This window comes from Bubalus kerabau, chromosome X, assembly GCF_029407905.1.
Source record: "Bubalus kerabau isolate K-KA32 ecotype Philippines breed swamp buffalo chromosome X, PCC_UOA_SB_1v2, whole genome shotgun sequence".
In the NCBI taxonomy this organism is placed as follows: Eukaryota; Metazoa; Chordata; class Mammalia; order Artiodactyla; family Bovidae; genus Bubalus; species Bubalus kerabau.
This window is the reverse complement of record NC_073647.1, coordinates 85421603-85491907: the sequence shown is the minus strand read 5'-3', so window position 1 is coordinate 85491907 and position 70305 is coordinate 85421603. Positions and strand designations below refer to the sequence as shown.

Below are 70305 nucleotides of genomic sequence, written 5' to 3'. Positions count from 1 at the left end.
CAGTTTAAATATAGTTTAAATGAGATTAAATGTAACATTTTGTTCTGTTACATTTTTACAACCTCTTTAGCTGCAGAAATTTTGAATATGTTTAGATGATAAATATGCCTCAAATCCTTAGCTTAATGCAGGATTATAAAAAATGATAAAAAGTTTCATGTATTCTTGAACTTCTTTGACAAACTCTAATACATTTTACACAATAACAATTATGTTCATTTTATTAACATATAGATTGAGCTTATTCATTAATGTTCATATTCTTGGCACTTTAATTATGAAACCTCTGTGTTGTGTATTTTGACCAGGCTCCAACATATAATAGGTATACCCTTCCAGGAGAAAGAGGAACAACAGAACAAGTAAAGGAAATCCTCATTCACAGACACAAGAGCCTGCAACAAAGTCTTTCTCAAAGTGACTCTGATCAGTCTCAAAAAGAGGTATATTTAACGTTGTTTTCTCTTTATTCTAGTTCTTCTGTTGTAATTAGTTCTTATTTGGAATCTTTTCTTCCCTGTACTAGAAACAGGATTACATGAACTTTATTTATTTTTTTTTTTAAATCAGCTTCTTAGTAGGCAAGCCTTACCAGGGGAAGTGGAAAGTCTAATTTACCCTTGTCACAAATTGTTATTGATACAATAGTGGAAGACCTCAGTTTAAATAATAGAATTATATATAACTATATAGCAGGACCTTGGGATCTGTGTACCAAATAAACTATTCATTAATACTCTTGGTTTAGGGCTATATTTTCTATCTCTTCATTTAGAAACACCACCCGCTAGCTACACCATATTGATTTAGGATGGATATAAGGGAATAATATAGGTAGAAAGGGAGCCCTGAATTCCCTTATGCAATGTTAGTGGCAAAACATGAAGGTTAAGTCCAAGGTTTGGATTTTCTAAGTAGAAATTCCACTAGTAGAAAGTGAGAATTGGGGAAGAAGGCAGTTTGTGGTTGCTTCAATATATATAGTCTTTTTGAGCTAGATTCTAAATTCCTTAAAATATTGGGTGATGATTGCCTTGTTTACCACTCTGTCTCCAGTACCTGGCAATAGCCTACTGTGTAGTAATGAGTAATAATGGTATTGATATAAGTAACGATGCAAATTTTTTAGTATATATTCAGTAACAATTTAAAACATTTTACTTTATCTCATGTAATTCTCACACTCCCTTTGATGCAATTATCATTATGGGCTCCCCTGGTAGCTCACACAGTCAAGGATCTGCTTGAAGTGCAGAAGGCCTGGGTTTGATCCATGGGTCAGGAAGATCTCCTGGATAAGGGAATGGCAACTCACCCAAATATTTTTGCCTGGAGAATTCTATGGACAGAGAAGTCTGGTGGGCTACAGTTCATGGGGTCACAAAGAGTCGGACATGACTAAGTGACTAACACTATGCTTACTATCATCATGCCCCATTTAAAAATGAAGTAACTGATAAATAAGGAAAAGTGGATAACTAATCCAAAGAATCAAATTTCAAATACGTTCAGTGTAGGTGCTCAAAAATTCTATGATAAAAACATGAATGTGTGAATGAATGAACTGATTTACTAGGTTACTCTCTATAACTAGAGTGAGTAATGTGAGCTACTGAACATGCTGAAGTTGGAGTTGGTTTATAAAACTATCTGATATCCCTGAATATATCACGGTATGGACTTGTTACCATTGGGTCAAAGGTCAGCTGTTTCCTTTGTCATAGAGCTGAAGCTTATGGTGCAAGAAAATATTTTTCCAGTTTCTTCTTTATTGGAAGAGATGGTATTAGAGCAATAAGAATGGTAATGCCCAGATGGAGCATCTACAAACTAACGTAGCCTGTCATAGAAAGAACTATCATAGTTCATGGTCTGTCCACTCAGAGATTCTGAAACATGAGTGGATATCAATAATGAACACCAAGCTCTATTAAAATTTAGTTCCAAAATAAAAAGCCATTCAGTTCAGTTCAGTTAAGTCATGCAGTTGTGTCCGACTTTTTGAGACCCCATGAACTGCAGCATGACAGGCCTCCCTGTCCATCATCAACTCCCAGAGTTCACTCAAACTCACGTCCAATGAGTCGGTGATGCCATCCACCCATCTCATCCTCTGTCGTCCCCTTTTCCTTCTGCCCCTAATCCCTCCCAGCATCAGAGCCTTTTCCAATGAGTCAACACTTTGAATGAGGCGGCCAAAGTACTGGAGTTTCAGCTTTAGCATCAGTCCTTCCAATGAACACCCAGGGCTGATCTCCTTTAGGATGGACTGGTTGGATCTCCGTGCAGTCCAAGGGACTCTCAAGATACTTCTCCAACACCACAGTTCAAAGGCATCAACTCTTCGGCACTCAGCTTTCTTCACAGTTCAAATCTCACATCCATACATGACCACTGGAAAAACCATAGACTTGACTAGACGGACCTTTGTTGGCAAAGTAATGTCTCTGCTTTCCAATATGCTATCTAGGTTGGTCATAACTTTACTTCCATGGAGTAAGTGTCTCTAATTTCATGGCTGCAGTCATCATCTGCAGTGATTTTGGAGCACAAAAAAATAAAGTCTGACACTGTTTCCACTGATTCCCATCTATTTCCCATGAAGTGTGGGACCAGATGCCATGATCTTAGTTTTCTGAATGTTGAGCTTTAAGCCAACATTTTCACTCTCCTCTCTCACTTTCATCAAGAGGCTTTGTAGTTCCTCTTCACTTTCTGCCATAAGGGTGGTGTCATTTGCATATCTGAGGTTATTGATATTTCTCCCGGCAATCTTGATTCCAGATTGTGCTTCTTCCAGCCCAGCGTTTCTCATCATGTACTCTGCATATAAGTCAAATAATCAGGTTGACAATATCAAGCCTTGACTTGCTCCTTTTCCTATTTGGAACCAGTCTGTTGTTCCATGCCCTGTTCTAACTGTTGCTTCCTGACCTGCATATAGGTTTCTGAAGAGGCAGGTCAGGTGGTCTGGTATTCCCATCTCTTGAAGAATTTTCCACAGTTTATTGTGATCCACACAGTCAAAGGCTTTGGCATAGTCAATAAAGCAGAAATAGATGTTTTTTCTAGAACTCTCTTGCTTTTTCCATGATCCAGGGGATGCTAGCAATTTGATCTCCAGTTCCTCTGCCTTTTCTGAAACCAGCTTGAACATCGGGAAGTTCATGGTTCTCGTATTGTTGAAGCCTGGCTTGGATAATTTTGAGCATTACTTTACTGGCATGTGAGATGAGTGTAATTGTGTGGTAGTTTGAGCATTCTTTGGCATTGCCTTTCTATGGGATTGGAATGAAAACTGACCTTTTCCAGTCCTGTGGCCACTGCTGAGTATTCCAATTTGCTTGTGTATTGAGTACAGCACTTTCACAGCATCATCTTTCAGGATTTGAAATACCTCAACTAGAATTCCATCACCTCCAGTAGCTTTGTTCATAGTGATGCTTTCTAAGGCCTACTTGACTTGACATTCCAGGTTGTCTGTCTCTAGGTGAGTGATCACACCATCGTGATTATCTTGATCATGAAGATCTTTTTTGTACAGTTCTTCTCTGTATTCTTCTGACAGAATGTGGTTCATGGGAGAAGGGAATGGCAAACCACTTCAGTACTTTTGCCTTGAGAACCCCATGAACAGTATGAAAAGACAAAAAGATAGTATACTGAAAGATGAACTCCCCAGGTCTGTAGGTGCCCAATATGCTACTGGAGATCAGTGCATAAATAACTCCAGAAAGAATGAAGGGATGGAGCCAAAGCAAAAACAATACACAGTTGTGGATGTGACTGGTGATAGAAGCAAGATCTGATGCTGTAAAGAGCAATATTACATAGGAACCTGGAATGTTAGGTCCATGAATCAAGGCAAATTGGAAGTGGTCAATCAGGAGATGGCAAGGGTGAACATTGACATTCTAGGAATAAGTGAACTAAAATGGACTGGAATGGGTGAATTTAAATCAGATGAGCATTATATCTACTACTGTGTGCAGGAATCCCTTAGAAGAAATGGAGGAGCCATCATGATCAACAAATGAGTCAGAAATGCAGTACGTGGATGCAATCTAAAAAAAGACAGGATGATCTCTGTTTATTTCCAAGGCAAACCATTTAATATCACAGTAATCCAAGTCTGTGCCCCAACTAGTAATGCTAAAGAAGCTGAACGTGAACGGTTCTATGAAGACCTACAAGACCTTTTAGAACTAACACCCCAAAAAAGTTGTCCTTTTCATTATAGGAGCCTGGAATGCAAAATAGGAAGTCAAGAAACACCTGGGGTAACAGGTAAATTTGGCCTTGGAATACTGAATAAAGCAGGGCAAAGGCTAATAGATTTTTGCCAAAAGAACGCATTGGTCGTAGCAAACACCCTCTTCAAACAACACAAGAGAAGACTCTGCATATGGACATCACCAGATGGTCAACACCAAAATCAGATTGATTATATTCTTTGCAGCCAAAGATGGAGAAAGTCTATACAGTCAGCAAAAACAAGACTGGGAGCTGACTGTGGCTCACATAACGAAATCCTTATTGCCAAATTCAGACTTAAATTGAAGAAAGTAGGGAAAACCACTATACCATTCAGGTATGACCTAAATCAAATCCCTTATGATTATACAGTGGAAGTGAGAAATAGATTTAAGGGCCTAGATCTGTTAGATAGAGTGCCTGATGAACTATGGGTGGAGGTTCATGACATTGTACAGGAGACAGGGATCAAGACCATCCTCATGGAAAAGAATGCAAAGAAGCAAAATGGCTGTCTGGGGAGGCCTTACAAATAGCTGCAAAAAGAAGAGAAGTGAAAAGCAAAGGAGAAAAGGAAGGATATAAGCAACTGAATACAGAGTTCCAAAGAATGCCAAGGAGAGATAAGCAAGCCTTCCTCAGTGATCAATGCAAAGAAATAGAAGAAAGCAGCAGAATGGGAAAGACTAGAGATCTCTTCAAGAAAATCAGAGATACCAAGGGAACATTTCATGCAAAGACGGGCTGGATAAAGAACAGAAATGGGGTGCACCTAAGAGAAGCAGAAGATACTAAGAAGAGGTGGCAAGAATACACAGAAGAACTATACAAAAAAGATCTTCATGACCCAGATAATCACGATGGTGTGATCACTCACCTAGAGCCAGACATCCTGGAATGTGAAGTCAAGTTGGCCTTATGAAGCATCACTATGAACAAAACTAGGGGAGGTGATGGAATTCCAGTTGAACTATTTCAAATTCTGAAAGATGTTTCTCTGAAAATGCTGCAGTCAATATGCCAGCAAATTTGGAAAACTCAACCCTTGCCATAGGACTGGAAAAGGTCAATTTTCATTCCAATCCCAAAGAAAGGCAATGCCAAAGAATGCTCAAACTACTGCACAATTGCACTCATCTCACATGCTAACAAAGTAATGCTCAGAATTCTCCAAGCCAGGGTTCAACAGTACATGAACTGTGAACTTCCAGATGTTCAAGCTGGATTTATAAAAGGCAGAGGAACCAGATATCAAATTTTCAATATCTGTTGGGTCATCAAACTAGCGAGAGAGTTCCAGAAAACAACAACAACAACAAAAACATCTACTTCTGCTTTATTGACTATGCCAAAGTCTTTGACTATGCGGACCTCAACAAACTGTGGAAAGATTCTTCAAGAGATTGGCATACCAGATCACCTTACCTGCTTCCTGAGAAATCTGTATGCAGGTCAAGAAGCAACAGTTAGAACTAGACATGGAATGACAGACTGGTTCCAAATCTCAAAACGAGTATGTCTAGACTGTATATTGTTACCCTGCTTATTTAACTTATATGCAGAGTACATCATGAAAAACACTGGGCTGAATGAAGCACAAGCTGGAATCAAGATTTCCTGGAGAAATATCAATAACCTCAGATATGCAGATGGCACCACCTTTATGGCAGAAAGCAAAGGAGAACTAAAGAGCTTTTTGATAAAAGTGAAAGAAGAGAGTGAAAAAGTTGGATTAAAATTCAACATTCAGAAAAGTAAGATCATGGCATTTGGTCCCATCATTTCCTGGCAAATAGATGGGGATGCAATGGAAACAGTGACAGATTTTATACGTCTCAGCTCCAAATTCACTGCAAATGCTGATTGCAGCCAAGACATTAATTGATGCTTGCTCCTTGAGAGAAAAGCTATGACCATCCTAGACAGTATATATATATATATATATATATATATATATATATAATTTAGAAAAATGGTAATTATGACCCTATATGTAAGACAGCAAAAGAGACACAGATGTAAATAACAGACTTTAGGACTCTGTGAGAGAAGGTGAAGGTGGGATGATTTGAGAGAATAGCATTGAAACATGTATATTACCATATGTTAAATAGATCACCAGTCCAGGCTCGATGCATGAGACAGGGCACTCAGGGCTGGTGCACTGGGATGACCCTCAGGGATGGGATGGAGAGGGAGGCAGGAGGGGGTTTCAGGATGGGGACACATGTACACCCATGGCTGATTCATGTGAATGCATGGCAAAAGCCACTACAATATTGTAAAGTAATTAGCCTCCATTAAAATAAATACATTTATAATAAAAATAAATAAAAGAAATTAATTTATTAAAAAAAAGTAGAGGCATTACTTTGCCAACAAAGGTCTGTCTAGTCAAAGCTATGGTTTTTCCAGTAGTCATGTATGGATGTGAGAGTTCGGCTATAAAGAAAGCTGATCACCGATGAATTAACGCTTTTGAAGTGTTGTGTTTGAGAAGACTCTCGAGAGTCTCTTGGACTGCAAGGAGATCCAACCAGTCTATCCTAAAGGAAATATGTTCTGAATATTCTTTGGAAGGACTGATGCTGAAGCTGAAACTCCAATAATTTGGCCATTGGATGTGAAGAACTGACTCATTTGAAAAGACCCTGATGCTGGAAAAGTTGAAGGTAGGAGGAGAAGGGGACAGCAGAGGATGAGATGGTTGGATGGCATCACTGACTCCAGTGGACCTGAGTTTGAGTAAACTCCATGAGTTGGTGATGTACAGGGAGGCCTGGTGTGCGGCAGTCTGTGGGGTTACAAAGAGTCGGACATTATTGAGCCACTGAACTGAGCTGATTAATTAGTCATCACTAATGATACACATTCTGTCACATCCTGTCAGACCTCTCCACAATGACCCGCCCGTCTTGGGCGGCCCCACGGGCATTGCTTAGTTTCATTGAGTTAGACAAGGCTGTAGTCCTAGTGTGATTAGATTGACTAGTTTTCTGTGATTATGATTTCAGTGTGTTTGCCCTCTAATGCCCTCTTGCAACACCTACCATCTTACTTGGGTTTCTCTTACCTTGGACGTGGGGTATCTCTTCACGACTGCTCCAGCAAAGCACAGCTGCTGCTCCTTACCTTGGAGGAGGAGTATCTCCTCATGGCCACCCCTCCTGACCTTGAACATGGAATAGCTCCTCTAGTCCCTCCTGCGCCCATGCAGCCACTGCTCCTTGGAGGTGGGGTTGCTCGTCCTGGCTACTGCCCCTGGCCTTGGGCATGGGGTAGCTCCTCCCGGCCTCTGCCCCAGCCTCAGACGTGTGTTAGCTCTTCTTGGGTTCCACCCCTGACCTCTGACCTCGGGTAGCTCCTCTCGGCTGCTCCTGCACTGTCACAGCCTGGCACTCTCAGCCACTGCCCCTGACCTCGGACGTGGGGTAACTCATCTTGGCTGCCTCCTCTCGGACATGGGATCTTCCTGGCTTCTGCCCCTGACCTCGGACGTGGGGTAGCCGCACGCGCTAAGTGTGCCGGTCTCAGCTGCCCTTCGCTAAATACACAGAAGAACTGTACAAAAAAGATCTTCATGACCCAGATAATCAGGATGGTGTGATCACTGACCTAGAGCAAGACATCCTGGAATGTGAAGTCAAGTGGGCCTTAGAGAGCATCACTACAAACAAAGCTAGTGGAAGTGAAGGAATTCCAGTTAAGCTATTTCAAATCCTAAAAGATGATGCTGTGAAAGTGCTGCACTCAATTTGCCAGCAAATTTGGAAAACTCAGCAATGGCCACAGGACTGAAAAAGGTCAGTTTTTATTCCAATCTCAAAGAAAGGCAATGCCAAAGAATGCTCAAACTACCACACAATTACACTCATCTCACACGCTAGTAAAGTAATGCTCAAAATTCTCCACGCCAGGCTTCAGCAATACATGAACCGTGAACTTCCAGATGTTCAAGCTGGTTTTAGAAAAGGCAAAAGAACCAGAGACCAAATTGCCAACATCCACTGCATCATGGGAAAAGCAAAAGAGTTCCAGAAAAACAACTATTTCTGCTTTATTGATTATGTCAAAGCCTTTGACTGTGTGAATCACAATAAACTGTGGAAAATCCTGAAAGAGATGGGAATACCAGACCACCTGACCTGCCTCTTGAGAAATTTGTTTGCAGGTCAGGAAGCAACAGTTAGAACTAGACATGGGACAACTGACTGGTTCCAAATAGGAAAAGGAGGATGTCAAGGATATATATTGTCACCCTGCTTATTTAACTTATATGCAGAGTACATCATGAGAAATGCTGGGCTGGAAGAAGCACAAGCTGGTGTCAAGATTGCCGGGAGAAATATCAATAACCTCAGATATGCAGATGACACCACCCTTATGGCAGAAAGTGAAGAGGAACTAAAAAGCCTCTTGAAGAAGGTGAAAGAGGAGAGTGAAAAAGTTGGCTTAAAATTCAACATTCAGAAAATGAAGATCATGGCATCCAGTCCCATCACTTCATGGGAAATAGATGGGGAAACAGTGGAAACAGTGTCAGACTTCATTTTTCTGGGCTCCAAAATCACTGCAGATTGTGACTGCAGCCATGCAATTAAAAGACGCTTACTCCTTGGAAGAAAAGTTATGACCAACCTAGATAACATATTCAAAAGCAGAGACATTACTTTGCCAACAAAGGTCTGTCTAGTCAAGGGTATGGTTTTTCCAGTGGTCATATATGGATGTGAGAGTTGGACTGTGAAGAAAGCTGAGCGCGGAAGAATTGATGCTTTTGAACTGTGGTGTTGGAGAAGACTCTTGAGAGTCCCTTGGACTGCAAGGAGATCCAACAAGTCCATTCTGAAGGAGATCAGCCCTGGGATTTCTTTGGAAGGAATGATGCTAAAGCTGAAGCTCCAGTACTTTGGGCACCTCATGTGAAGCGTTGACTCATTGGAAAAGATTCTGATGCTGAGAGGGATTGGGGGCAGGAGGAGCAGGGGACGACAGAGGATGAGATGGCTGGATGGCATCACTGAATCGATGGATGTGAGTTTGAGTGAACTCCAGGTGTTGTTGATGGACAGGGAGGCGTGGCGTGCTGAGATTCATGGGTTCACAAAGAGTTGGACATGACTGAGCGACTGAACTGAACTGAATGATACACATATATGTTCATTAATGAAATGTTTATTTCTGGCATAGTGGCAGAATTTTGGCTCTCATTAATGTACTATGTTCCTATTATTCTGGGAACAATTTCTGAGTCAACATTTCATTTGGTCAGAAATTATTCCTCAACTATTGTTTGTGGCTTGCCTTTATGAAACTGCTGGAGAAAAGCCAGCACCAGCTGGATGTGGAAGAAGAAAGAGGAAGAAACTGTAGCTTTTTGAACTAATGATTGGAATTGGGGAACAGGTCTACCTACTTTGGCTAGTAAGCATAATACATTAATTCTTTTACAATTATCTTTCTTTCTCCTGGTTATTTGAAAAACTAGTTTAATGATACTGATATTTTGTATTCAAGTATTTTCTTTAAGCACCTAAAACTAATTAACATCTTTATATTTATTAATTTTTATTAAATTAGTTGGATTTTATTATTCGACATCTCTCTGGGTGTAGTATGATTTTAGATCCCTACATTTCTCATTATCTTAAGCTACTTATTTATTTTAAAGTCAGGTCAGCACTATGTTTCACCCCTTATATTCTTGGGAACCACACTCTTGAAAGTCTTATTACTAAGTGCATAGTTTTTACACTTATCTACTTCTTTGCTCTATCATGACACCTGTGTTCTATAATTTGCTACTTTAATTTTCTCACCCAGTTATTGTAATGAAACATACTAGAAGTTTCTATCATTCCATTTGTATTACCTTCATTCTTCTTCCCCCTCCCTGTACCCTCTATATCTATATATCTACTTGTCTTACTCAGATTTAATATAGACCATTTTTGTTAGGGAAAAAAAAAATGCCATGTCGATGGTGCAGCATATGTAGTAAGCCCTGCTTCCAACCTCTGTCAAGTTTTAAAGATGCAGCAATATTTAACTGTCTTAGTCTATCTACTAGTTTGTGTATCCATGCCTAGTTTTATAGGTTACAGAGAGAAGAACTAATAGAAATGATTTACCATGAAGCTCTTTTAGTAACAAAAAGAGAATATTAATTATTTCATGCTTTGAAGTTCTAAATTATTGCCTTTTTCAATTAAATAGTCAAAGTAAGCATAAGGCATGCACGCTTGGCTCTTGGTAGATCATATATCATTATTTAAAAAAATGTTTGCAGAAAATCAGAACTATCTATTGCAGTCTTATATTATTTACTGTGAAAAGTGCTTCATGTGGTTTGGCCTCTCTCTCTTTCTAATATTATTTCTCCTTTTCCTTTTTTTATTCTTTCTTCCCTCCCTCCTTTTCTTATTTTGTCTCCCACCCTCCCTTTCTTCATTTTTTGCTTCTTTCTTTTTGAATTAAAAATATCTGTTAGGAAAATTTTAGTTTATTTTTCTGCATTTAGTTGTGGTGCAATTTATTCCTTACCACTATATTGAAGTTCTTCTACAGCATTTCAAAAATTCCTGTTTACATGTGTCATACTTATGTTTACATTAACCTGCAATATAAAGAAGAGATTAATGGTTTCTGAATAACAACTGAGAGTTAAGGAGACTCTCATAAACAATTATTTGTCCAAGATTATTGGTTTTATGGAGTAGTTTTTGAGTAATAATTCAAGCTTAAGCAGTCAAACAATAAATATGTATTGAATCACTACCATGCGACTAGAAGGCAATATAGTAGTGAGAACACAAAACTATAAAAGGAAATTATAGGTCTAGTCTTACTATAGGTCTAGTCTTACTTTGATTACTACATGATCTTAGGTAAGTAAATTTAGTGGCTTGATATCTACTTTATGAATCTGAATTAATATAAAACTGTGCATATGTTTGACTTATAGGGAAAAAAAGGAGTAAAATGTGATGTGAATGTGCTTTCTGAATTATATGAGAAATAACTTCTATGATGTATCCAAATTTTAAGAAAAACATTAGAATTAAAGGATAGTCACAATACAATTTAGAATCATCTCAAGGTGTCAGGTGACCTGTCCACAAGTTGTCTTACTCAGTTTGTGCCGATATAACAGAATACCATAGACTGGGTGGCTTAAATAATAAAAATGTATTTATCACAGTTCTGGAAGCTGGAAATCCAAGATCACAGTATCAGCATGGTCAAGTTCTTGGTAGAAGCTCTTTTCCTGGTTACAGACAGCCATCTTATTGCCATATCCTCACATATTAGAAAGCAGAGAGGAAGCTATCACATGCTTTACTTTATAAATGCATTAATCCTTTTATGAAGACTCCACACTTATGTCTTAATTACCTCTAAAAGTCCCCATCTCCGAATACTATCTCATTAGGGATTAGAGTTTCAACATATGGATTTTGGGGGGAACACATACATTCAGTCTATAACAGAACTGATACATTTTGGGTTAAGCATGTGGGAAGACAAATGTGGAGAATGTTGTTCTTTAGCCAGAAAACTGTGCAGTCATAAGAAAAGTAATTATGAATATAATGAAGAGCCTAGAAATAAACTTTTATACATATGGACAAACGATTATTAATGAGGGTGCTAAAATCATTCAATGGAGAAAGGACAGTCTCTTCAACAAATGCTGATATAAAAACTGTATATCCAGAAGCAAAAGAATGAAGTTGGGTCCTTACCTATACCATATACAAAAAAATATGTCGAAACAAATTAAAGACCTAAACTTAATTGCTAAAACTGTAAAACTCTTAGGAAAAATGTAGGGGAAAATCTTCATGACATTGGATTTGGCAATGATTTCTTTCACATGACTCCAAAGCAAAGGCAGAAAAATAAAAGCAGATAAATCGGATTGAAAAAACAATGCATCAAAATAAACAATAAACAGTGAAAATCAACCTATGAGATGGGAGAAAATATTTTCAAATTATATATATTGTAGGGGGATATTATCCAGAATAAACACAGAACTCTTATTTCTTTATAGAATATATGCATATTTCAAATGGCTAGCAACCATATAAAAAGAAGCTCAATACTAGTAATCATTAAGGAAATGCAAATCAAAGCCACATGATACCAGGATGCTTGGGGCTGGTGCACTGGGATGACCAGAGGGATGATACAGGGAGGGAGGTGGGAGGGGAGTTCAGGATGGGAAGAACGTGTACACCCGTGGCAGATTCATGTTGATGTATGGCAAAACCAATAAAATATTGTAAAGTAATTAGCCTCTAATTAAAATAAATAAATTTAAATAATATAAAAAAGAAAAACAAATGTTGGAAAGGATGTGGATAAATTCAAATCCTTGTGCATTGTTGATGGGAGTGTAAAATGATGCATACGCTATGGAAAACAATATGATGGTTCCTCAAAAAATTAAAACATGGAATTAATATATAACCCAACAATTCCAAATCTGAGTATATATAAAAATAATTGAAAATGAGGTCTTGAAGAGATGTTTGCATACTCATGTTCGTAGCAGCATTATTCACAAGCCAAAAGATGGAAGCAACACAAGTATCCATTAGTGGATGAACAAAACATAGAACGTACATACAATGGAATACCATTTAGGTTTAAAAATAAAGGAAGTTAGGACACATTTTACAACATGAATGAAACTTGAAGATATTATGCTAAATGAAACAAGTCAGTCACAGAAGATAAACAATGCTTGACTCTACTTTTAGGAGATATCTAGACTAGTTAAATTCATAGAAACAGAAAATAGAACTGTGATTGTTAGGGGCTGAGAAGAGTGAGAAATTGGGAATTTTTATGTTGTATGTATTATGTATGTATTTCTATATTTTAGGTGGCTTATTTAATGCAATAATTTAATGGTCCGTACACCTGGTCTTTTAGAACTATAGATGATGCCAACCACCACTTTGTTCGTAAGAACAAATCTGTGTTAAGAAAATGATTCTGAAGGGTGAAATTGAACAAACTCTCAGCAAAAGTTGTCAGGTGTGCATTGCTAGCTATGTCTTATTTTACTTGGCATTAAGAAGATTAATTTTATTCCACTTCAACTATTTAATTGTTGGCTTGATTTTCATTCCAGATTCTGAGCGTGTCTCAGATCATACTTATTAATTCACTTCCATGTAATTCAGGGATGCTTTTAAGGAATAAGAAATACGTTTTGGCAGATTCGTTCTTGAATATCTTTGTAACATTAATATATTTATTTTGAGAAATAATATTATTGTTTTACATTTTCTTATCAATTCATAAATAAGGATGAAAACTAACAGTGAATAATACAGTTTTTTTGGGGGGCTTTATTTATTCTTTATTATTTTTTAATTTAATTTAATTTTTTAACTTTACAATATTGTATTGGTTTTGCCATATATCAACATGAATCCGCCACAGGTATACAAGGGTTCCCCATCCTGAGCCCTCCTCCCTCCTCCCTCCCCGTACCATCCCTCTGGGTCGTCCCAGTGCACCAGCCCCAAGCATCCAGTGTCATGCATCGAACCTGGCCTGGCGACTCGTTTCATATATAATATTATACATGTTACAATGCCATTCTCCCAAATCATCCCACCCTCTCCCTCTCCCACAGAGTCCATAAGACTGTTTTATACATCAGTGTCTCTTTTGCTGCCTCGTATACAGGGTTATGTTTTAATAAATACAAACTGCATTAATAATTGTGCAAGCAGTTTTTATGAGTACAGTAATTCATTTTCTTTTTTCATTTTAGAAAGATACCTATTCTTCATCACATGATGGTTCTGAAAGAATGGATAAACAATGCCATTCATTCACTAGTAAGTTTGCAATAATATAACTATAGATATTGTCCCTCCTAATGTTTTCATCGTGGTGACATTGACCATATTTTCCGTCACATACAATGCGATGCATGTACAGGTGCATGTTTCCAGTTTCCAGTAGTTCCAATAATTAATCATATTCTTAACAATGTAACACTCAGAAATACTCTATCAAATTAATTGATGAAAGCCTCACTTGTCTAGTTTTTCCTCATAATTTAAAGTTTCAAAGTATTTAATATAAAAATTACAAGTCAATTTTCAATATTGTCTCTGGCCACTTGTATGAATTTATTATATATGCACACATCACTATTCTAAGTCAGTTGGAAATAGTGTGTTTGTTTGCTTTTAGAAATTCTAAAAATGCTTGACATAACTTAATAATCTGTGTATAATGAAACCATTAACCACACCATACTTCTCCTAAAATAATTTGACTAAAACTATTAAATTATTTAACCTCATATAACCTTAGTTGATAAACCAACAGTGATCCTGCCATTAATATTTTTTTATTTATTTATTTTTTTTATTTTTTTTTTTTTGTGGGTTCAACCTCTGGGTCAGGAAGATCCCCTGGAGAGGGGAATGGGTACCCACTCCTGGATTCTTGTCTGGAGAATCTCATAGCTATTGAAACTCATCATTTGAACTTTTATGCTAAGATTATTTTATTTATTTTCCTATTCATGTCAACCCATTCTAATCTGATTGAAAAACATGCACATGTTCAATTAATTTAAGTTCATTTATTGAGTCAGCTCAGTTAATTTAATTGAGTGCAAGATCATAGCCTTTGTCGCATGTGGACCTGTTAGTTTCACTCTCATTCCCTGTTGAAAACTACATCCTGAACCATGGTCAGTTGTCCTACCTTTCAGTAACTCCAGAATAAATGATAACATGTGCCTGCATTTAACTGGTAAGTTTTCAATCTTATAAAAATAAATATTGTTGTAAGCCATTGGTTACACAAGGAATTGGGTAAGCATTGTGAATAAATAAGTGTAAAACCAATGTTATTGAGCATGCCTCATTACGATGCCTTTGTGTAAAGGGGCAGATGACACTTATATGTTTTATGAACATGGAAATTATTTTACCTATATTTGGATCCTAACAGCAAATGTGCTGACAAGAAATGTTATTTTGCCTAATTTAAAAGTTATATTTGTAGTCAAGAGTCTGCTTTGTATGTGTTTACTGTTCAAAGACTATACAGTTAATAGTTTTTCCATCTGAAATAGTGAACCTGGAATTATTATGCAGGATTTGGGAATATGTTTGAACTTCTTCTCTCTCCCTTGTGACATTAGTCAGTTATTCAAAAGTTCAGAGAGGGTGGCATTTCTTTTCTTTGATAGAAATCTGACACAAAATGCATTTGTGTTTGCTGAAATGTTGATGGTTTGTGTACCATTCTAGAAGACCTTTTTTTTCTGCCACCACCCCCCCCACCTTGATTGTGTTTATACCTAGATTGATTTTTCTCCCCCAAATTGGGAAAATATGACAACACACATAAGTCAATGGATACTTTTTTTCAGTCAGTCATATGGTTGTTTTGGCCTTTTTTGGTTGATTCTACCTTAAAATATATTTCTTGCCATCTGGCCAATTAAATAGCTCTTCCCTTCCTATTAGAAATCTCAGAGACATAGATGAATTTGAAAATAAATGGTTCCCAATATTCACTATTATTTTACTCTTCAACCAATAAATTAAATGAGAGAGCAAAAATCAATTGGTTAACCATAACCTTGTTCTTCTCACCTGCTATATGAGAAGAAACAGAACGTTTCACTTTCTTGTTTTATATATATATATATATATTTTTTTTTTTTTTCATTTCTTCTTCTTGCTTTCTTGTTTAAAGGGAGTTCTTTCCTGATGATTACCTTAAAATTGGAAAGGATCTCCATTAGTCCTAAAATATGGAGTAAAATGCTCTAATGCTTTTCAGGAGTTATTTCCTTCATCAACATTTGAAAGACAACTTTTGAAATTTTATGCATAGAATGACAAGATTTACACTTGAAATTCTGGGTTGTAAATAATTTATAGTCCCTGGAGAAGTAAATGGAGATGTAATGGGTGGCAGATGAAAGGAGTATTCTTCATTTATTTTATATCCTTTAAAAGGGGAGAGTTTATAATTTCCTTCAGGCAACTAGGACTTCCTTTCACAATAGCTTATTATCTACATCACATTATGTTGTCAAAGAAAGAATCAGTGAGTGTCCATAGTATGTATGGTGGATGAAGGTTTTCTAATGTGCAGTCTTCATTGCCAGAGTTGCCAGGAATATCAGCAATTAGCAATTCCTAAAGAAGAATGTATTTCAGGTTTTACAAATAGCACTGACATTAAAAAGCCTGGATAACCATTTTTTTGCTCCTGGATTGCTATTGACTGGCTATTTAAATAGCTTCTTTGAAAACTATTTGAAATTTCATGTATGTTAAATGTGATCATTATTTTAAAATTCAAACTTCACGATACTGGATGCTTGAGGCTGGTGCACTGGGACGACCCAGAGGGATGGCATGGGGAGGGAGGAGGGAGGAGGGTTCGGGATGGGGAACACATGTATACCTGTGGCAGATTCATTTTGATATATGGCAAAACCAATACAATATTGTAAAGTTAAAAAATTAAATAAAAATAAAATAAAATAAAATTCAAACTCCAGCATATCCTCATTATCTCTATTAGTATCTTCATAGAGGAGGAGAATAGGAATAGGCACAGGTTTTATAGGTGCACTTCTGAATGGTGGTGATATTCTTTTATTGATACACAAGATTGATATGGGTTTCTCATTGATTTCAGAATTAAAATATTTTCCTAAGCTTATTCCCTATTCTTTGTCTCCCTGACCCAATTTGTGAATACATGGGGGAAATGAGAGGATACTAGATTTTTGTATCACTAAATGTAACCAAAGCTTTTCTTCTTTTATTTTCCTTTAGTTACAGTCTTAGTGTAAGTAATTCTGATAAACTTTGTTGCTCTTCATTTTTCTCCACTTTTCAGCAGGTGATTATGCAGTGCCTTCTGGTGTGAAATACAGTCGTTCTAAGTCAGAAGGTTATATAACTTCCTGGAAAGCTAGCAGTGTGGAATGGTTAAATGAAGATGAACCAGACCAAGATCAGACATTCTGAAGCTGGTGATTTGTTGATTTCTCATGGAACTCCTAATTATTGGTTTGACTAATTATTAATTCAATAAGTATTTACCCAGTCTATTATATATGAGTAGTTTGCTATGCATTGGATGAAAAATAGTAATGAAGTTATAATAATCTATAAAACTGATTTGTAAATGAGCTAAATATAATAATCAGTAAGTTTAATTTTGCATATGTCATATTATTTAAAAATTAAATTATGAATATTAATTTTATACAATATAGAAATATATAAAAAATAGGGACATCTTGACTAGTAGCCAAGATAAGCATTTTCTTGTACTCACCATTCACTGAGACACTTTTGGACTTGTAAATTCACTTTTTAATCTTCACAGTTGAAACATATAAGATCAAATAGTGGTAACTCAGAAAAGATAATCAAAATGACAAAAAGTGTATAAAATAAAGTCCAAGAGAAAATGCTGAAAGACTTTAGCACACTGTGAAAGAAAGATCATCACATTTGTGAGAAGAATATTACAGCAAGATATAGACAAATCATTTTCATTAATACATGACAGCTTCTCTGGTGGCTCAGATGGCAAAGAACCTGCCTGCATTGCAGGAGATCTGGGTTTAATCCCTGGGTCAGGAAGATCCTCTGGAGAAGTGAATGGCTACCCACTCCAGTATTCTTGCCTGGGGAATTCCAAGGACAGAAGAGCCTGGTGGGCTACAGTCCATGAGATTGCAAAGAGTCAGACATGACCATTACAGCAAAGGAAACTTTGAAGAAAATTTGAGTTTTACACAGAAATTTTAGAATTAAAAAAAAAAAAAAGTCAAAGTAGTGAAAAAAAAAGAGGTATTGTCAAGAGAATCCCTATATAACTGGAGATAGCCAAGTTAACTGTTCTTGAATGAAATTCTAGAAATGGTAAATATGATTTTGGAATACTTTAAAGCAAAATTTCTCCCTCATCCTGCCATTTTCTTCTTCTGTATTTTATTGTAATATTCATTTTAACTATAAATTCAACATCAGCATCATAATTATCAAAAACAAAAACCAAATTGAGTGACAGGAAAGTTTATCTTCTTTACTTTGTTTCTTTACTCTATTTTTCTTTCTGTTTTTTTTTTTTTTATTTTATTTTTAAACTTTACAATATTGTATTAGTTTTGCCAAGTATTGAAATGAATCCGCCACAGGTATACATGTGTTCCCCATCCTGAACCCTCCTCCCTCCCCATACCATCCCTCTGGGTCGTCCCAGTGCACCAGCCCCAAGCATCCAGTATCGTGCATCGAACCTGGACTGGCAACTCATTTCATACATGATATTATACATGTTTCAATGTCATTCTCCCAAATCATCCCACCCTCTCCCTCTCCCACAGAGTCCATAAGACTGTTTGATACATCAGTGTCTCTTTTGCTGTCTCGTACACAGGGTTATTGTTACTATCTTTCTAAATTCCATATATATGCGTTAGTATACTGTATTGGTGTTTTTCTTTCTGGCTTACTTCACTCTGTATAATAGGCTCCAGTTTCATCCACCTCATTAGAACTGATTCAAATGTATTCTTTTTAATGGCTGAGTAATACTCCATTGTGTATATGTACCATAGATTTCTTATCCATTCATCTGCTGATGGACATCTAGGTTTCTTCCATGTCCTGGCTATTATAAACACCAGAAGAAGAAGACAAAAGAAAGACCATGAGAAAATACTTGAGGAGATAATAGTTGAAAACTTCCCTAAAATGAGGAAGGAAATAATCACCCAAGTCCAAGAAACCCAGAGAGTCCCAAACAGGATAAACCCAAGGCAAAACACCCCAAGACACATATTAGTCAAATTAACAAAGATCAAACACAAAGAACAAATATTAACAGCAGCAAGGGAAAAACAACAAATAACACACAAGGGAATTCCCATAAGGATAACAGCTGATCTTTCAATAGAAACTCTTCAAGCCAGGAGGGAATGGCAAGACATACTTAAAATGATGAAAGAAAATAACCTACAGCCCAGATTATTGTACCCAGCAAGGATCTCATTCAAATATGAAGGAAAAATAAAAAGCTTTACAGACAAGCAAAAGCTGAGAGAATTCAGCACCACCAAACCAGCTCTCTAACAAATACTAAAGGATATTCTCTAGACAGGAAACACAAAAACGGTGTATAAATTCGAACCCAAAACAATAAAGTAAATGGCAATGGGATCATACTTATCAGTTATTACCTTAAACGTAAATGGGTTGAATGCCCCAACCAAAAGACAAAGACTGGCTGAATGGATACAAAAACAAGACCCCTACATATGTTGTCTACAAGAGACCCACCCCTTTACTCTATTTTCCATGGAACACTTTATAGTTTGCTCAGCTCCATTTTGCTATCACTAGGCAGATGATTCTGTATCTATAGAAGCACCAAATAGAAGTGAATCCAAAACTCAGCATTTCTAAAGCTATGGTTCTATGTTTATCTTTAAAGGATGGTAGAGAAAATATAAATTTGTTAATTATGAAAATTGAAAATTATCTTGAGTGAAATATTCATATTGTCTTCCATATTAAGGAAACAGAATACCTTCTTATAAATTTTAAGTATGACATGAAATCCCTGTATAAAATAATATGCCAAAGCATCCTTGCTTCCTTTATCCACTCGTCTGTATCTCTGCCTTTCTTCCCACAATGCTTTATATTTACATTCTTCTAATACATAAGAATCCCCCATATTAGGACTTCCCTGGTAGCTCAGTTGGTAAAGAATCTGCCTGCAATGCAAGAGACCAGGGTTTGATCCCTGAATCAGGGAGATCCTCTGGAGAAGGAAATGGCAAGCTACTCTAGTATTCTGGAAAATCTACCCTAGATTCTGGAAAATCCCACAGACAGAGGAGCCTGGCGGGAGCCTCTTTGGGGTTGCAAAGAATTGGACACGAGTTAGCAACTAAAGCATAATATAACATTTTAAACATACTGCATTTATGCCACTAAATATGATGGGAATGATTTCTTTTAATGGATTATGTCTTAGAAATTTAAATAGATTTCACTTATTTAAGTAAAATGCTTCATTGTGTTCAATGGAAAAGAGGTCATGTTATTAACTCATTATTCTAATAAAATGCTCTATGAGTAGTTTTTACTTGAATAAACTTAAATCATACAATGATATCTATTAAAGTCAATTTCTCTGTAAGATATCACATCGTGCATGTTTATGTGAACACTTTGAAACATGGAGTATATATTAGTGTTTCTTGAGTGCTTAGTCTCTCAGTCATATCTGACTCTTTGTAACCCCATGGACTGCAGCCCAACAAGCTCCACTGTTCATGGGATTCTCCAGGCAAGAATACTGGAGTGGATTGCCAATCCCTTCTTCAGGGGATCTTCGCGACCCAGGGATCAAACCCGGGTCTCCTGCATTACAGGTGGATTCGTTACCATCTGAGCTACCAAGGAAGCCCATATATTAGTGCTAGTTGATTCTCTATAATGCCATTGTAATTCTAGAACATAAATTCTTTTACTGATACTTAACATTGTGTGATTCTTTTAATTTCTTCTTTAGTTGATATCTGAACCTCTTGTTTAGAAGAGAAAGTTACCTTTATTATGACAAAACTTGAATGGTATGATCAAGACATAAAGTTTTATCAAATTCTCACAGAAGTAATTATTTCTCACAGATATTATTCAAAAGTAAAGAGGCCATGTAAAGTTTGAGAGTTTGGATAAAATGAGCAGGATTAACTTTATGTCAAATATACTTGATTATGGAATACTGATCACTGAAAAACTTCTGTATCTATAGAATATTTCTATCTAAGTACTTACTCTATCTTTTAGAATTTAAGACATCCATTTTTTCATTGAGATTCTAATAGTTGCACTTTGAAATGTTCTTATTTCTTAAAGGCTGTGTTCAGGAAAATATCTGACTGATTGAATAGAAAGAGGTTGATAACAGCCAAGTGAAAATATCACCTGCTATGATGAAAGCTTACATGCCATTTACAAGGCAATCACAGAAAATAATTACAAAATCAAAAACTTGCCCTTGTCATGGAGTGCATCTTGTCTCACATTCTAGCTGTCAGGAGTGTTTTCTGAGACCCCATGTATGGCTTCTGTATGATATGGGGACACATAGAAAATGTTAATGTCTCCAGTCCTCAAAAGACTTATAAGGCCAAGAAGAAAAATATTCTTTTGATCGTAAAATACTTCAAAGGTATATTTTTAGGTGATCTGAGTAGAGAGACTAAGTCTGAGATTAAAAAAACAAATACTTATGGAACACATAACATATACATGCACATATATATGCATGTATATGTATACATATATACAGTACTAACTGGGTTTTTCTGAATGATTAATAAACTGTTCTGTAGCATGATGTCTATTAGGAGAAATTGATATATGCAAATAATTCCAATCTAATGTAAAATATAAATGATATAAAAATGATATGGACAAAGCTCCAAGAATTTGATAAATTACTGGTGTATATTTGGAAGAAAAATTGTGTCAGGAATAATGACTTATTGTAATGGAAAGGATATAATGTGGCAGATAGTAGGTCATTTGATATTTTTGGTGGGGTGATTTAAACAAAAATTCAAAGGTGGGGAAGAGAAACTGGTCCAACTTCAGTCTAATGAAGATGAGAAACAAACTTGGATTGGATGGTGTGTGTGTGTGTGTTTCCTGTGGTGTATTACGTAATAATTCTGTTTGCAATACCCAAATTATCAGCTGCCAACTCAAATCATTTTTCGTGGTATTTATCATATATAATTTCCACATGAGTGAGTAATATTGGTTTAGATATAAATTATTGTATAATAAATGTTCTTTGTGGGAATCAGCAGAGTTTTATTTCCTCATATTCTATTAGAGAGGCAGACGAACAATACAAATAACAACGAACTAGAAATCAAGAGAAATGTATCATAGTTAAAGCCTTATTTTTTCTTCTTCTTCTTCTTTTTTTTTTTTAATCCCAGGAGTGATAGTGCACTTTATTAACAAAATAGTACTGCACAGGCAAAATTGTACTTCAATGGCAACACATACACATGTGTGCTCCCACGTGTAGCACTAGGGCTTATTTCACACAAAACAATAGGCACCAAATTCACAAACTAGACACTAGACATAGTTCACAGTCCTTTGATACTTTTTTCTTCAGGTTAGCGTGAGCCATTATTTAACAGCTATAACAAGAGCCTTGCTTTCTGACATTGGCTAAATCACATTTGCTTATTGAGCCATAATTTCTGCCTCTTTATCGTCCAAGAATTTGAAGACAACAATAGATAATAAATAAAAATATATCACAAAGTCTAAAACAAAGTACACATTTTTATATAAGATAACACTTATGCTATACTTTAGAACTTATAAGAACTTTTGCAGTGTTTAAATTGAATTAAATCTCAGTAAAATGAACTCTAAGGAATTGCTTAAATTATTTCATTTTTTTTCAAGATTTTATTGAATATGAGCTACCATGAAGTGGGAGAAGGGAATGGCAACCCACTCCAGTATTCTTGCCTGGAGAATCCCATGGACAGAGGAAAGCCTTGTGGGCTTCAGTTCATGGGATCGAAAAGAGTTGGACACGACTGAGCAACTTTCACTCACTCACTCTCTACCATGAAGTGAAAGTCACTCAGTCATGTCCAACTTTTTGTATCCCCATTTGTATCTACAGTCCATGGAATTCTCCAGGCCAGAATACTGGAGTGGGTAGACTTTCCTTACTACAAGGGATCTCCCCAACCCAGGGATCAAACCCAGGTCTCCTGCAGTGCAGGTGGATTCTTTACCAATTGAGCCACAAGGGAAGCCCAAGAATACTAGAGTGGATAGTCTATTCCTTCTCTAGCATATCTTCCTGATCCAGGAATAAAACCAAGGTCTCCTGAATTGCAGGTGAATTCTTTACCAACTGAGCTAACTGGGTCATTAATTAAGGCTTATAATCTTTCCTTGGTATTATTTTGCTAAATTTTCAGGTTCTGAATGTATTATTGTATCAATCAAATTTATGTTCAGATTTTTATTTCAAAATATATCATGGTATATCATAAAACTGTTAGATGTGAGGAGAGACAAGATGGTGGAGGAGTAGGTGGATGTGGAGCACATCTCTCTCCATGAGTGCATCGGAAACACACCTTCAGATGCAGAAGATCTCACAGAACACCAGCTGAGAGTAGACAAGAGTCCCTGACCATTGGAAGGGAATAGAGACTCACACAAAACTTGGTAGGATGATGCAAGGAAGGGAAAAAGAGGAGAGTGAACAGAACTGGAACTTTTCCTGTGGAGTAGGGGAACTGAAGCAGGTGCCACATCCCCACATTGAGGCAATTGTTTGGACAAAGGGAAAACATTTAAGCCTGTAGGGGAGTGCAACAGCTGATCTGTGACAGTATGAATAGAATGAGAACCACACAGACAATACTTGTCACAGTCCTACATACCCAGGACTGGGACACAAGTCCCATGGAATGTGCTGAGGCTGGGAGCTGGAGCATGAGAAATGGAGAACAACCCCAAGATGACGTTTGCTGTGGACTGCAGGGAGACTGGCCGAGGGGATGTGAGGGAGGAGTTCGCAGTGGGGAATGCCTTTGAGGAAAACCAGGCAGTCATAGAGTCAAGGCAATACGGTTGAGTCATGTGCAGGGGATGGAGCCATCACTGTAGCCTATCTCCCCAACTGTCAATGCATGAAATTGATCAATAGAGAAAGACCCCAGAGAGGGTGGCCCTTTAAATAGAGAAGGACCCCAGCCACAGGGAGACCTTTGAGGGCCTGCTGTGCCAAGCGACAGTGAAGGACTAGCAAGGGAGGCCCTTTGAATGCCAGCTGCCAGAGGCTAGAAAAATACTCGAATAGTAGCATAATTCCTGTGCCTGAGGCTGCTGGCATCCCTGCACACTTGGCTATGTCAGGGTCCTCACAATCCAAGCAGCTACACTACCTGCATGCTTCATCCTCACTGGGGCATAGAGTTAGAAGCTGGGAAAAACACTAATAGCACCTTATTTCCTTCTCCAGGGCCCCTGTGATCCAAATAGTTGCACAACCACCCAACATGGCCCTCACTGGGACAGACACAAGTCCTCCAGGGCCAGCCTCAGGAGCAAATTCCTATAGATGACCCATATGCAGTGGTGATGATAAAACCACAATTGAACTGCAGGGGCAGTGTGGCTAAAAGAGATGATATAAAAGATTCCCACTAGCTGTACAAGCTTCAGATTAAATCCACATGATCAACTAGGTGGACTCTGTGTCTAAGAAACATATAAAAGGACAATGACAGCTCCCACAAAAGAAAACACACTAGCTCTGGCAGCTGTGAACATTGGAGGCAAGAACACCCAGGAGTAGGGTCAGCTTAGACTCTGAGCTGTCCCCATAGCAAGTCCGGAGAACAGCTTAGTAGTGGAAGGCATTCTAGGAAGGCAGTGGTGGACTGTGACTCACAGGGAGGGAAATAATGCTGATAGCTGAAATCCCAGAAAAACATTTATTCTTCTTCTTATATTTTGATTTCTTCTGAAGTTGGCTTTGGATTTCTGTTTCTTTTTTCTTTTGCTGTGGTTGTTGATTTTATTTTTAGTATTAACTCTATTTAAACTTTTGAAAATTTCTTTTTTAAATTATACTATTTATTTCCTTTATGTACTTCTAAATCTACATTGGATTTTGCACTCTTGTAGGGTTTGTTTAATATTTTTGGATTTTTTGTTTGTTTTTCTTATTGTTATTTTCTTGCTGTAGTTATACTATATATATATATATATATATATATGCACACATATATAAAAATATACGTATAAACTATTTTTATATACTAATATTTAACTTTGCTTATTGACCTCTTATTTTCTTCCATTTCTTTCTTTATTACACCATTTGTTAGTTTGTTTCATTTTCTTTGCTTTATTCACCAGTTGGCACTCTACTTTGGTTTTGTTTTCCAGTTTGTGTTTTAGTTTTCTTTTTCTTTTTTTTTTTCCAAAATATTTATTTTAATTGGAGGCTAATTACTTTAAAATATTGTGGTGTTTTTGCCATACACTGACACGAATCATGGTTGTACATGGTTCCCCCATATCAAAACCCCTCCCACGTCCCTCCCCATCCCATCCCTATGGGTTGTCCCAGTGCACTGGCTTTAAGTGCCCTGTTTCACACATCAAACTTGGACTGGCCATCTATTTCACATATGGTAATATACATGTTTCAATGCTATTCTCTCAAATCATCCCACCCTCACCTTCTCTCACAGAGTCAAAAAGTCTATCCTTTATATCTGTTTCTTTTTTGCTGACTTGCAGGGTCGTCCTTACCATCTTTCTAAATTCCATTATATATGCATTAATATACTGTATTGGTGTTTCTCTTTCTCACTTACTTCACTCTGTATAATAGGCACCAGTTTCATCCACCTCCAAGGAATTGATTCAACTGCATTATTTTTAATAGCTGAGTAATATTCCATTGTGTACATTCTGACCAGGGTGAGATGGTACTTCATTGTGGTTTTGATTTGCATTTTACTGATAATGAGTGATGTTGAGCATCTTTTCATGTGTTTGTTAGCCATCTGTTTGTTATCTTTGGAGAAATGTCTGTTTAGTTCTTTGGCCCAGTTTTTTAGTTGGGTGGTTTATTTTCCTGAAATTGAGCTGCATGAGCTGCTTGTTTATTTTTTTGATTAATTCTTTGTCAGTTGCTTCATTTGCTATTATTTTCTCTTATTCTGAAGGCTGTCTATTCACCTTGCCTGGAGTTTCCTTCATTGTGAAAAAGTATTTACGTTTGATTAGTTCCTACTTGTCCTTTTCATTATACGGGACTGGAATGCAAAAGTAGGAAGTCAAGCAACACCTGAAATAACAGGCAAATTTGGTCTTGGAGTATAGAATGAAGCAGGGCAAAAGCTAATAGAGTTCTGCCAAGAGCATGCACTGGTCATAGCAAACACCCTCTTCCAACAACACAAGAGAAGACTCTACACATGGACATCACCAGATGGTCAACAACAAAATCAGATTGATTATATTCTTTGCAGCCAAAGATGGAGAAGCTCTATACAGTCAGCAAAAACAATACTGGGAGATGACTGTGGCTCAGATGATGAACTCCTTATTGCCAAATTCAGACTTAAATTGAAGAAAGTAGGGAAAACAACTAGAACATTCAGGTATGACCTAAATCAAATTCCTTATGATTATACAGTGAAAGTTAGAAATAGATTTAATGGACTAGATCTGATAGAGTGCCTGATGAACTATGGACAGAGGTTCATGACATTGTACAGGAGACAGGAATCAAGACCATCTCCAAGAAAAAGAAATGCAAAAAAGCAAAATGGCTGTCTGAGGAGGCCTTACAAATAGCTGTGAAAAGAAGACAAGTAAAAAGCAAAGGAGAAAAGGAAAGATATACCTATTTGAATGCAGAGTTCCAAAGAATAGCAAAGAGAGACAGAAAAGCTTTCTCAGTGACCAATGCAAAGAAATAGAGGAAAACAACAGAATGGGAAAGACTAGAGATCTCTTCAAGAAAATTAGAGATACCAAGGGAACATTTCATACAAAGATGGGCTTGATAAAGGACAGAAATGGTATGGACCTAACAGAAGTAGAAGATATTAAGAAGTGGTGGCAAGAATACACAGAACTATATAAAATAGATCTTCTGGACCCAGGTAATCACGATGGTGTGATCACTCACCTAGAGCCAGGCATCCTGTAATGGGAAGTCAAGTGGGCCTTAGGAAGCATCACTACGAACAAAGCTAGTGGAGGTGATGGAATTCCAGTTGAGATATTTCAAATCCTGAAAGATGATGCTGTGAAAGTGCTGCACTCAATATGCCAGCAAATTTGGAAAACTCAGCAGTGGCCACAGGACTGGAAAAGATCAGTTTTCATTCCAATCCCAAAGAAAGGCAATGCCAAAGAATGATCAAACTACCACACAAGTGCACTCATCTCACACGGTAGTAAAGTAATGCTCAAAATTCTCCAAGCCAGGCTTCAGCAATATGTGAACCGTGAACTTCCAGATGTTCCAGCTGGTTTTAGAAAAGGCAGAGAAACAAGGAATCAAATGCCAACATGCGCTGGATCATGGAAAAAGCAAGAGAGTTCCAGAAAAACATCTATTTCTGCTTTAGTGACTATGCCAATGCCTTTAACCATAGAGCATCCCAATAAACTGTGGAAAATTTTGAAAGAGATGGGAATACCAGACCACCTGACCTGCCTCTTGAGAAATTTGTTTGCAGGTCAGGAAGCAACAGTTAGAACTGGACATGGAACAACAGACTGGTTCCAGATAGGAAAAGGAGTACATCAAGGCTGTATATTGTCACCCTGCTTACTTAACTTATATGCAGAGTACATCATGAGAAAAGCTGGGCTGGAGGAAGCACAAGCTGGAATCAAGATTGCTGGGAGAAATATCAATAACCTCAGATATGCAGATTACTCAACCCTTATGGCAGAAAGTGAAGAAGAACTGAAGAGCTTCATGATGAAAGTGAAAGAGGAGAGTGAAAAGGTTGGCTTAAAGCCCAACCCTCAGTAAACTAAGATCATGGAATCCGGTCCCATCACTTCATGGCAAATAGAGGGGGAAACAGTGGAAACAGTGGCTGACTTTATATTTCTGGGCTCCAAAATCAGTGCAGATGGTGATTGCAGCCATAAAATTAAAAGACGCTTACTCCTTGAAAGGAAAGTTATGAACAACCTGGAGAGCATATTGAAAGGCAGAGGAATTACTTTGTCAACAAAGGTCCATTTAGTCAAGGCTATGGTTTTTCCAGTGGCCATGTATGGATTTGAGAGTTGGACTGTGAAGAAAGCTGAGCGCCAAAGAACTGATGCTTTTTTTTTTATTATTATTTATTTTTTATTTTATTTTATTTTTAAACTTTGCATAATTGTATTAGTTTTGCCAAATATCAAAAGGAATCCGCCACAGGTATACATGTGTTCCCCATCCTGAACCCTCCTCCCTCCTCCCTCCCCATACCATCCCTCTGGGTCGTCCAGTGCACTAGCCCCAAGCATCCAGTATCGTGCATTGAACTGTGGTGTTGGAGAAGACTCTTGAGAGTCCCTTGGACTCCAAGGAAACCCAACCAGTCCACCCTAAAGGAGATCAGTCCTGGGTGTTCATTGATAGGACTGATTTTGAAGCTGAAACTCCAATACTCTGGCTACCTGGTAAGAAGAGCTGACTCACTTGAAAAGACCCTGATGCTGGGAAAGATTGAGGGCAGGAGGAAAAGGGCATGACAGAGGATAAGAAGGGTGGATGGCATCACTGACTCAATGGACATGGGTTTGGGTGTACTCCAGGAGTTGGTGATGGACAGGGAGGCCTGGTGTGCTGCGGTTCATGGGGTTTCAAAGAGTCACACATGACTGAGAGACTGAACTGAACTGAACTGCTAATTTATTTATTTTTTTATTTCCAGTACTCTTGGAGGAGGTTCTTTAGGATCTTGTTGTGATTTATGTCAGAGAGTGTTTTCCCTATATTTTTCTCTAGGAGTTTGATAGTTTCTGGTGCTGCATTTAGATCTTTAATCCATTTTGAGTTTATTTTTTTGTATGATATTAGAAAGTGTTCAAGTTTCATCTTTTACAAGTGGTTGACCAGTTTCCCCAGCATCACCTGTTAAAGAGATTGTCTTTTCTCCATTGTGTATTATTGCCTCCTTTGTCAAAAATAAGGTGTCCATAGGTGCTTGAATTTATCTCTGGGCTTTCTATTTTGTTCCATTGATCTATATTTCTGTCTTTGTACCAGTACCATACTGCCGGGAGCTGGCGAGAGACATTCCACTCGTGACAAAGGTCATGAGGAAGGGGGCTCGGCATACGCAAAGGCGGGATCGAGCCTCGGGAGTGCCCCCGGATATTCTCGAGCATCTACCCCCCAAAAAAACCAGAGTCTGCCTACTTTATTGCTTTGTGCTCTCACCTCTGACTTTACTGGGGGCTGTCCCCCACCACCATCTCACTCTCTCTGTCAAAGAGTTAACTTACAGCTCCAATTAATAAAGTTCCTGGGCAATTAGGAGTGTTTAAATCCAAACCCCTCAGATGGCTCTCTAACTCGCCTGACAAGTTTACCCGGACACCTACAGCTATGCATACGATTGTTTACAGTCTCTCAGCCTCCAGAGGCACGGGAAGCTTAAGATATTCAAATAGCTTAGAGCCTCTCAGAGAATTAGAAACTGTCAGAATAAAGCTAGTAAAAGATTTCATTGATGAGCCAATGTTTGTTGCCAAGTTTTCACATCCCCTGAATTGTATCCTTGAATGTGCATTAATTAATATAGTTGGTATGTAGAAAAAATAAGTAGTGGCCTGGTGTTAGTAACTTTAGACGCTTAAGGTAGTAAATTCTTTCCTTTGTAAACCCATTACACATCCACCCTATAGGAACGTAATCTTACCTTCGGAAGATGGCGCCAAACCTTAAAATAATTACTCTTAGAGAAAATAAGTCTTTGTTGATAAGTGCTTGTCAAGAGTCATAAAATGTTAATAGGCCTCTGGCCAGAAGATGATGTAAATCACCTAAACCATTTGTATACGATAAATCTGCAGGAAAGAAACCCTGGTTTTTGATAAGCATCAAAGACTGCTGATTTTGCATCCCCTATTATCCTCTATGTGTAACTTAGGGTATAAAAGCCCCTGTTGAAAATAAAGCTAGGGGCCTTGCTCACCAATGCTTGGTCTCCCCATGTCATTCTCCCCTTTAACTTCCAGCTGAGTGTCCATCTGGAGCGTGGATATCCTCTGCGACCATTTATTTGCCTGGGCTTCTAAGACCCACTCGAGAAGGTGTCTAAGGTGGGGCACCTTCCGCTATTCGAGAGGGCGCCTGCGGCCTCCGTGGTCAGAGCTAACCTGGTGTCACAGGTTATATTGATTTTCCGCGTAAACCAAGCCACTCAGCTTCTTTTCTCCACTGAATTTTCCTACTGAGCTATCCTCATTCTATTCCTCTTTATTATCTCTAATTAACATTTGAATAGGTCGCCTAGCCGTCTCTCCTTCGAATACCCTGGATCAGCCGGGGCTGGACCCCGGCACCATACTGTTTTTATGACTAGCTTTGTATAATGGTCTGAAGTCAGGTAGGTTGATTCTTCCAGTTCCATTCTTGTTTCTCAAGATTGTTTTGGCTGTTTGAGGTTTTTCTTTTTTTGTATTTCCAACAAACTGTGAAATTATTTGTTCTAGTTCTGTAAAAAATACCATTGGTAGCTTGATAGGGATTGCATTGAATCTATAGATTGCTTTGGGTAGTATACTCATTTTCACTATATTGATTCTTCTGATCCATGAACATGGTATATTTCTCCATCTATTTATGTCATGTTTGATTTTTTTCAGCAGTGTTTTATAGTTTTCTATATATAGGTTTTCTGTTTCTTTAGGTAGATTTATTCCTATGTATTTTATTCTTTTCATCTCAGTGGTGAATGAAAATTTTCCCTTACTTTCTGTTTTCTCATTGTTAGCATATAGGAATGCAAGGGAATTCTGTGTATTAATTGTATATCCGGCAACTGTATTATATTCATTGATTAGTTCTAGTAATTTTCTGGTGGTGTCTTTAGGGTTTTCTATGTAGAGGATCATTTCATCTGTAAACAGTGAGAGTTGTACTTCTTCTTTTCCAATCTTTATTTCTTTTATTTCTTTTTCTTCTCTGATCACTCTGCCTAAAACTCATAAAACTATGTTGAATATTAGTGGTGAGAGTGGGCACCATTGTCTTCTTCCTGACTTTAGGGGAAATGGTTTCATTTTTTTTTTTTTTTTGCAATTGAGGATAATATTTGCTGTGGGTTTATAATATAAGGCTTTTATTATGTTGAGGTATGATCCTTCTGTGCCTACTTTCCTGAGAGTCTTGGTCATAAATGGGTGGTGAATTTTGTCCAAGGCTTGCTCTGCATCTATTGAAATAATTATATGGTTTTTATCTTTCAATTTGTTAATGTGGTGTATTACACTGATTCATTTGCTAATACCTGTGGCAGATTCATTTTGATATTTGGCAAAACTAATACAATTATGTAAAGTTTAAAAATAAAATAAAATTAAAAAAAAAAAAAAAGAATTGTTGCATCCCTGGGATAAAGCCCATTTCGTCATGATGTGTGATCTTTTTGATATGTTGTCAGTTTCTATTTGCTAGAATTTTGGTAAGGATATTTGCATCTATGTTCATCAGTGATATGGGCCTGTACTTTTATTTTTTGTGGCATCTTAGTCTGGATTTGATATTAGGGTGATGGTGGCCTAATATAAGGAGTTTGGGAGTTTACCTTCCTCTGCAATATTCTGGAAGAGTTTGAGTAGGATGGGTGTTAGCTCTTCTCTAAATTTTTAATAGAATTAACCTGTGAAGCTGTCTGGTCCTGGGCTTTTGTTTGTTGGGAGATTTTTGATTACAGTTTCTATTCCATGCTTGTGATGGGTCTGTTATGATTTTCTGTTTCTTCCTGGTTCAGTTTTGGAAGGTTATACTTTTCTAAGAATTCGTCCATTTCTTTAGTTGTCCATTTTATTGTCATATAGTCGCTGATAGCAGTCTCTTATGATCCTTTTTATTTCTGTGTTATCTGTTGTGATTTTTCCATTTTCATTTCTAATTTTGATGATTTGATTCTTCTCCCTTTTTTTTGGGAGATGTTTTGTCTATTTTATTTATCTTAGCAGAGAACCAGCTTTTAGTATTGTTGATTTTTGCTATAGTCTCCTTTGTTTCTTTTTCATTTATTTCTGCCCTAATTTTTATGATTTCTTTCCTTCTACTAACCCTGTTGTTCTTCCTTTCTTCTTTTTCTAGTTGCTTTAGGTGTGCTCCTGCTGCTAAGTCGCTTCGGTTGTGTCCAACTCTGTGTGACCCCATGGACAGCAGCCCACCAGGCTCCTCTGTCCATGGGGCTCTCCAGGCAAGAATACTGGAGTGGGTTGGATTTATGTGTAAAGTTAGGTTATTTATTTGTTTTTTCTCTTGTTTCTTGAGATGAACTTGTATTGCTACGAACCTTTCCCTTAGCACTGCTTTTACTGAATCCCATAGGTTTTGGGTTGACATGTTTTCATTTTCATTCGTTTCTATGCATATTTTAATTTCCTTTTTGATTTCTTCTGTGTTATGTTGGTTATTCAGAAGTGTGTTGTTTAGCCTCCATGCGTTTGTATTTTTAATAGCTTTTTTACTGTGAAGTGAAGTGAAGTGAAGTTGCTCAGTCATGTCTGACTCTTTGCAACCCCATGGACTGTAACCTACCAGTCTCCTCCATCCATGGGATTCTCCAGGCAAGAATACTCAGTGGGTTGCCATTTCCTTCTCCAGGGGATCTTCCCGACCCAGGGATTGAACCCGGGTCTCCAGCCTTGCAGGCAGACGCTTTAACCTTTGAGCCACCAGGGAAGCTCTTCATTGTGATCAGAAAATATGCTTGAAATGATTTCATTTTTTCTTTCTTTTTCTTTTTCTTTTTTTTTTTTTTTTTTGAATTTTCCAAGGAAGGCTAGATTTATGGTCTAGGATGTTATCTATCCTGGAGTATGTTCCGTGTGCACATGATAAAAAGGTGAAATTCATTGTTTTGGGCTGAAATGTCCTGTAGATACAACTAGGTCTAACTGGTCCGTAGGCTCATTTAAAGATTGTATTCCCTTGCTAATTTTCTGTTTGGTTTATCTATCCATAGGTGTGAGTGGGGTCTCCCACTATTATTGTGTTACTGTTAATTTCCTTTGTCATATTTGTTAGCATTTGCCTTACATATTGAGGTGCTCCTTTGTTGGGTGCATATACATTTATAATTGTTATATGTTCTTCTTGGATTGACCCTTTGATCATTATGTAACATCCTTCTTAGTCTCTTTTCATGGTCTTTATTTCAAAGTCTATTGTATCTGATATGAATATTGCTACTTCTTTGTTTTGTTCTCCATTTGCATGAAATATCTTTTTCCAGCCCTTCACTTTCAGTCTGTATGTGTCCCTTGGTTTGAGATGGGTCTCTTGTAGACAATATATACAGGGGTCTTCTTTCAACAATGTCTCCTAGTTTTCAGCATGTAAGTCTTTCATATTTTTGGTTAAATTTCTGTGTGCACACACAGTCGCTAAGTCATGTACAACCCTGTGCAACCCCATGGACTGTAATCCCCAAGACTCCACTCTCTATGGCATTTTACAGGCAACAGTACTGAAGTGGGTTGCCATTGCCTCCTCCAGGGGATCATCCTGACCCAGGGGTAAAACTCGTTTCTCCTATTAGCATCTTCTGCAGTGGCGAATGCATTCTTTACCATTTGAGCCACCCAGAAAGCCCTTTATCTTAAATGTATACATTTATTTATTATTAAATAATTTATAAAATTAATTTTATAAATTTATTCCTAGGTATTTTATTATTTTTATTTTAAATGTAAATAGAATTGTTTTCTCACCTTTTCACTCTGTTAGATTTTTGGTAATGTTTATAAATGTGAGAAGCTTCTAGATTTTGTGCCATATCATCTTACTATATCATTTATTTTTCTAATAGTTTTTTGGTGGAGTCATCAGGATATTCTCTATAAGAGAATATGCAAATAGTGACTGTTTTATTTCTTCCTTTCCAATTTGTATATTTGTTATGTCATTTTCTTGCCTAATTACTCTGAAAAGGACTTCCAGTACTATGTTTAATAAAAGTTATGAGAGTGGGCATTCTTTCGCATTCCAGATTTAAGAGGTATAACACAGATTTTCACTGTTGAGTATGTTAGCTGTGGGTTTGTCATATATATAATTTACTACTCTGCTTTAGTACTTTCTTTTACATCCATTTCACTGAGGAGTTTTTATCAGAAATCTGCATTGAATCGTGCAAAATAATTTTTGCATCTTTTGAGCTGATTATCTATGTTTACTTTTCATTTCTTAATGTGGTATAGCATATTGATTGATTTGCAAATGTCGAATCATCCTTGCACCCCTGCAACAAGTCCCAGTTGATCATGGTATATGATTCTTTTAATGTATCATTTAATTCAGTTAGCTAATTTTTTGTTTAGGATTTTTGCATTTATGCAAAACCAAGGATATTGATTTGTAATTTTCTTTTTTATACAGTTCTTGTCTGATTTTGATATCAGGGTACTATTGGCTTCATAAAATATTTTTTGAAGGTTTTCTTTCCCTTCATCTTTTAGATGAGTGTGAGAAGGATAGATATTAAATCTTCTTTGAATGTTTTGTCGAATTTATCAGTAAAGATGTTTGCTCTTGGGCTTTTGTTTGCTGGAAGATTCCTGATTAATGGTTTAATCTCCTAACTAGTAATCAGTCTGTTCAGATATTTATTTCTTCATGATTCAGTCTTGGGAGAAAATGTATTTTTCTAGTAATTTATCAGTTTCTTCTCAGTTATGTTATTTGTTGGTGTAAAATTCTTCATAGTAGTTTCTTATCTTTTATATTTCTGTGGTTTCAGATATAATATATCTTCTTTCATTTTTGATTTGCATCTTCTCTTTCTCTCTCTCTGGTAAGTCTAGTCAAATGTTTATTTTATCTTTATAAAGAATCAGACCTTATGCTTTGTTGATCTTTTTTATTGTTTTTTCGTCTCTTTATTTCTGTTATGAACTTTATTATCTCCTTTATTCTACTACTTTTGGCCTTTGCTTTTGTTTTTCTAGTTCCTTTAGGTGTAAATTTCAAAAGTTTGTTTGGATTTTTTGTTTGTTTAGTGAGATAGGCCCTTATTGCTATTAATATCCTCTTAGAACCATTTTTACTTCATCTCATAGATTTTGGAATGTCTTATTCCTATCTTCATTTTTATTGAGGTATTTTAAAAATTTCTCCTTTGAATTTCTTGATCATTCACTGGTTGTTCAGTAACATGTTGTTTAATTTCCATATTTTTGAGTCTTTTCCTTTGTGTGTGTGTGTATGTGTGTGTAATTGATTTCTAGTTTCATAGCATTGTGGTTAGAGAAGATGCTTGATTTCATTTCACTCTTCTTGAATTCATTGAGACTTGTTTTGAGTCTTAATTTATAATCTATCCCTGAGAATATTCCATGCACTTTTGAGAATAGTGTGTATTCTGATGCTTTTGAATAGCATGTTCTGCACATATCTTTAAAGTTTATCTGGTCTAATACATCATATAAGGCCAATATATCCATTTTGATTTTCTGTCTTGATGATCTATCCATTGATATAAGTAGGGTGATAAAGTCTGCTACTGCATTGTATTGCTTTCAGTTTCTCCCTTTAAATCCATTAATATTTGCTTTAGATATTTTGTTGCTCCTTTATTGAGTATATGAAGTGAAGTGAAGTCACTCAGTCATGTCTGACTCTTTGCGACCCCATAGACTGTAGCCTACCAGGCTCCTCGGTCCATGGAATTTTCCAGGCAAGAGTACTGGAGTGGGTTGCCATTTCCTTCTCCAGGGGATCTTCCCAACCCAAGAGTCGAACCCAGGTCTCCTGCATTACAGGCAGATGCTTTACCATCTGAACCACCAGGGAAGACCTATTGAGTGTATATACGGTTATAAATTTTATGTGTTTCTACATTGACCTTTTTATCACTATGTTATACTCTTGTTTGTCTTTTATTAAAGTTTTTGTTTCAAAGTCTATTTTGTCTCATATGGTGCAGATATTCCAACTTTCTTTTCATTTTTATTTGCATAAAGTATCTTTTTAATTGTTCACTTTCATTCTGTGCATCCTTTCCTCTGATTTATGTGTATTGTATGGGACATATAGATGTGTCCAACCTTTATTTTTAATCCATTAAGCCAGTTCATGTCTTTTGGATTAGTGAATTTAATATATTTATATTTAAAATGTTCATTTTATGTAAGCATGTGCTTAAGTATATACTTATTGCTATTTGTTCATTATTTTCTGGATGTTTAAATAGTTTCCCTCTTGGTTGAAAGTTTATTTCTCTCAACACTTTGAATATCATTTCCCTCTCTACCAGTCTATAATGTTTCTTCTGATAGCCTTGTAGGGTTTCTCTTGCATGTAATAAGTTGTTTTATTTTTTCTTGATGCTTTTATAATTCTTTTATTCTTAATTTTTACCATTTTAATTATAACGTGTCTTTTCTGATTTTTCTTATTTGAAGCTTTCTGTATGTGCTAGACCCAGATGTCTATTTTCTTCGCTAGAAGTTTTCAAACACTTCAAATAATTTTTCAGGTATTATCTCTCCTTTCTAATTCTGTTTTAAATATTTTGCTGCTCTGTCTGGGTGAGTACTATATTTTGTCTTCCAGCTTAATTATTTGTTTTTATACTTCATCCAGTTTGCTATTTAACCCTTCTAGACTGTTTTATAGTACAGTTATAACTTCTGTGTGATACTTTCTCTTATTTTATACCCCTATGTTGACGTTCTCACTGTGTTAATTCATACTTCTCCCAAATTCAGTTAGGATTTTATGACCATATATAAAATTTATTATCAAATAGGTTCCTTACCTCAATTTTGTTTAGCTTTTTTTTCAGCAGTTTTGTCTTGTTCTTTCAATTTGAACGTGCTCCTCTGTATCTTCATTTTACTTATAATTAATTGTGTTTGTTTACATGTATTAGATATATCAACTATCTCTTCCAGTCTTGAAGATGTAGCCTTACTTAGCAAATGTTTTGTAGGGATCAAAAGAACAATTTCTTCTTGTCATCAGGGTCAATCACTCAAGGGTTGTCCACTTTGTGGGCTATCTGCACTCTCCTTTTATACTGGGGCCATGGCTGCTGCAGGGCACCGGTCTGGGTCTGCCTCTGGGACCATCTTCAAGGCCTGGCCACAGCTCCTTCTGGGTATTAGTGGGAAGGTCTGGACCCAAGACCAGCTGTGAGGCTTTCACAGGGAATTGGTGGGTGAGGCTGGCTATTAATCATTCTTTACTTTATTTATTAATTTGTATTGAAGTATATTTGCTTTACAATGTTCTGTTAGTTTCTGCTGTATAGCAATGTGAATTAGTTGTATGTATATATATCTGGAGAAGGCAATGGCAACCTACTCCAGTACTCTTGCCTGGAAAATCCCATGGAAGGAGGAGCCTGGTAGGCTGCCGTCTCTGGGGTTGCACAGAGTCGGACATGACTGAAGCGACTCAGCAGCAGCAGCAGCAGCATACATATATCTCCTCTTTTTAAATTTAATTATTTTCAAAAATGTTTTATGCTTCCTTCTGCCTCTCTTCTCTTTCTAGGAATCCAGTAATGCATAGATGATTTTTTAAATAGTATCTCATATTTCATTTCAGCTTTTAGTTCTCATTTCTTTGTTGTCTTCTGATTGGATTTTTTCAAAGGTTTTGTCTTCTACATCATTTTTGTCTTCTGCTTTATTAATTCTTTGTTGATTTCTATTGAATTTTTCATTTCATTCATTGTATTCTTCAACACTAGAACTTCTATTTGGCATTTTTATGATTACTGTCTCTCTGTTAAACTTCTCACTTTGTTTATGTAGTATTTTTCCCGAGTACATTGGATTGTCTTTCTCTGTTTTTGTTGTTGTTGTGGTGGTTCATTCATTTGTTTTTAAATCTCTCTGAACTTCCTGACAACTATTTTGAATTCTTTATCAGATAAATCACAGATCTTCATGTCTTTGAGACTGGTCATTGGAAAATACTGTGATCCTTTGGTGGTGCCATTTTCCTTAATTTTTTAATGTTACTTGAAGTGTTATTTTGCTGTTTTCATGTTTGAAGTAGCTGTCACCTCCTGTAGTCTTTATTGATTTACTTTAGAAGTGAAATAACTTCCATCAGTCATGCTATGGATCTTGAGAGTTTTTCAGTTCTTTTATGGGCTTCCCAGGTGGCGCTAGTGGTAAAGAACCTGCCTACCAATGCAGGAGGTCCAGGTTCAATCCCTGGGTTGGGTAGATCCCCTGGAGGAGAGCATGGCAACTCACTCCAGTATTCTTGCCCAGAGAATCTCCATGGACAGAGGAGCCTGATGGACTATAGTCCATGGGGTCACAAAGAGTCAGACATGACTGAAGTGACTTAGCATGCATGCACATTTCCTTTTTATGTGTATACCTGCTTCACAGTTATTGTTGTCTTTTGTGGTAAAATTCTTAGTTCTTAATACTGTATGCCTTATTTTGATCTTTCTAATCCAGGATGAATGCTTACATTGTCATTTTTTACTTTCCTAAAGAAAGTGCTGGATGTTCATTTTTTTGTTTGTTTCTTCTATGCCATCATGTTTGGGTCAGCTTTTTATGCATGCTCAGAAGCCATCTCCAAAAGCACATACAAAGTATGCCCAAGATGCTGGCCGTGGACTGAGGGTGTTTGTGGGGAAAGCAGTCTCAGTGCTGAGAGTATATATGGACCAACTGGGGGATCTGGTAGTTGAAAAATCCCCAGTGGCTCATGGGTGGGCTTCTTGATGGTGTTTATGATATGGTTAGTAGAATATGCATCTTTTTGATACATTCTAAGAACCCTATCCTCCACTCTTACAGCCCCTTCTCACCCTTCAGTTGTGCAGCACACTTGAGTATTCTGGATGTGACTAGAAGAAGTGGGCCTCTTTGCCAAGATCCTGAATACCTGGAGATAAAAAGTGCTAACTTATATGCTTTCACTTTCCTCTACAGGTAAAATCATGAGTTGAAAAAAAATCTCTTGGCTTTGGGGTGTAAATTGAACTATTCCTCTTATCCTATTCAATTGCTTTAATTGAAATGTTTTTCCTCTGAAGATATTATGGAACTTTTCTACTGGACTCCTGGATATCCACAAAATTTCCTTGGTCCATTGGTGATTGTCCAAATTAGTGTTTCCAAGGGCTCCTGGTATGTGCCTGAGAGGACTTAGAGCTGGTTCATGAGTCATTTAAGGATCCACAGCCAAGACTGAGGTCTATTTACCTGACACATGGGTATGTGTGCCTTTTCCAGGGTCTCTTGGCATATGGGCTGGTTACAGAACCAAAATCAAATTGGACTGTAGTCAAGTCCTCAGGGATAGGAAGCTGTTTCTGGGATTTTTCTTGGGACCAAGGTTGTTGATTCAGTCACAGGAATAGCCTTGCTTTCTCAAAATTACTCTCTTTTTAAAACATTATTTATTTTTCTTTGGGGGATAATTGTTTTACAATATTGTGTTGGTTTTTGCCATATATCAACATGAAATACCCAAAGGTATACATATGTTCCTTAGTTCTTGAACCTCTCTCTTACTTTCCATCACATCCAACCTTTCTAGGTTGTCACAGAGCACTGGAATTGAGCTCAATGCATCATACAGTAAATTTCCAATGGCTATTTAATTTTATGGTAATGTATATGTTTCAATGCTACTCTTTCAATTCTACTCATCACAGAGTTTCCTTCCCCAACAATGTTCACAGGTCTGTTCTCTAAGCCTGTGTCTCCTTTGCTGCTCTGTAGATAAGTTCATCAACACCATTTTTCTAGATTCTATATATTAGTATTAATATGCAATATTTGTCTTTTTCTTTCTGACTTTCTTTACTCTGTATAATAGGATCTAGTTTCATCCACCTCATTATAAATAAGTCAAATGTGCTCCTTTTTATGGCTGAATAATATTACCTTGTGTATATGTACCACAGTTTCTTCATTATTCTGTTGATGTACATGTAAGTTGCTTCCATGTCCTAGCTATTATAAATAGTGATGAAATGAACATTGAGGTCCATATGTTTTTTCAATTATGATTTCCTCAGGGTACATGCCCATTAGTGGGATTGCTGGATCATATGGTTGTTTTACTTCTAGTTTTTTAAAGAATCTCCCTGCTGTCTTCCATAGTGGCTGTATCTGTTTATATTCTCACAAACAGTGCAAGAGGATTCAATTTTCTCTACACCCTTTCCAGCATTTAGTGTTTGTAGATTTTTTTGATGATGGGCCTGATGATTGGTGTGAGGTGATACCTGATGGTAATTTTGATATGGTTTCCCTAATAATGAGTGATGTTGAGCATCTTTTGATGTGTTTATTATTCATCTGTATATCTTCTTGGCGAAATATCTGTTTAGGTCTTCTACTCACTTTTTGACTGGGTTATTTGTTTTTCTGGCATTGAGATGTATGAGCTGCTTGTATATTTTGGAGATTAATCCTTTGTCAGTTGTTTCATTTGTTATTATTTTCACCCATTATGAGGGCTGACTTTTCACTTTGTTTATAGTTTCTTTCAGTGTTCAAAAGCTTTTAAGTTTAATTAGATCCCATTTGTCTATTTTTGTTTTTATTTCCATTAATCTAGGAGATCGGTCATAGAGGATCTTGCTGGGATTTATGTCAAAGCGTATTTTGCTTATGTTTTCCTCTAAGAGTTTCATAGTTTCTGGTATTACATTCAGGTCTTTAATCCATTTTTATTTCATCATTGAGTATGGTGTTAGGAAGTGTTCTAATTTTATTCTTTTACACATAACTGTCCAGTTTTCCCAGAACCATTTATTGAAGAGACAATCTTTTATCCATTGTATATTCTTATCTCATTTGCCAAAAATAAGTTACCCCTAGGTGCACGAGTTTTTCTCTGGGCTTTCTATCTTGTTCTATTGATCTACATTTGTTTTTGTGCAAGTACCATACTGTATAGATGACTGTAGCTTTGTAGTGTAGTCTGAAGTCAGGAAGTTTGATTATTCCGGCTCCATTCTTCTTTCTCAAGATTGCTTTGGCTACTCAGGGTCTTTTGTGTTTCCATACAAATTGTGAAAATGTTTGTTCTAGTTCTGTGAAAAATACCATGGAAATAGATCACTTTTCCTGTCTCCTGAGAAACCTGTATGCAGGTCAAGAAGCAAGTTAGAAATGAGCATGGGTCACCCCAGTGTAATTAGCCTCCAATTAAAATAAATAAATTTATAATAAAAAACAGGAAATGAACATGGAACAACTGACTTGAGTAATATTGGGAAAGGAATATGACAAGGCTGTATATTGTCACCCTGATTATTTAACTTCTATGCAGAATGTGTGCATTCTCAGTCACTTCAGTGATGTCTGACTCTTTGTGACCTCATGGGCTGTAGTGTGCGAGAATCCTCTGTCCATGGGATTCTCTAGGCAAGACTACTGGAGTGGGTTGCCATTCCCTTCTCCAGGGGATCTTCCTGACCCATTGATTGAAAATAGGTCTCTTGCTTCTCCCACATTGGCAGGTGGGTTCTTTACCACTGAGCCACCAGGGAAGCCCACTCTATGTAGAGTACATCATGCAAATGCTGGGCTGTATGAATCACAGGCTGGAATCAAGATTTCTGGGAGAAATAATAACAACCTCAGATATGAAGATGATACCATTCTAATGACAGAAAGCAAAGAGGAACTAAAAAGACTCTTGATGAACGTGAAGGAGGAGAATAAAAAAGTTGGCTTAAAACTCACCATTCACAAAACTTAAATCGGGTAATCCTGCCCCATCACTTCATGAAAAATACAAATTGGAAACAGTGACAGATTTTATTTTCTTGGGCTCCAAAATCTCTGTGAATGGTGACTGCAGCCATAAAATCAAAAGGCGCTTGCTCCTTAGAAAGAAACCTATGACAAACCTGTATAATATATTAAGGAGCAGGGACATCAGTTTGCTGACAAAATTCCATACAGTAAAACCTTTAATTTTTCCAGCAGTTGTGTCTGGATGTGAGAGTTGAACCATAAAGAAGACTGATGGCTGAAGAAATGATGCTTTCAAACTGTGGTGCTGGAAAAGACTCTTGAGAGTCGCTTGGACAGCAAGGAGATAAAACCAGTCAATCCTAAAGGAAATCAACCTTCAATATTCACTGGAAGCACTGATGCTGAAGCTGAAGCTCCAATACTTTGGCCACCTTATGCAAACAGCCAACTCATTGGAAAAGGCCCCGATGCTGGGAAAGATTGAAAGCAGTAGGAGAAAGGGATGACAGAGAATAAGATGGTTGGAAGGCATCACCTATTCAATGGACATGAGTTTGAGCAAACTCCAGGATATTGTGAAGGACAGGGAAGTCTGGTGTTCTGCAGTACATAGGGTTGCAAAGAGTCAGACACAACAGAGCAACTGAACAACAACAAAGAATTTCATTAGATATACTAGTTTCTTCTTTGGGATATTGACTACCAAACAGTAGTTCTGGAGCCAAGAATTTAGAATGCCCAGTCTCAGTAACTCACTTGTTATAAAGCAAGATGTAAGCTTGAGCCATGCACACTTCATCCATAATGCACATATTTAGCTTGGAATCATTGCAGTGTACCCAGTATCCTTCTTCAGAATTATAACAGTACGTGGTGTAATGTTCTGAGCCAAATTCTTTCCATGGTATATTAAGCTATAGATAAAGCTTTCTAGTCTGAGGGATTTCAAATATTCCCTGATACACTAGGGTCCCAGGTTTCAGATTTCTTCAAAGCCAATATGAATGCCAATCTTCCGTCAATTTGTATGTCCTTACCACCTGAATCATTTGAGATGTATTCTGAGAACCTGAGGTAAGTGGCAAATCATACACTATTTGGCAGCTTCTGTGAGCATAACTGGCTTTGAGGAAAACCTTCTACACCTCGAATTACCTTGGTTATATGTATGCTTTTCCTTCTGAATCTTCAGTTTCTGTGAACTTGTCCAACATTTCAGTGACAAGACATGGCTGGGAAGTAATATCTTTTCCACTGCATTGATATCTTTCTTGAAATTCCAGTAACAAGTTCCAGAAAAATTATGTTATTCAATTTGTTGTCACATGCAAGATATTTAACCTAAGAAGCTGTATGTATATGTATATATGTATGTGTGTGTGTGTGTGTGTGTGTGTGTGTGTGTGTATATATATATATATATATATATATATATATATATATAATGTTACTCACAACATTCAGAAACTGATAAGTTTTCTTAGAGAATTTGAGACAAGCGGTGGTAACCTGCTATCAGTTATCTCTAGTTCATGCTGTATTTTATTCAAAAGCTCACAAAGAAATTCCTAAGCATCTTTTTGAGCATAACCAAGAAAATCAGGAAATAATCTCCATACTAAATATTGTATAGCAAAATGATGTGACCAAGGTTCAGTTTCCAGACCACATGACTTGGAACAAAGTATGCAATTCATGATAAAGAAAAAGCTATTGTCAACTTGGCTATCTTGGTTGACTTGGAACAAAGTGTACAATTCATGATAAAGAGAAAGGTATTATCAACTTGACTGTCTTGGTTGAATAAGTCCCATCTTTCTATTCTTTGATGCTCCACTATGTAGTCCTGATGATAAAGTTGGATATCTGGACTGGATAGAGCCTTTTCTTTTTTCTTGATATTCATTCATTTGACACACTGTGTCTGTGATTGAAAGGTGCTTATAAGATGATCTTGTTTTATCACTAGATGTCATAGCCAGCCATTGGTTCATATAAAGTTTTGAAAAATATTGGAACAAATAAGTAAATGATTCAACATTTGAACAGTATTCATATAGACAAATATTTCTAAAATTTCTCAATCTGGTTACACTAAGAATTACTATTGGCCTTCATTTAACAAAGGAGTCACTGACTTTTTAAATCTTACATCTTTAGAGGTAGATATTACTTTATCTTTTGCTGATGCTCCTGAGGTTTATAGTGATACTTAAACAGGAACTATTTGTATTATGATGGGCCAAGCTAGACCTTGCAAATGTAAACTCATTCTTGGAGTTAACTTTTCAAATCCTGGTTTAACTTAATACTCTAATTCTTGGCATCATTTCTTCACTTCTCTTTTTGTTATTTTTTTCCCCTGAAATTGTTCTTGCCTTTTCATCCAATGGTTAACTGTCCGAAACAAGTTTGAAAGATTTTAACCATTTGTATCCTTCTCTTTCCATGTACCACTTGACCACATCCAATCTACGTTGATTCATTGACCTAACATTCCAGGTTTTTATGCAATACTAAGGAATCAGTGAACTAGAATGGATGGGAATGGTGAATTTAATTCAGATGACTATTATATCTACCACTGTGGGCAATAATCTCTTAGAAGAAATGGAATTGCTCTCATAGTAGAAAACAAATCTGAAATGCAAAACTTGGGGGCAATATCAAAAACAACACAATTTACTTCCAAAGCAAACCACTCAACATCACAGTAATTTAAGTCTATACCCAAACCACTGTTGATGAAGAAGCTGAAGTTGACTGGTTCTTTGAAGACCTACAAGAATTTATCAGTTCAGCTAAGTCACTCAGTCGAGTCTGACTCTTTGCAACCCAATGAATCATAGCACGCCAGGCCTCCCTGTCCATCACCAACTCCCGGAGTTCACTCAGACTCACATCCATCGAGTCAGTGATGCAATCCAGCCATCTCATCCTCTGTCGTCCTCTTCTCCTCCTGCCCCCAATCCCTCCCAGCATCAGAGTCTTTGCCAATGAGTCAACTCTTCACATGAGGTGCCCAAAATACTGGAGCTTCAGCTTTAGCATCATTGCATCCAAAGAAATCCCAGGGCTGATCTCCTTCAGAAAGGACTGGTTGGATCTCCTTGCAGTCCAAGGGACTCTCAAGAGTCTTCTCCAACACCACAGTTCAAAAGCATCAAATCTTCAGCGCTCAGCTTTCTTCACAGTCCGACTCTCACATCCATACATGACCACTGGAAAAACCATAGCCTTGCCTAGACGGATCTTTGTTGGCAAAGTAATGTCTCTGTTTTCAATATGCTATCTAGGTTGGTTATAAATTTTCATCCAAGGAGTAAGCATCTTTTAATTTCATGGCTGCAGTCACCATCTGCAGTGATTTTGGAGCCCCCCAAAATAAAGTCTGGCACTGTTTCCACTGTTTCCCCACCTATTTGCCATGAAGTGATGGGACCAGATGCCATGATCTTCGTTTTCTGAATGTTGAGCTTTAAGCCAACTTTTTCACTCTCCCCTTTCACCTTCATAAAGAGGCTTTTTAGTTCCTCTTCACTTTCTGCCATAAGGGTGGTGTCATCTGCATATATGAGGTTATTGATATTTCTGCTGGCAATCTTGATTCCAGCTGGTGCTTCTTCCAGTCCAGCATTTCTCATGATGTACTTTGCATATAAGTTAAATAAGCAGGGTGACAATATACAGCCTTGACGTACTCCTTTCCCTATTTGGAACCAGTCTGTTGTTCTATGTCCAGTTCTAACTTTTGCTTTCTAACCTGCAAACAAATTTCTCAAGAGGCAGGTCAGGTGGTCTGGTATTACCCTCTCTTTCAGGATTTTCCACAGCTTATTGTGATCCACAGAGTCAAAGGCTTTGGCATAGTGAATAAAGCAGAAATAGATGTTTTTCTGGAACTCTCTTGCTTTTTCCATGATCCAGTGGATGTTGGCAATTTGATCTCTGGTTCCTCTGCCTTTTCTAAAACCAGCTTGAACATCAGGAAGTTCATGGTTCACATACTGCTGAAGCCTGGCTTGGAGAATTTTGAGCATTACTTTACTAGCATGTGAGATGAGTGCAATTGTGCAGTAGTTTGAGCATTCTTCGGCATTGCCGTTCTTTGGGACTGGAATGAAAACTGACCTTTTCCAGTTCTGTGGCCACTGCTGAGTTCTCCAAATTTGCTTGCATATTGAGTGCAGCCCTTTCACAGCATCATCTTTCAGGATTTGGAATAGCTCCACTGGAATTCCATCACCTCCACTAGCTTTGTTCGTAGTGATGCTTTCTAAGGCCCACTTGACTTCACATTCCAGGATGTCTGGCTCTAGGTCAGTGATCACACCATCGTGATTATCTGGGTCGTGAAGATCTTTTTTGTACAGTTCTTCTGTTTATTCTTGCCATCAGGAGGCAGTGACCAAAATCACACTAAATTGAGAAAAAAAGCAAGAAGTCAAACTAGTTGTTGAGGAGACTGTACAAATAGCTGAATGAAAAAGAGAAGTGAAAGGCAAGGGAGAAAGGGAAAGATATTCCCAACTGAATGCAGAGTTCCAGAGAGGCAGGGGAGATTAAAAAAAAAAAAAAAGTCTTCTTAACTGAACAATGCAAAGAAATTGAAGAACACAACAGAAAGGTAAATACTAGAGATTTCTTCAAGAAAATTGGAGATAACAAGGAAATATTTCATGCAAGGATGAACATGATAAAAGACAGTAATGGTAAGGATCAGATTAAGAAGAGATGGCAAGAATATACAGAAGAACTATAAAAAATTCTAAATGATGCAGATAACCATGATAGCTTTGTCACTCACCTATAACCAGACACCCTGGAGTGTGAAGTCAAATGGGCCTTAGGAAGCATTGCTATGAACAAAGCTAATGGAGATGATGGAATCCCAGCTGAGCTATTTCAAATCCTAAAGGATGATGCTGATAAAGTGCTGCTCTCAGTATGTCAGTAAATTTGGAAAACTCGGCAGTGGCCACAGGACTGGGAAAGGTCAGTTTTCATTCCAGTCCCAAAGAAGGGCAAATAATTTTCACACTACATTACAACTGTGGACATTTAACATGATAGTGTCTTTTTTTTTTTTCAATTCCTTCAAGCTAGGTTTCAGCAGTATGTGTGTGACTTGAGAACTTCCAGATGTAATTGGATTTCAAAGAAACAGAATAACCAGAGATCGAATTTCTAATATTCCTTGGATCATTGCGAAGGCAAAGGAATTCCAGAAAAAAACATCTACATCTACTTCTGCTTCATTGACTATGCTAAAGACTTTGTGTGGATCAAGACACTTGTGGAAAATTCTTAAAGCTACGTGAATACTAGACAATTTTACTTGTCTCCTGAGAAACATGTATGTGTGTCAAAAGGAACAGTTATAACTGGACATGGAACAACTGAATGGTTGAAAATTTGGAAAGGGAGTAGGACAGGATTGTATATTGCCACCCTGCTTATTTAACTTAGGACTTCCCTGGTGGCTCAGACTGTATGCAGAGTACATCATGTGAAATGCCAGGCTGGATGAACCACAAGCTGGAATCAAGACTGCCAGAAGAAATATCAACAACCTCAGATATGCAAATGATGCTACTCTAATGGCAAAAAGTGAAGAGGAAATAAAGAGTCTTTTGATGTGGGTGAAAGAGGAGAGTGAAAAAGTTGGCTTAAAACTAAACACTCAAAATACTAAGATCATGGCATCCAGCCCTATCACTTCATGGCAAATAGAAGGGGTAAATGTGAAGCAATGATATATTTCCTTGGGATCCAAAATCACAGATGGTGACTGTAGCCATGAAATTTAAACATTCTTGCTCCTTGGAAGAAAATCTGTGACCATCCAAGACAACGTATTAAAAAGGAGAGACATCATTTTGCTGACAAAAGTCCATATAGTCAAAGCTATGGCTTTTCCAGTAGTCATGTACGGGTGTGAGAGTTGGACCATAAAGGAGGCTGAGTGCTAAAGAATTGATGCTTTCAAGTTGTGGTGCTGGAGAAAAATCTTGAGAGTCTCTTGAACTGCAAGGAGATCAAACCACTCAGTGCTAAAGGAAATCAACCCTGAATATTCATTGGAAGGACTGATGCTGAAACTGAAACTCCAGTATTTTAGCCACCTGATTTGAAGAGCCGACTCATTGGAAAAAACCCTAATGCTTGGAAAGATTGAAGGTCAAAGGAGAAGAGGGTGATAAAAGATGAGATGGTTAGATATGATCAATGGCTCAATGGACATAAATCTGAGCAAACTCTGAGATATAGTGAAGGACAGGGCAGTCTGGCATCCTGCAGTCTATAGGGTCACAAAGAATCAGACATAACTTATTAACTGAAAAACAACAGTGAAGTTAACTGTTAAGATTTGACTTTAAAAGAAAACATAGTCTTTGACCTCTAAAACTGGAGAGAAGTCAGATCTGTATAATTCTTCATATACTGCCTGTATACACTCCTCATTTCCTTATTTTAGTTATCAAGTATTTGCCAACAATACAATTTATTTTTGTAAAAGCTAATGGGCATTCCCACCAACAGTGTAAGAAGGTGTCCTTTTCTCCAAACCCTATCCAGCATTTATTGTTTGTAGAGTTTTTGATGATGAACATTTTGACCAGTGTGAGATGATACCTCATTGTAGTTTTGATTTGCATTTCTCTAATAATAATGATGTTGAGCATTTTTTAATGTGTTTATTAGCCATCTGTATGTCTTCTTTGGAAAAAAAGGCTATTTAGATCTTTTGCCCCCCTTTTGATTGGGTTGTTCTTTTTTCTAGCATTGAGCTGCAAGGGCTGTTTGTATATTTTGGAGAATAATACTTCTTTGTCAGTTGTTTCATTGCTATTTTTTTTTTCTCCCATTCTGAGGGTTGACTTTTCACCCTACTTATAATTTTCTTCACTGTCCAAAAGCTTTTAAGTTTAATTAGGTCCCATTTTTTCATTTTTGTTTTTATTTCCATTGCTCTAGGAGGTGGGTCATAGAAGATCTTGCTGTGATTTATGTCATAGAGTGTCCTGCCTATGTTTTCCTCTAAGAGTTTTATAGTTTCAGGTCTGAAGTTTAGGTAGTTAACCCACTTTGAGTTTATTTTTGTGTATGATGTTCAGAAGGATTCTAACTTTATTATTTTGCATATAGTTCTTGTAGTTCAGTTGCTCAGTCATGTCTGATTCCTCGTGACCCCATGGACTGCAGCATACCAGGCTACCCTGTCCTTCGCCATTACCCCAAGCTTGGTTAAACTCATGTCCATTGAGTCAGTGATGCCATAAAACCAATTATTTGGGGCTGGAATGAAAACTGACCTATTCCAATCCTGTGGCCACTGCTGAGTTTTACAAATTTGTTGGCATATGAGTGCAGCACTTTAACAGCATCATCTTTTAGGCTTTGAAATAGCTCAGCTGAAATTCCATCACCTCCTCTAGCTTTGTTCATAGCAAGGCATCCTAAAGCCCACTTTATTTCACACTCCAAGATGTCTGGCTGTAGGTGAGTGATCACACCATCATGGTTATCCAGGACATTAAGACCTTTTTTTTTTTGTATAGTTCTTCTGTATATTCTTACCACCCCTTCTTAATCTCTTCTGCTCCTTTTAGGTCCATTCCACGTCTGTCCTTTATTGTGCCCATCTTTGCATGGCTTTTTTTCTTTGATATCTCTAATTTCCTTGAAGATATCTCTAGTCTTTCCCATTATACTGCTTTCCTCTATTTATTTGCATTGTTCACTTATATCTCCTTGCTGTTCTTTGGAAATCTGCATTCACATGGGTGTATCTTCCCTTTTCTCCACTGTCTTTTGCTTCTCTTCTTTTCTTAATTATTTGAAAGGCCTCCTCAGACAAACATTTTGCCTTTTGCATTTCTTTTTCTTGTTGATAGTTTTGATCACTGCCTCCTATACAAAGTTACAAGCCTCCATCCATAGTTCTTCAGGCACTCTGTTTATCAGATCTAATCCCTTGAATTTGCTTGTCACTTCCACTCTATAATTGTTGAGTTAAGTTCAGTTCAGTCGCTCAGTCCTGTTGGACTCTTTGTGACCCCATGAATAGCAGCACGCCAGGCCTCCCTGTCCGTCACCAACTCCCGGAGATCACTCAGACTCAAGTCCATCGAGTCAGTGATGCCATCCAGCCATCTCATCCTCTGTCGTCCCCTTCTCCTCCTGCTCCTAATCCCTCCCAGCATCAGAGTCTTTTCCAATGAGTCAACTCTTCGCATGAAGTGGCCAAAGTACTGGAGTTTCAGCTTTAGCATCATTCCTTCCAAAGAAATCCCAGGGCTGATCTCCTTCAGAAAGGATTGGTTTGATCTCCTTGCAGTCCAAGGGACTCTCAAGAGTCTTCCCCAACACCACAGTTCAAAAGCATCAATTCTTCAGCACTCAGCTTTCTTCACAGTCCAACTCTCACATCCATACATGACCACTGGTAAAACCATAGCCTTGACTAGACGGACCTTTGTTGGCAAAGTAATGTCTCTGCTTTTAGGGATTTCATTTAGGTCATACCTGAACGGCTTATTGATTTTCCCTGCTTTCTTCAATTTAAGTCCGATTTTTGACATAAGTAGTTCTTGATCTAAACCACAGTCAATCCCCCATCTTGTTTTTGCTTATTGTATAGGGTTTTTCCATGTTTGGCTGAAAAGGATGTAATCAGCCTGATTTCCATATTGATTTTACCCATAGTTGACCAGTTTTCCCAGCAGCACTTGTTGAAGAGGTTCTTTTCACCATTGTATATTTTTTGTCTCCTTTTTGAAAGATAAGTTGTCCATGGATGCAAGGATTTATCTCCAGGCTTTCTATCTTGTTCCACTGATCTATATTTCTGTTTTTTTGTGTCTGTTTCATAGTGTCTTGTTGACTGTAGCTTTGTAGTATAGTCTGATCTCAGGAAGGTTGATACAACCATTATGAAGAACAGTATGGAGATTCGTTAAAAACCTAGGAATAAATCTACCCAATGACCCAGCAATCCCACTACTGGACATACACCCTGAGGAATTCAGAATTGAAAAAGACACATGTACCCTAATGTTCACTGCAGCACTAGTTACAACAACTAGGGCATAAAAGTAATCTAGATGTCCATTGGGAGATGAATGGATAAGGAAGTTGTTGTACATATGCACTTTGGAATATTACTCAGCTATAAAAAGGAACACATGAGTCACTTCTAATGAGATGGATGATCCTAGAGCCTATTACACAGAGTGAGATAACTCAGAAAGAGAAAGACAAATATCATATATTAATGCATAGATATGGAATCTAGAAAGATTGTGCTCACTATTCTTTGTGCAGGGCAGCAAAGCAGGTACAGACATAAAAACAGGTTTGTAGACACATGGGAGAAAGAGAGGGTGGGATAATTTGAGAGAATAGCACTGAAACATATACATTACCATATGTAAAATAGATAGCCAGTAGGATTTTGATGTATGATGCAGGAAACCCAAAGCCAGTGTTCTGCAACAACCTAGAGAGATGGCTCAGGGAAGGAGGTGGGAGGGGTTTCAGGAGAGAGAGGTCACATGTATGCCTATGGCCAATTCACACTGATGTTTGACAGAGGACATCACAATACTGTAAGTTAATCATCCTCCAATTAAAATAAATAAATTTTAAAAAGCTAATGGGCAACATTTATGGGACAGAACATGTTCACCTACACAAGATTCTAGTTCACAGTTGATTTATGAATCTCTCTGCTATAAAGCAAATTAGCTTTACACAAGGTTAGTTAAATATTTAAGGCACTATTGAGACTGAAGATGGTTAGTCTTCATTCAAAAGAAATGTTCATAGAAGTCTGTTCCCTTTTAGTGCTGATAGTGATTATTGTCTCAAAACCTGTGAAGGCTCATCCCAATTTGCTTTCTTGTTAACCTGAAATTATTACAACATTGCTAATTGGCTATACGACAATACAAAATATTTCTGGTGTTAAAAATATGTTAAAAAATCTTTTTAAATACTTGGTTTTTCTTTTCTTTGTGTGACTTTCCTAGCTATCTTCACTCAGTTAAAGAATAATGCTTTCAGCCACCCAGTATGAAGAATTTGAACATGGGTTGCATTATTTTTTTTACAAGCTATGTGGGATCAGGCTGAGTAGAAATCCATACAGAGCAGTTAACAAAGTCTGTCTTCTTGAGACAGCCTCTCCAGGTCCCTTCTCCTGCTATTTCTATCCTTGCCACTTGTTCATATCCCTCACATTTCTTGGTTCTCTGAGCTCTTATAACATTCTTTGAACCATATATCACATTTTACTTGTGTGTTAGAGAAATAATCCTAGCTGAGATTCATTTCCCTAATATTAAGAAAGACTAGGTCTTAATGTAACATTCTTTTCTCCATAAAATATCACAGAGGACTTAGCAAATAGTATATTCAAAGATCTATATTTATAAGGCTTTTAGAAGAAAACATAGGCAGTACACTCTGATATAAATCATAGCAGGATATTATTTGTCCTGTTTCCTAGAGTAATGGAAATAAAAACAAAAATAAACAAATGGAACCTAATGAAACTTAAAAGCTTTTGCATAGCAAAATAATATCATGTTCTTGCAATGTTTTTTTTTTTAATATATTTTTTCTTTTTACCATGCTGTGCAGTATGTGGAATCTTAGCTCCCTGACCAGGGATTGAATCTGCACCCCCTGTGTTGGAAGCATAGAGTATTAACCACTGAACTTGCAGGGAAGTTCCTGCAATGTCTTCTTATGAAAAAAAATTATATATATATATATATATATATATATATATATATATATATATATATTTGGCATCTGAAGTGACTCTCCAGCAAAGAAGAAAAGTTATTGCTCCTCTTAAAGATGCAGTATCACATAAATAGCTTGCAGCCCAAACCAAATATCACTGGATTGTTCTATGTGAAAAGTATTGAAATGTTAAAGTTTTCAGGAAATTTGGAGATTGGCGGAAGTTTTCTCTCATAACATCAATTGTTTTCTATTTCATTTTTCTTTTCAGAGAGGCTTCCATTTCTGCAGTTCCTGACTATTCAGTGTTATTCATGCAGCATTATTGAAAACCTGCTGCTTGCTAAATCTCTGATATATTTATCCATCCATGGATTATGGGTGAATGTTGAAGCACTACTGCTTCCATGAGTGTTTGTACTATAAAGAGACCAAATGAATACATTTCTATTGTAGATTCAGGTTATATTAGTTTTTGGCTCTAAGGCTATTTCCTAAGGGGTTGACTTCTTTGAATCTGTGATATTATACTACTTAGACTTCTACAAACTCCATTTACATATATGGTCAGTTAGAAGTCTTAGAAACTGTCACTCCACACCAGGGAATAGTACTAGATGTATATGAACTTTTCAGAACTTTCAGACTAAAATCTAGACTGTTAGAACTGGAAGTGATCTTAGAAACTAACTAGTATAAGTTACAATAAGGACCAACACCTCGCTCCCAAACCAGTGCTCTTTTTATTACACTAATTTTATAGCAAAGCTGGGTAAAGGCTAACAGTTTTGCCAAGATAACACACTGATCATAGCAAACACTTTCTTTCAACAACACAAAAGATGACCCTTCACATGGAGATTACCAGATGATCAGTATCAAAATCAGATTGATTATACTCTTTGCAACTGAAGATTGAGAAGCTCTATAGAATCAGCAAAAACAAGACCAGGAGCTGAGTGTGGCTCAGATCGTGAACTCCTTATTCCAAAATTCAGACTTAAATTGAAGTAGGTCATTCAAGTACAACCTAAATCAAATCCCTTATGATTACACAGTGGAAGTGATAAATAGATACAAGGGATTAGATCTGATAGACAGAGTGCCTGAAGAACTATGGACAGAGGTTCATAAGATTGTATAGGATGAAGTGGTCAGAACTATCCTGAAGCAAAAGAAATGAGAAAAGGCAAAATGGTTGTCTGAGGAAGCATTACAGATACCTGAGAAGAGATGTCAAAGCAAAGGAGAAAAGGAAGGATATACCCAATTGAATGCAGATTTCCAAATCATAGCAAGGTGAGATAAGAAAATCTTTGTAAGTGAAAAATGCAAAGAAATAGAGGAAAACAATAGAATGGGAAAGACTAGAGGTTTCTTAAGGAAAATTAGAGATACCAAGGGAACAGTTCATGCAAAGATGGGCACAGTAAAGGACAGAAGCAGTATGGACTTAAGAGGAGCAGAAGAGATTAAGAAGAAGTGGCAAGAATATACAGAAGAACTGTATAAAAAGAGTTTTAATGACCTGGACAGCCACAATTATTTGGTCAAACAGAGCCAGACACTATGGAATGTGAACTTTAGTGGGCCTTAGGAAGAATCACTAAGAAGAAAGCTAGTGGAGGTGAAGGAATTCCAGGTGAGCTATTTCAAATCCTAAAAGATGATGTTGTTAAAGTGCTGCACTCAATATACCAACAAATCTGGAAAACTCAACAGTGGCAAAAGGACTAGAAAAGGTCAATTTTCGTTCCAGTCACAAAGAAGGGCATTGCCAAATATTGTTCAAACTACCACATGCTGCTGCTGCTGCTAAGTCGCTTCAGTTGTGTCTGACTCTGTGCGACCCCATAGACAACAGCTCACCAGGCTCCCCTATCCTTGGGATTCTCCAGGCAAAAGCATTGGAGTGGGTTGCCATTTCCTTCTCCAATGTATGAAAGTGAAAAGTGAAAGTGAAGTCGCTCAGTCATGTCCAACTCTTAGCAACCCCATGGACTGCAGCCTACCAGGCTCCTCCGTCCATGGGATTTTCCAGGCAAGAGTACTAGAGTGGGTTGCCATTGCCTTCTCCAAACTACCACATAGTTGTACTCATTTCTCTTTCTAGCAAGATAATGCTTGAATTCCGTCAAGTTAGGCTTTGACAGTACATGCACTGAGAACTTCGTTTGAACAAGCTGGATTTAGGAAAGGCAGAAGATCCAGAGATCAAACTGCCAACATCCGTTGCATTATAGAAAAAAAAAAACAAGTGAATTTCAGAAAAATGTCTACTTCTGCTTCATTGGCTATGCTAAAACCTTTGATTGTGTGGATCATAACAAACTGGGGGACATTCTTAAAGAGATTGAAATACCAGACCACCCTTACCTGCCTCTTGAGACACCTGTATGCAGGTCAAGAAGCAACCGTTAGAACCAGACATGGAACAATGGACTGGTTCAAAATAGGAAAATGTGTAGATGAAGGCTGCATATTGTTACCCTGCTTACTTAACTCATATGCAGAGTACATCATGTGAAATGCCAAGCTGGGTGAATCACAAGCTGGACTGAAGATTTCTGGGAGAAATATTAATAGCCTCAGGTATGCAGATGACGCCACCCTTATGGCAGAAAGCGAAGGGGAACTAAAGAATCGTTCAACGAAGGTGAAAGAGGAGACTGAGAAAGTTGTCTTAAATCTCAGCATTCAGAAAATGAAGATCATGGCATCCAGTCCCATTACTTCATGGCAGTATATGGGGAAACAATAGAAACAGTGACATACCTTATTTTATTGGGCTCTAAAATCACTGCAGATGGTGGTGACTGCAGCCACGAACTTAAAAGACACTTGCTCTTTGGAAGAAAATCTATAACAAACCTAGACAATATATTAAAAAGTGGAGCCATCACTTTGCCATAAAGACCTGTATAGTCAAAGCATATTTTTTCTAGTTGTCATATATGGATGTGAGAGTTGGAGCATAAAGATGTCTGAGCACCTAAGAATTGATGCTTTTGAACTGTGGTGTTGGAGAAAACTCTTTAGAGTCCCTTAGACAGTAAGGAGATCAAACCAGTCAATCCTAAAGGAAATCAGCATTGAATATTCATTGGAAGGACTGGTACTGAAGCTGAAGTTCCAGTATTTTGGCCACCTGATAGATGAAGAACCATCTCTTTGAAAAGACCCTAATACTTTGAAAGACTGAGGGCAGGAGAAGAAGGGAGTGACAGAGGATGAGATGGTTGGATGGTATCATTGACTCAATGGACATGAGTCTGAACAGTTCTTGGAGGTAGTGAAGGATAGGGAAGCCTTGCATGCTTCAGTCCATGGGATTGCAAAGAATCGGACACACAGAGTGACTGAACAACAATTAAAAATTTGATGGTATTTCTTATAAAATCTATTTTTGTAGCTAAAGCAGTAAGTGCATTGATAAAGAATATTTGGCTCTTAGTAAACATTTACTGAATGAATTATCCAGATGAAGAAGTTGTTGTTAGAGAAGCAACTAATTAAGCCCCAAAACAATGTGGTTGTCTATGACTCTGTGACTGCGCAGACTGTCAGGCTTGTCAGGGTTCTTCTGTCCATGAAATTTTCAAGGTAAGTATACTGGAAAGTGTTGTCATTTCCTTCTCAAGGGGGATCTTCCTAACCCAGGGATTGCATCTGTGTCTCTTGCATTGGCAAACAGATTCTTTACTACTGAGCCATCAGGGCAGCCAAAGAACTAGTGACTGAGCAGCAACTAAAATCTAGGTTTTCTTGTCTCTCAGTCCATTGTTCTTTCCAATGCCTTCTGATAATTTTATTACTTCAGGATATATTTTGTATTTTCTTCATGTGTGCAAAAAACAAAGATCAGGTCTGGAGCTAATGTCTCATAAATAGGAAATGATAATTAGCAAATCAATTACTTAACACTTCTGTTATTCCAATAACAATTTGTTGAATCTATCTCCAGTTCTTCAAAAGTATAAATGCTTATGAGTTAGGAGGAAAATGAGTTTGTATATGCAGATTTCATAGATTAATATTTCATACAAATCACATATTTATGAATACTTTTTCCAAAATCACAGTTGTCAGCAAGCCAGAGAAATATTATTTAAGGCATTTCAAAAGTTTTAATTATGAAAGTATAAAAGGAAACATTGTTGATAGCAGTAATTATGATTTTGTACTGTCTACTATTCCCACATTAAGAATACTGTTAATAATGTACTAGTTAGAAATAAGAAATTAATTAAAATAATTAATCAGAAGATCTGAAATGATTAGTCTTTAATGCATTTATTTATGTTTTCTAAGGAGAGAGTCATTTCCGAGGTAGGCAGATAAGAAGTCTAGGGTTCCCCAAGGAGAGAGGGGTCTGGAATTCTCATGGAGGAAGAAAGGACACAGTTTTGTTTGTTTTTTTCCCCCTTAGGATTATGTATCCTGCCGGAGGACAGTCTCTGGATTAAACCTGGCTAATCATGCTATCGTAAAATGCAAATTATTGGAGTAGGTATGGCCTTTACAAGGATTATATAACAATAATGTATCCTGCCTGAAGGCAGTATCTGGACTAAACCTTCTAGCTAATCCTGTTATCTTAAAATGTAAATTATGGGAGTAGGTCTGGTGAGATCTTTACAACCTCCAGACATTCTTTGGATTCATTGGAGAGTATATAACTTCATTGCTAACACTAGAAAGGGGGTACTCTTTCTACCCTCTTCTGATGTCTATGCCAGAAGCTTTCTCTATCTTCTTTATACTTTAATAAAACTTTATTACACAAAAGCTCTGAGTGATCAAGCCTGGTCTCTAGCCCTGGATTGAATTCTCCTCCGGAGGCCAAGGATCCCGGTGTCTTTGCGTGGTTCAGCAACAACCTTTCATCTTGAGGGTCCATCCAGGATTCTTCAGGAAATGGTAAGGATTCTTGGAGCTCTAGTTCTTTGTTCTCCTAGGAAACACATTTTCTGCTGTACTTTACTAACTCTACGGTGTGCTTGCGTGAAATGAATGAAACGCTCCGTGTGAAGCAAATGAGGAGCCCTGCTCTGCAGTTGCACGGTGACCTCATACGGCTTATGGCAGAAACCTGTTGGGGGTTTATACCGACCTGCCAATTCCAAGAGGCACCCAACGTCTCCTTTGGGAACCAACCAGAAATGGGCAAAGCTTATGGACTGAACTTTCTTTTCTCTGTCAAACTTTTCAGTCTCTTTGACCATCTCATTACTCCTTGGAAATTAGAAGTACTAACCTAATCTGTTGGATCATAGACTTTCAAGGGACTTGTGATCTATGCTGTTATTGTGTACTATGACTTAGGTCCTAAATTTGGATTGGTAGTCAGGAAGCACCTAGCCTTGCTAAGAATCAAAAGTTTGGGAGTTAGATGGAGCGTTAGCTATAAGAGCAACTCTGAGGCTAAAGGTTACTCAGATTGGAACTACTATTTTTTTTTTTCCACCCCCCCCCCCTTTGGTAGAGCTGGCTCTTAGTGGACCAGAGGAGACTCTTATACTGGTGTGGTGATGCTTGGAAGGAACATCTCAGTTTTATGTTCGTATTGGTCTTATTGTGGACAGGAATATACTCAGGGTCGTGTACAGGCACTCAGGTGACAAACGGTGTGCCAGTGGTCTTAGCCTGGGAGGCATTCGGAAGGTTACTGTGATTGTACCCCGGGTGTCATCAGAGGTAATCGTGAAGAACTGGACGTCAGTGAGGGATGCCATCAGGTCTACCCCTGGTGCATCCCCACCCCATCTCGGTGGTAGAACCGGGAGGGACGAGTAGGTCACCTGCATCAGTAAGGGCCAGACTAAATCCAAACAGAGAAGGAAAGATTTAGTGTAAAGTCTGTCTACACCCCCATCTAGAACAGGGAGGGATGCCTCCGGTAGAAAGATGGCGCTGGCCGCTTTTTTTCTCTCTTACAGATGGGAGCTAACAATTCCAGCCTCACTCCTTTGAACTGTATCCTGAAAAACTGGGATAGATTTGATCCCCAGGGCTTAAAGAAGACACACCTGGTCTTCCTATGTGATACTGCATGGCCATGGTATCCATTGGAGGATGCGAATGGTGGCCAGTTGGAGGGTCTCTTAAGTATAATACTGTTTTACAATTAGACCGGTTCGGTAAAGAACAAGGGAAATGGGTAAAAGTAGCATATGTGTTGCCCTTTTTCTCTCTGCAAAATATGTCAGACTTATGTCCTAAGGGTATAGATTTGGGTGTGACTCCTTCAGCTCCCTCCTGTCCTCCTACATTGCTAGATGAGATGGAAGACAGGAAACAAAGAGATAAAGAAAAACAGGTTTCTCCAATCTATCCCTGGGATCATAGGCACAGAGCAGCCAGAGAGACAGAGGAACAGTCACACAAGCTGTTACCTCTTCATGAAGCACCCACCGGGAGAAATAAACAGTCTACAAGAGTGCAGTTCAGTCCAGTTCAGCCTCTCAGTAGTGTCCGACTCTTTGTGACCCCATGAATTGCAGCACACCAGGCCTCCCTGTCCATCACTAACAACAGGAGCTCACTCAAACTCATGTCCATTGCATCAGTGAATGGCATCCAGCCATCTCATCCTCTGTCGTCCCCTTCTCCTCCTGCCCCCAATCCCTCCCAGCATCAGAGTGTATCCCAATGAGTCAACTCTTCCCATGAGGTGGCCAAAGTACTGGAATTTCAGCTTTAGCATCAGTCCTTCCAATGAACACCCAGGACTGATCTCCTTTAGAATGGACTGGTTGGATCTCCTTGCAGTCCAAGGGACTCTCAAGAGTGTTCTTCAACACCACAGTTCAAAAGCATCAATTCTTCGATGCTCAGCCTTCTTCACAGTCCAACTCTCACATCCATACATGACCCCTGGAAAAACCATAGCCTTAACTAGACGGACCTTTGTTGGCAAAGTGATGTCTCTGCTTTTCAATATGCTATCTAGGTTGGTCATAACTTTCCTTCCGAGTAAGTGTCTTTTAATTTCATGGCTGCAATCACCATCTGCAGTGATTTTGGAGCCCCACAAAATAAAGTCTGATACTGTTTACTCTGTTTCCCCATCTATTTCCCATGAAGTGATGGGACCAGAAGCCATGATCTTAGTTTTCTGAATGTTGATCTTTAAGCCAACTTTTTCACTCTCCACTTTCACTTTCATCAAGAGACTTTTTAGTTGTTCTTAATTTTCTGCCATAAGGGTGGTGTCATCTGCATATCTGAGGTTATTGATAATAAGCCTTTTTCTTATCAAGAAATAGAAAGAATCAAGGAGGATCTCAGAGGCTATTTAGAGGACCCAGAAAAATATATTAGAACTTTTAAAGGTGTTACTTTGCTTTATGACCTTACTTGGAAGGATGTGATGTATATCTTGGGACAAACGCTAACTCTGGGCTCAAAGACTCAAGTTTTGGGGAAAGTGGTTGCTTATGGAGATAAATTTGGAGAAGGAAATGGCAACCAACTCCAGTGTTCTTGCCTGGAGAATCTCAGGGACGGGGGAGCCTGGTGGGCTGCCGTCTATGGGGTCACACAGAATCGGGCACGACTGAAGCAACTTAGCAGCAGCAGCAGTAGCATGGAGATAAATGGCTTGGTAATGAATCAGTAGTGAAGAGAGAGAAAAAGATAGCCACCTTCCCCACTGGGAATCAGGCAGTCCCAACTACAGAACCAGACTGGGACTACAACACAGCTAAAGGAAGATGGGATCAGAGTCATTTTGTCAGATGTATTCTTGAAGGACTCAGGCATGTGTGTGCTAAGCCTTTAAACTATGGCAAATTGACAGACATAGAACAGGAGGAGAAGGAAGCTCCTGGTAAATTCCTAGATAGACTGAGAAAAGCCCTTCACAGATTCACTGAGATTGATCCCAAAAGTGAAGGGGGAAAAGTTATCTTAAAGGTTAGATTTCTCACTCAGTCAGCTCCAGATATCCACCGTAAGCTATTAAAATGGGTGTATGGGCCAAATCAGTCTTTAGATAATCTGTTACAACTGGATCAGACAGTCTATTATGGTAGGGAATATGAGGAAAAGAAAGAAAGGCAGAAAAAGACAAAGTTACAGGCTGAAGCCCTGGCAATGGCTATGAAAACCGTTCTTAAACAGCCTGAGAAAAATGCCCAGAGGGACCCAGGTGAAAAGGGATGGACTTGCTATCACTGTGGAAAGGAGGGGCACCTCAAGTGAGATTGCCCTCAGGCATCCAAGCCACACCGGGTCCATATCCGGTCTGCAAGGGACCACACTGGGAGAGAGACTGCCCCCAGAAGCATAGGTTTCAGGGGTCAGATTCTCAAGGCAATCAGGACTGAAGGTGCCCAGGCATCCCCACACAAGCTCCCATCCTAATTACACTTGAGGAACCCTGGGTATTAATAACTGCGTGTGGCCAATTCTTACTCCATCCTTACTGAAGCCCCAGCCCACTTTCTTCCAGATCCGCTTCCATAATGGGACTGCTGGATGAGCCAAAAGATGGAGCTGATAATCTATGTGAGCCTACTTCTGCTGACTCCAAAAATCCTGAGTGTATCATTTGATCCTCAAGACAATGCCTTCCTGTCCTGGGCTCACTTCCTTGCTGCATTCCACAATCAGCCTAACTGCTGGGTCTGCAGAGCATTCCCCTCTTCATCAGTGGAAGGCTTCCCGTGGTGGACATTTCCACTTCAAGGAAAAGACTTTCTCCAAGTCTGCAGATATCTTCGACAACGATCGCATGTGATGCCTCTTCTTAAACTGATGACATCTAACAACCTTAAGATGGACTGATGTAACTATGGACATAATGTGACTTTTCATTTTGATTTTAACTTGGTTTAATGACTCTTTTGCCTTACGTCTGTAGCTGTATAATGGGGTTTTCTAACTGTCTAAAAGCTTTTAGGTTACAAATGGTTGTCCGAGCTCCTACAAGTGCCACAGCCTCCTCCAACTATTACTTGGGGCCCCTGGATCAGAGACCTCAATACCAGGGTTAGGAAAATATATTGCCTCATCAATTTAGGGACCACACCCCTAAACAGCAGGAAATAGTTGTGGAATGAAAACGACACCCCTTACCCTTGGCAACATAATTCTCCTAAAGGAAAAGGGGGGAATGAGAGAGTCGTTACCTAGGTAGGTTGATAAGAAGTCTAGGGGTCCTCAAAAAGATAGGGGTCTGGAATTCTCATGGAGGAAGAAAGGACAAACTTTTTTTCCCCTCTACATTACTTAGGATTATGTATTCTGCCTGAGGACAGTCTCTGGATTAAACCTGGCTAATCATGTCATCTTAAAATGTAAATTATGGGAGTAGGTCTGGTCTTTTTCGTGGCTTTGGGCCCCAGCTCCTTAAACGGTTCAGGGAGAGGGCCTGCGGCCTCCTCAGGAGGTACGGCCAGGCCTGGCTGCTTGCCCACGCTGTCCCGAGTCTCCTGGGCCCAGTTGTACAGTCCACTAGTCGTGTCTGACTCTTGGCGACCGTGTGGGCTGCGGGACCCCAGCCTTCACTATCTCCCGTAGTTTCTTTGAGTCGGTGATGCCATCCAGCCATCTCGTCCTCTGTCATCTCCTTCTTCTGCCTTCAGTCTTTCCCAGTATCAGGGTCTTTTGTAATAAGAGTTGGCTCTTTGTCTCAGGTGACCAAAGCATTGGTGTTTCATCTTTAGCATCAGTCCTTCCAGTGATTATTCAGGGTCGATTTCCTTCAGGTTCGACTGGTTAGACCTTCTTACTGTACAGTAAGGGACTCTCAAGAGTCTTCTCCAAGACCACAGTTGTAAAGCATCAATTCTTCGATGCTCAGCTTTATGGTCCAACTCTCACATCCATACATGACTAGTGGAAAAACCATAGCTTTGACTATAGGGACCCTGGGCCAGAATTGAAGTTTTAGGCCCAAATAATTGTCTCATGATTTGGTCTAGGTAGGCCAGAACCTTCCTGTTTTTAACCTTGGCCAGGTTTCTGCTTCAGTCTTTAACTTTCCTTGGAATCCACTTTCCAGTCCTGTTAGTTGGGTAGATAGTGTCCCAAGGGTATGTTGGTCAAAGCTGGAGCTAAAGGAAGTAGGAAATTGAGTAGTTTTGGGATGTTTGTACCATTTAATTCTGTAGATATTAAGGAGTTTAGAGTTTTGCAGTTACTTCTTTAATCCCTTACTAACTCAATTAGATTGATTTAAAATAAAACGGAGAGGCTCATTTCAGGTGGTTGCCTTAGGGAAGGTATCTGGGTAGAATAGGAAATTGATCATTTTTTACCTTCAGGTTGTTGACTTAGGGTTGTAGGGGGACCACCCTACACAATGTACATTGAATACACAATGTGTGTTCCTGAGCATAGAGAATTTTGGGATGGTCTCTTGCCCCTCTTTAAGTGTAGAGGTTGGGCATTAAACAGTTATGATTTATTGTTATATTTATATATTTTTTGTAAGTTAGAAATCTAAAATAAACTTTTAGGAAATCTCTCTTTTCCTGCCAACTTTAATTCAGCCTTACTGTCTTCCCGACTTCATATTTCTCCTTTCTCCATTTATTTCCCCTATAATTTGATGAACCAGGATAATCTGCAATCATCTAAACTTAATGTTGGAGAAGGCAATGGCACCCCACTCCAGTACTCTTGCCTGGAAAATCCCATGGATGGAGGAGCCTGGTAGGCTGTAGTCCATGTGGTTGCTAAGAGTCGGATATGACTGAGAGACTTCCCTTCTAGTCTTTACAAGGATTATGTAACAATAATGTGTCCTGCATGAAGGCAGTCTCTGGACTAAACCTTCTAGATAATCCTGTTGTCTTAAAATGTAAATTATGGGAGTAGGTCTGGTAGATCTTTACAACCTCCAGACATTCTTTGGATTCATTGGAGAGTATATAACTTCATTGCTAACACTTGAAAGGGGGTACTCTTTCTACCCCCTTCTGATGTCTATGTCAGAAGCTTTCTCTATCTTCTTTATACTTTAATAATTTTTTATTACACAAAAAGCTCTGAGAAATCAAGCCTCATCTCTGGCCTTGGATTGAATTCTTCTCCTCTGGAGGCCAAGGGTCCCTGCATCTTCGTGTGGTTCAGCAACAACCTTTCACTAGTGAGGAGTTACATCAAATGATAAAATATTAGGACATGTTTAATATTTATAATGGAGAAAGCAGAGAAAAATATGATGACACTATGTTGAATATATGCTTGCTTGTCACCAATATAGTATTGTTGAACAGTAGTAATGGAAGCACAGAGAGAGAAAAGAAAAATGTTCATCCATAGCACATCTCTTATCTTAGGTTGATTTGTACTTCCCACCCATGTTCTTCTCTCATAATTCACAGCTAATCATAGCTCTTAACAAACTAAAAAATATCATCAGTCGATCCTTTCTTGGTTGGCCAGTATTGAACCAAAGGTTTATCAGACTATTGCGTGCTATAAAATTACCAGGGGAGAGTTAAAAAAAAAAAAAAAAAAAAAATGCTCCCTTGCCTTCCCTACTGAGAGAATAGTTTGAGAGTATTAGTCAATATTAATTTATATTTTTAACACTTGAATCTTAAGCATGCTTTTCTTTACTATGGCAAAAATTTATATATGAAAACTGAAGTTTGGAGAAAATATCCAGTATCTAGTTTAGAGACTGACAGAAGTATTGAAAGCTATATTTACATTGCCCAAATACATTAATCATATACAATAGTCACTGTTTTGGTTTCCATTAATTCAGATTACCTTAAGCCATACTTTAGTTTCCAGGTTTCATGATATTATTCTGTATCTCAACTCATTGATTGTGACCATAGAAAACCGCCATGCTATAATTGTTAAACAAAAGGTATAGTGCAGTTGTATTTTACAATTTATTATCTAGGGAGATATATAAAATAAATAGATAAATTCGATCAATGCAAAGAAATACAGGAAAACAACAGAATGGGAAAGACTAGAGATCTCTTCAAGAAAGTTAGAGATACCAAGGGAACATTTCAAGCAAAGATGGGCTCGATAAAGGACAGATGTTATGGGCCTAACAGAAGCAGAAGATATTAAGAAGAGATGGCAAGAATACAAAGAAGAACTGTACAAAAAAGATCTTCAAGACCCAGATAATCACGATGGTGTGATCACTCACCTAGAGCCAGACATCCTGGAATGTGAAGTCAAGTGGGCCTTAGAAAGCATCACTACAAACAAAGCTAGTGGAGGTGATGGAATTCCAGTTGAGCTATTTCAAATCCTGAAAGATGATGCTGTGAAAGTGCTGCACTCAATATGCAAGCAAATTTGGAGAACTCAGCAGTGGCCACAGAACTGGAAAAGGTCAGTTTTCATTCCAGTCCCAAAGAACAGCAATGCCAAAGAATGCTCAAACTACTGCACAATTGCACTCATCTCACATGCTAGTAAAGTAATGCTCAAAATTCTCCAAGTCAGGCTTCAGCAATCTGTGAACCGTGAACTTCCACATGTTCAAGCTGATTTTAGAAAGCGCAGAGGAACCAGAGATCAAATTGTCAACATCCGCTGGATCATCTAAAAAGGCAAGAGAGTTCCAGAAAAACATCTATTTCTGCTTTATTGACTATGCCAAAGCCTTTGACTCTGTGGATCACAATAAACTGCAGAAGATTCTGAAAGAGATGGGAATACCAGACCACCTGACCTGCCTCTTGAGAAACCTGTATGCAGGTCAAAAAGCAACAGTTAGAACTGGACATGGAACAACAGACTGGTTCCAGATAGGAAAAGGAGTACATCAAGGCTGGATATTGTCACACTGCTTATTTAACTTATATGCAGAGTACATCATGAGAAATGCTGGGATGGAAGAAGCACAAGCTGGAATCAAGATTGCAAGGAGAAATATCAATAACCTCAGATATGCAGATGACACCACCCTTATGGCAGAAAGTGAAGAAGAACCAAAAAGCCTCTTGATGAAAGTGAAAGAGAAGAGTGAAAACGTTGGCTTAAAGCTCAACATTCAGAAAATGAAGATCATGGCATCTGGTCCCATTGCTTCATGGGAAATAGATGGGGAAACAGTGGAAACAGTGTCAATCTTTATTTTTGGGGGCTCTAAATTCACTGCAGGTGGTGACTGCAGCCATGAAAGTAAAATACGTTTACTTATTCGAAGGAAAGTTATGACCAACCTAGATAGCATATTGAAAAGCAGAGACATTGCTTTTCCAACAAAGGTCTGACTAGTCAAGGCTACGGTTTTTCCAGTGGTCACGTATGGATGTGACAGTTGGACTGTGAAGAAAGCTGAACACCAAAGAATTGATGCTTTTAACTGTGGTGTTGGAGAACACTCTTGAGAGTCCCTTGGACTGCAAGGAGATCCAACCAGTCCTTTCTGAAGGAGATCAGCCCTGGGATTTCTTTGGAAGGAATGATGCTAAAGCTGAAACTCCAGTACTTTTCCTACTTATGCAAAGAGTTGACTCATTGGAAAAAGACTCTAATGCTGGGAGGAATTGGGGCAGGGGGAGAAGGGGCGACAGAGGATGAGATGGCTGGATAGCATCACCGATTTGATGGACTTGAGTTTGAGTGAACTCTGGAATTTGGTGATGGACAGAGAGGCCTGGTGTGCTGTGCTTCATGTGGTCGCAAAGAGTCGCACATGATTGAGTGACTGTACTGAACTGAACTGAAATTTCTTTAAGCCTACAGCTCATCATTACAAAACAAAGCAATACATCTTTCTCAAGGATATATTTTGTCTTAAGCTCTGTGCTAATGATTATATAACAATAATATATCTTGCTTAAGGACATGTTTGTCCTTCTTAACAGGAACCTATTATTTCCGGCCAATCTTGTATTGAATTTATTGTAAGATGTATGTGTGGGTGTGGGTCTGTTAAGACCTTTACAATCTTGAGATATTATTTTGATCGATTATTAGTAACCAATTGAAAAATTATAAAATGTCTTGCTAAAACTAGCAAGGGGGTACTCTGTCTGCACCCTTCTGTTGTCTATGTCAGAAGCTTTCTCTATCTCTTTTCACTTTAATAAAACTTTGGCTGCATGAAGTTGTGAGTGACTGAAACTGCTTCTTTGGCCCTGAAGCAAATTTTTCTCCTTTGGAGATCACAAATCTGCCACCATTCACCATAAACTATCAATGCTACACAGAGAAAATCCTAAAGATGCTACCAGAAAACTATTAGAGCTCATCAATAAATTTGGTAAACTTACAGGGAACAAAATTAATGTACATAAATCTCTTTCATTCCTATAAATTAAGAAATGAAAAATTAGAAAGAGAAATGAAGAAAACAATTCAATTTACCATTTTATCAAAAAGAATAAGATACCTTGGAATAAAACTACCTCAGGAGGCAAAAGGCCTGTACTCTGAAAACAGTGAGACACTGATGAAAGAAATTAAAGATGACACAAACAGAAAGCTACACTGCAGGAGTCCAGCCCCGCTGGATCCTGGGATTCCCTCGGGAGGACGGTATCGGTGACTGAGAGAGATAGAGAAAGAGATAAGGAAAGAATTTTGCAGTTAAGAAAACAGAGGAGAGAAAAGAGGCTGATATTCCTTGGTTTACGCAGAAAGCCAATAAAGCCCCAGAACAGGACTTGCTCTGTTCACGTAGGCCTCAGGTGCCCTCTTGAATAGCTGAAGGTGCCCCACCTTATGCACCTTCTCGAGTGGGTCTTAGAAGCCCAAGCAGAAAAGTGAATGCAGAGGGCCCTTGTGCTCCAGGGAAATCAGCCTGAAAAGGAAAAGGAAAGAGAAAGAACGACATGGGGAGACCAAGCTTTGGTGAGCAAGACCCACACTTTATTTTCCAAAGTAATTTTTATACCTTAAGTTGTGCATAGAGGATAATGGGGGAAGGGGTAGTGTCATGCAAGTCAGCAGTCCTTGGTCCTTATCGAAGCCAGGCTTTCTTTCTGCAAACTTATCATATGCAAAAGTTTTAGGTGATTTACATCATCTTCTGGCCAGGAGGCCTGTTAACATTTTATGACCCTTTTTGCAGAAAAGTTATTTTTCTCTAAAGGTGATTATTCTAAAGTCAGGCGCCACCCTCCAAAAGCATTAGATAAAGTTGAATTCCTATAGGGCAAAAGTGTGGTGGGCTATAACAAGAAAATAATTAACTCAAGGGTCCAAGGGTACAAACATTAAAGCTACTACTTACATTTCTATACACCAACAATATTAATCAATACACTCCCAGGGACACAGTAGGTAAGTGATATGAAAACTTGGCAGCAAGCATTAGCTCGACAAAGAAATCCTCTACTAGTTCTATTTTAACAATTTTAACTCTCTGAGAAGCTCTGCATTGTTAGAATATCTTAAGCTTCCCGTGCCTCTTGTGGTTGGGAGTCTGTGAATCTGAACAAATCTGTCAGGCAAGCTAGAAAGTCATCAGAGGGGTTTGAATTGAAACACTCCTATTATGCCCAGGAGACTTATTAACTAGAGTTTTAAGTTGATTTTCTTACAGAGAAAGGTGGTCGGGGATAGCCCCCCATTAGTGTCAGAAGAGTTGGTGAAAGTCTTGAAATACTAAAACAGACAGATTTTGGTTTTGGGGTAGACGCTCAGACAGTTCCAGGGGTGGCGCCCTTGAGCCCTGACTCGCCTTGCCCATCAGACCTCTCCTGCATGAGCTTGTCATGGGTGGGGACTCCCATGCTGGCTCCCGGCAATACACCATGCTCTTGGATTGGAAGAATCAATGGTGTCAAAATGACTATAGGACTCAAGGAAATCTAGATTCATTGTAATCCCTATCAAAACATTGATTATATTTTTCACAAAACTAAAACAAAAAATCTTAAAATTTGTATGGAAACACAAAAGACCCCAAATTGCCAAAGCAATCCTGAGAAAGAAACGTGGTGCTATAAAAATCATGCTCCCTGACTTCAAACTATACTACATAATTATAGTAATCAAAAAAGTATAGTACTGGTACAAAAACAGAAACATATATCAGTGAAACAAGATAGAAAGCCCAGAAATAAATTCATGCACCAACTGTAGTTATTTAGTCTACAACAAAGAATGAAAAATATACAGTAGGGAAAAGAAAGTTTCTTCATAAGTAATGCTGGGAAAACTGGGCAGCTACAGGTAAAAGAATGAAATGAGAACATTCTCTAGCATCATATACAAAAAAAAAAAAAAAAAAATCTCAAAATGAATTAAAGACCTAAATGTTGGGCCTCTTACTATTAAACTAAAAACATAAGTAGAACACTCACTGATATAAATTGCAATAATATCTTTTTTGATCCACCTCCTAGAATATTGAAAATGAAAACTAGAATAAAAAAAATAGGACCTGATTAAATGTACTTCCTTTTATAGCAAAGGAAATGGCAAACAAAACAACAGGACAACCTACAAAATGAGAGAAAATATTTGCAAAAGATGCAACTCACAAGGGATTAATCTCCAAATATACAAGCAGCTCATGCAGATCAATATTAAAAAAAAAAAAATACAACCCAATCAAAAAATGGGCAGAAGATCTAAACAGCTATTTCTCCAATTAAGATGTACAGATGGTGAAAAACCACATGAAAAATTGCTCAACATTGCTAGTTATTAGAGAAATGAAAACCAAAACTACAATGACGGTGCAATACTGTCTAAAACAACCAAGAAATGGAAGGAACCTAAATATTCATTGACAGATGAATGGATTAAAAAAATATGTGGTACAGATATACAATGGAATATTACTCAGCCATTACAAAGTAGCACAGGCAACTCTATTCAGTATTCTGTAATAACTTATATTGTAAAAGAATCTGAAAAATAATGGATATATGTATAACTGAATCACCTAACATTACACCAAAACCTAACACAATATGGTAAATCAACTATATGCAATATAAAATAAAACTTAAGTTAAATACACAAAGGTATGCCCTCAGCTTGAACAATAATATACAGCAGTTGAAGGGATATATGTTAGGAATATATATTTAACATAAAAAGCCCAAGATTGCAAGACACCACTTTCCCTTTTCACTTGTTCTGCTTAAAAGGCAGCTGTTTATTTGAAATCATCTGAGTATAATCCTACTTGCCTTATCAGTTCAGTTCAGTTCAGTTCAGTTTCTCAGTCGTGTCCGACTCTTTGTGACCCCATGAATCTCAGCACACCAGGCCTCCCTGTCCATGACCAACTCCCGGAGTTCACACAGACTCATGTCCATCGAGTCAGTGATGCCATCCAGCCATCTCATCCTCTGTCATCCCCTTATCCTCCTGCCCCCAATCCCTCCCAGCATCAGAGTCTTTTCCAATGAGTCAACTCTTTGCATGAGGTGGCCAAAGTACTGGAGTTTCAGCTTTAGCGTCATTCCTTACAAAGAAATCCCAGGGCTGATCTCCTTCAGAAAGGACTGGTTGAATTTCTGTGCAGTCCAAGGGACTCTCAAGGGTCTTCTACAACACCACAGTTCAAAAGCATCAATTCTTCGGCGCTCAGCTTTCTTCCCAGTCCAACTCGCACATCCATACATGACCAGTGGAAAAACCATAGCCTTGACTAGTCAGACCTTTGTTGGCAAAGTAATGTCTCTGTTTTTCAATATGCTATCTAAGTTGGTCAGAACTTTCCTTCCAAGGAGTAAGCATCTTTTAATTTCATGGCTGCAGTCACTGCCTGCAGTGATTTTGGAGCCCAAAAAGTAAAGTCTGACACTGTTTCCACTGTTTCCCCATC

At 38.0% G+C, this 70305-nt stretch overlaps 1 pseudogene; it reads right to left on the bottom strand.

Annotated features, from left to right (window-relative positions):
• Nucleotides 1–10865: 10865 nt before the first annotated feature.
• LOC129640082 (ubiquitin carboxyl-terminal hydrolase 44-like) lies at nt 10866–44211 on the bottom strand (annotated as a pseudogene).
• Between the last annotated feature and the right edge of the window lie 26094 nt (nt 44212–70305).